Raw genomic sequence first — 72,089 nt, 5'->3', positions numbered from 1 at the left:
GTTATCAAAGAAGAAATGAGAAGGTAATTAAAAAAAAATTAAAAACCACCAGGAAAGATGGTTTCACATAGAAATTTCTTCAAATATTTAAAAATCAGATAATCTCAATAATACTTAAACTATTCCAGATCACAGTAAAGAAGGAGCACTTTTATATTCTATGAAGTGAATTCTATGAACTATAATGCAAAGTTCAAAACCAAAGATTATTCCAAAAACAAGACAGATCTAACTTAAGAATACCAATGAAAAATTGGGGTAAAATATAAGAAATAAGACTCAACAGCACATTAAAAATGATACATTTTTAAATTATTTAATATGTTTTATTATTATGAAATTTATTATTATGAATTATTACTAAAATTCAGTTCAGAAAAGTAAAGATAGTTCTACAAAACTAAATCTATTAAAATCAAGCTAAGGAGAAAAATCAGAAGATCATCTCAACAGAGGAAAAAAGGGCAATTAACAAATTCACTATCTATCATGTGAAAAGTAGCTAGCATCTGGCTTAATGAGATTAATGAGGATTTCTAACTAAAATCAGTAACAAGGAGCCCACTATCCCTGCTACTCTTTAATGTTATAATACAAGTATTAGCCACTGAAAATGGATAAGAGAAAACAAATAGAAGCACAGAATTTGAAAGGAAAAGCTAAAACTCTATCTATTAAGAAAGTGTATGATTGTACATATGGAAAATTCAAAACAGTGAACTTAAAAACAACTATAATAAAAAATTTAGCAATGTATTGGGTAATAAAACCAATTCACAAAAGTCAATAATTTGCATATAAACAATAACAGACAGAAGATGACAGGTGAGCCTGAAGTTATGAAAGCAAATAAAGAAAATATTTAGGTGTAAACATAACAGAAATAACTAAAACCTGTATGATAGAAACTATAAAATAATTCTTAAAGTCATAAAAGGCTTGACCACATTGAAACTTTTATTTCTGGATAGGAAAATTCAATATCATAAAGATGTCAAGAAAATAAAAATGAGGAGAGGATAACCCTCTCTCAGATATTAAACATTTTATGAATAATCATATTTATAACAGTGCTTGCATGAAGAGACAAACCAAAGAAACAGAAGCAAAAATTCAGAAATAGACCCAATTGTATATGAAAATTTATATGATAGAAGTGGCAGCTCAAATCAGTGATGAAAAGGTAGATTTTTAAGTTGTATTGTGACAGCTAGAAAAAGATAAGTTTGGACCTATTCTTAATAACAGACATTATGATAAATTACGGATGAGTTAGTGATGTAAATGTAAAATTGAAATCAATTAAATTATTGCTAAACTACTCTAGGGACCTATAGCCAATCAATAGAACAGAAGGCATATTTAATAGCAATATTTCAAGGTCAGTTAGTGGGAACCACCCTAAGACTATATCATTCAGACACTGAAGTTCTTGCTATGAGAGTCCCAGATCTTAAAATGCACCTACTAGAGCCCAACACAAGCCAGTCAAATAAAGGTAAGTGAGGAAATACGAAGCTTCTGTTCATCTTGTGCTTGACAGCTTTATTTTATTGAAACCATCCACATGTAATGCAAAGAAATATCACTGATACTTTATTTGCCTACTATTTTAAGCTTTTAAAAGCACCTTAAGAATATGAAGTTGATTTTTATTAATTTAATAAGTTAAAATGAAAAGATCATAGTTTGTCAAGGCGTTCTTGAGATTGTTACTCAGTGGACTAGAAAAGAACACCCGTGTCTGCATGGATAATTCCTCTGTATAGTAGTCTTCTATACATAACCGTAGTATCTGTTAAGCTCCCCACTAGAGAGCAAGGAGTATAACCATAGAGCCATGAAAATAAGAGGTGCCAATGAATGCTTTCATGGAGGAGCCCTGTTCTCTGAGCCCTGACCTATTCAACTGACAGCTTTAATGCTTTCTGCCAGGACAAATCTCTGTTCCTCTGAAGATATAAATACTTGATTTTGAGAAGGTTTTGTACTCTTGTGCAACCTAAAATAGAAAAGTGAGCTCAGGAAGCCAGACCTGGAAACTACTACAGTGATTATTTAATCTAAACACTCACCTCGTAGACAAAGGAGAATCTAAGTCCTGAACTTGGGTAGACACTACTTCCACCAACTGCCCATGAGATTCATTTCATTAATTGTGACATTTTGGAGAAGCTTAGATATAGTTAAATACTCAACAAAGATATTTTGAGCTCCTCCTTTATGCTAGCCACTGTGTTGGGCTCTGTGGATCCAGCAGTGGACAAATTAGGAAATTAGGTCCCTGCATGAATGGAACTTATATTGACCAAGAATAGTGGGGACTGAGGGTGGGGAAGAGAGAGTCCATGGCCAACCTCATTTGAGATATTCTACCTATGAAAATCAAGCTTCTGTCTACACCCAGGAGAGAATTCCTTTCCCCTATAGAGTGAAAATATTTCTATTTTGTACCTATCTAATACATTTTTATCCCAATTGTAATAAACAAGAGTCTTGGATTTTTCTCTATTAGAAACTAGTTGTTACTTCCACAAGTCACATAACTTCTCTGCATGTGACTTCTCATCAGAAAACTGAGGGGCTAGATCCCATGATTACTTGTGTTTCCTTCTACTTCTAAGACTCTTCTTGAAACAGAGCCTCATGGGTGTGATCCATTTCAATTCTTTTCCATCCCGTTCCAGCCCCTTGCCTTCTTGTGAAGGGATCTTCTGTATCTAAAAGCCCTCCTGGTTCTTGTGGTGTAGCTTGTGACACCATGATAGGGACTAAGAGTCAGATGTGTTTCCGGAAACACTGCAATCTTCTGGCATTTTCTTCCCTTTTAGAGCCGTAGAACCAAGAACTGACAAGACTATCATCAGTCATTGTGCAGGAATAAACAATACTGTTAAAATTGTCATCTTTTCGATCCTTCCCAGATCATTTTTTTAGCCCAGTTCTTAGAAAACGAAAGCTTGCTGAGGCTTTTTTTTAAATGGTGCTATATTTGTCATGCCAAGGATAGAATATTGAGGTTATATGATTTTAGGGCTCAGAAAATCACATAGTAATAAAAAGAGGAGCTGAACCAAATACAAAAGAAATATATATATATGAAAAAATATATATATATACAAAATATATATATAAAATATACATATGAGAGAGAGGAGAGTAATGATATAAAAAAAATGAGAAAATTCATTTTCAGAAGGAACTCAGAGATGAACTATCTCATACCTAGCTTACTATGTCAAACAGCTTATTGGAGTCACTAAATAAAGGTTTTCCACGGTGCCAAGCTTTGCCTTTATTTCAGGTGGAATTTGTGTTAAATGTCACCATGTGTCTAGCACCCTTCACTTGTAGAAGAGAGGCAGTGTGGGCCACAGCGGAGTTGATCCATGGTAGCCTGGATTCTTCACTCTGGATTAGACCTTGACTGGGAGGCAGCACTAGCATTGCCCCAGGCAGGTCTATGCACAAACAACAGAAAGCAAATTGTCTGCCAATAAGGAAGACTTGGTAGGTCATGTAGTTGGCAAGGGGATATAGTCTCATTCTACAACTGGGAAGTAATCCCCCACACAATAGTGCTGTAACTTACCTCCTTGTATCTAACTCCTTCCTAGGCTTTAAGGATAAATGCAAGTTTGTCTTCCTCTACAAAGTCTTCTTAGACCACAAGCAGTCTCTGAAGATAATTGTTTTGTTTGTATTAAAAACACAATTTGACTCACTTATGAATTAATTATGTTCTATCTTGCAAAATAATATTGTATTTTCTTGCATCCTTATATAATTTTTAAGTGTATGAATACCTTAAAATTAAATTAGAAGTTACATTTTTTTTGAATTTTCATCTTTGGGCCTAACACTATGTATTGAAGATACTTAACTAGATTTGCTCAAGACTTAGCCTCTGTTGAGACTGTCACACACACAAAAAAATGTTACAAGGAAACATAGTTAACTCTAAGCAAGATTTTAAAGGATGCTGATGTATCTTCTTGACTCCATTCTTTTCATTTTTCCAGGGATCCATAGTATCCTCCCGCTTTAACTTCTATTTAGGCAGCCAGTACCTTCAATTTCATTCTCCTCCCCCCAATCATTAAGGCTTCTGCCTAGGGAAGAGTATGACTTTAGTTACTTATATTTTAGAATAAATTTAAGCTCTTTCTTTTTATGAGAGAATTAACAGTTTTATGCAGCTCTGCTAGTGAAATGACAGCGTTAGCACGCTCCAGAACAGTTTCTCATGTGCAAGTTTGGGGGGAAAGAGAGAGGGCAGAGTGATGGTGACAGACCTTAAGTTGGGGGGAAATCATACTACTTTAGCAGCAATCTCCTCTAACAACCCAGTCGGCTCAAAGACTAGGAGCAGCAACATCTTCAACTATAAAATCAGGGTAAAACATCTAGAACCATCCGAACTCAGTACTAATCACTTCTAGTCAGTTCACCCAATACAGACATTTTCCAAGAATAATTTCATTTCAGTAGTTGAGACATTTGTATCTTTTTATTAAGGAAGGCTGGTTTTTGATAGCTGCTATGCATCTCTTCCTGAGCAATGATTCATTATGCTTTGTCTAGATACAAAAAAAAAAGAGAGAGAACATTTATGGTCAGAAAAATCTACCCAAAGAGTCCTACTAGTAAAGAAAGCATGTTGTAGGGTAGGAAAGCTTTAGAACAAATGGATGAACTGGCAGCTCTCAAAATATCCTACCTCAAAAAGCATACATTAATGAAAGAAACACATCTTCATAATAAATTTAGTAGGATTTAACAGCAGTATAATTCAAATTTAAGAAAATTCTAATGTAAAATTACAAATCTCCCAAATGATACAATGATTCTGAATTATTTGATAAGTACCTCATTATTGTCATCATTATGTATCCAAAGACATAAAACCTTTTATTTTAGTTTGACTACTAACTAAAGTGACAATGTAAAAAAGTTTTGTTTTAAATTTATGTACCATGGGCATCATATACCTAATTTTCTTACATGTAAAAGATTATTAAAATTAACTAGTAACTTTTAGATATGTTCATGGAATAGGATTTTAATTACCCTAGAACTCTTGTTTTCTGGATATTCAGAGGTGATGAAAAATTGTTCCTTCTCACACAATAATAAGAGAAACTTTTGCATTCTAGAAAAAGCTTCATGGGCCTTCCTCCACATAGGATATGACAAACCCATTTCTGTAACCCATGAATCAGAAAGTTGTACCAAATAGTAAATTATTTTACTAAACTCAAGAGTGGAAACTTCACCAAGAATTCAGTAAGTGATGGTGTCATTCAAATGAGCATCCTGGTATTTTTGGTATTACCAGTGGAGGTTTGTAAAGGTTGTCATGCCAGTTAAATTCTTTAAATTAAAAGGGAATAATTTGTATGCACATAATGTTAAGCTCATTCTGCATGATTAGATGCAAAAGGCTTTCTTCTTCTGATATCCATATGTAATTGAGGTTTCTCTTAGCATATCTGCATCATCTTGGACTGGGTTTTTTTGTTCCCTGTGACTCTCTCCTCTTTCTAACACCATCCTCCTAATCCCAAAGGGCATTGCTTTTAAAACTAAAGTCTACTATTTTTAACCTGAAATTCTATTATTGCTGTGGCAATTGCTATTCTTCATATTTTTCCATATTATGTGATACGATGTAAAAAGATTTATATTGACTGAAGTAATAGATGTGCCCTCTCCCCTGAAGCTACTTTAATCACGTTAATTTAAAATGCAGAATAGATGCATCTGATTTTTTTTAACATTAAAAATTTAATTTATGTTGTGTTTTGATAGAAAGCAAAGGAAAAGCAACTTTAGTCCTAACATGCTTGTGTTTCCTTTCCTACACAGGCCCACCAAGACCATCACTATGTCCGATGGGGACTATGATTATCTGATCAAACTCCTGGCCCTCGGAGATTCAGGAGTGGGGAAGACGACATTTCTTTATAGATACACAGACAATAAATTCAATCCCAAATTCATCACTACAGTAGGAATAGACTTTCGGGAAAAACGTGTGGTGAGTTTTTAACCATACTGTTAACATCGTTACTATCCCCCTATGTAAAAGAAGAACCCAGTAGCTATGTTTATTGCCTTGCAAAGTGTCTGTCTGTTATCACATGAAATTCATAATCTGTCACTTTAATTTACTTTAGAATATTATTTACTACTTTTCAACTATAAATAACATTTTGCTAGAAAAATATTGAGTGGCACTATCTCTTGTCTCCCAAAGTATACAAGGCAACTAAAATAAATAATTTCTGGATTTGCATAGTGTGTTTTCTATGAATTCTTGAGGAATTCTTTCAAAACTTGAATTATTCAGGATCTAAACACATTAACTCTTTGATCTGAGTTAAATTCCTCAATAAGACCAAGTGTTCATTTCTCTCCCCTTAAGAAAGAGGTTAAAAGTATGATTGGCAAATGGCTGGAACATGAGCTTTGTAAGTTCTTGCTGCGTTTTTATTTATGTGTAGACTCAGCCATCAATCACTGGCTTATTATGAACAGAATGTGAGACCAACCCATGCTATTTTCCAAGATAAGGGAGTTTAAGTGAGAATCACAATCACTTCCTTCTCCTATGCTAGACGCTAATGACAGAAATAAGGATATTGTGACATGTGAGACGTGTAGCATAGGCACATAAGCTTAGCCAGATTTACTGCCACCCAAGGTATGCTTGATTGCCAAGATAGCTGTGGCTTCCAGTTGATGTCACAAATCTACTCATGCCCTGGGAGTTGGGAAAGAAAACTAAAGAATTGGGTTTGGAAGCCATTGCTTGAGAAGTCGAATCATGGTTCCTTAGGATGTGATATGCTGTCCCTTATCTGAAGTCAACACTTTGTAGTGTAGTCATAGCAAACTGGCTGCCAACCCCTGCAGGTTTTCTCCTGCCTTCTCTCCTCCCCGATGTCCCCAGTGATCTGGATATAAGTCTTTGGAAAGTTTTCCTTTTAAAACATTTTCACTAAACTTAAGGGAGCTGATTAAATATTAAAGTTGTTAATGCTTTACTTAAAAAGTAAAAGAGCCAGAATTAAAAAAAAAAAAATTTACTTATCTAAAAAGAGCCTTTGATGAAACGGTTGGTGAAGGAAGGCTTGAAATGTCTTGTGTCAACTTATTGAGAAATTCTGTGCATATTTTATGGCTAGGTCATTTTGCAAATCCATTCTACAGTAAAAGATACTTATGTATTTGTAAAGCACTTTACTGTTTGCAAAAATACTTTCACATCTGTTATTTCACGTAAGCTTGTAATTTGCAGTAACTCTGCAAAGTGGGAAGGGGTTATAGGTCTCAATTTTCAGATAAGAAAATAAGACTAAAAGAGATCAAATGAAGAGTTGGTATTTGAACCTAGAACTTGGGTCCTAAATCTGATGTTTGCTGCCTCGTGAGGAAATGACAGAAGGTGTCTAATTCAAGTTTGCAATATGCCTAAATTGTGTTGAAAATCATACTTGTACTTGACATTTAAAAGTGAGAGTACATGTGATACTTCTGGAAAAAATAGAGCAAATATTTATTCTGCACTATGAACTTTGATTATAGTAATCAAGAAAAAACATGCTGAGTGAACCCAGAGAATTACAATGTTGACAAAATCCAAAGCAGTATCAGCTAATGAACATCGTGCCTTTCAGGTTTATAATACTCAAGGACCAAATGGATCTTCAGGGAAAGCGTTTAAGGTGCATCTTCAGCTTTGGGACACTGCAGGACAAGAGCGGTAATAGTAAATCACCTTGTCTCTGACTTCGTATGGCTTAGAAAAGCTTATTTTAAAATGAATCGTGTATGTGAACTTGAAAAACAAATAACATGCAACTTTTCTCCTGGTTTCAAAATAGACATTTGTATCAAGAAATAAAAATAAATGATTTGTAATTAATTAACCATACTAGCTTTGTATAGTTGGTGCAGATTTCAAAAATTAGATTTTCAAAAATCTCTATGAAGATTCTTGCTACGCATTGTCTTTGCACTTTTCTGGTACAAAAGAAACTTCTCCAGAATTTAACTGAATGAAGATGGGAAATTAACATTCTTATAAGTGCTCCTGGAAGAGGGAGTCAAAGAAAGGGTGTGAGGATCTTTCTCTCTTTCTGTTCTTCCACACAGCCACTTTGTCTCATGCCATGTGACTGGCTTTGTCCTCTCAGATTCTGGTCGTACCATTGCCCTCCAGCTAGAATCTTCTACTCTCTTCTCACTTTCCCTGAGCCTTTCCTTTGACCAGGCCTGGCTCATATTCCAGCCCTCTGCAAAGCCGGTCTGAGCACCCCAACTGAAACAAACCTCCACTTTGCTTCTGAACGCCTGTGGACACCTATGACACCATCCTTTATGTTACTAAATTAATTATCCATATATGCCATCTTGTAGGAAGCCAGATCTTCTATGTTTATCTCTAACTGCTGTTCATTGATCACTTGTGGCATTCTCAGCCCAACAAAATCATCAGCATTACGAGGGTAGAGACCTTGCCTGGTTTTTCAGCATTGTCGTCTTTGGAACAGTGTCCAAGATAATATTCAGTAGACAGCAGTGTATTAATGGCTTAGAGTTGGAGTTACTATTCCATTATTTGATGAAAATACATTTCTTTGGGATTCAAAATTTCAAAACCTGATAGACCCCAAGCTAATAATGCTTTTCAGTATTAGATTAAATTAAAAATGGCAATAGATTGGCAGAGAAGATATTTAGAAGAAACATACCTCCAAATTCTGCATCGTATGTCTTAGAATGCTTATGCTTGTAAACACTTTCGTTTTTGAAATGCATCCAAAATGTTCTCACTGTCAGTGAGTGTAAACGCCAGGAGAGGTGCTGGGCCCTCTCTGTTAGCTTTTTTGACTGTGAATTCCATTTACACACACCCTTCAACACTGCTGGTTCCTCCGAAGTCATTCCTCACAAGAGTCTCTGTTCATATGTCAGTTTTGTTGTCACAAAGATGTATGTTTTATAGAGCAATTGCATTCATTTTTGAAGAAGTAATATGAGAAAATATGGTTCCCATATGTCCTCGCACACGATATGTCAGCCTAGCATGATGGCAGTCTTCTCTCGTCTGTCCCCTTAAGGCAGCTGCTCTGGGAGGGAAATGGGAACACTATGGGGCAGTCTTGATAACACTTAGGCTGTTCATCCCTTGAGAATTTTGCATTCTGTATACATAAGGTGTAGCTAAGCAACAAGATAAACAATGCCTCACGCCTCAGCCCTCTGCCTGAAGACATCTGGCAGTATAATCCACGTAAGATAGTGGTTATTGATAAAAGTCACATCATGGGAAGGAGGAAAAAAATACATAGTCCTGATGTAAACCTATAGGATACAGGGCACAGCCTTAGTTCCCAGTGAGGGAAAAAGAGTGATGATGTGACTCTGGGATCTATTTCTTTATGTAGTCTTAGTTTTCCTCACCCCATTGTCTCAGTAGATGGGATGAGATGGGTGGGTAAAGCCGGAAATGAATTACTGTGTCCTTGGGAAGAATGAGGCTTAACAAGGATGCTGGGCAGAAAGAGCAAGTGTGTCCTAAGCACCTATCCACATTGCTGTGGATGAAAAAGTGTCTGTCCCACTCAGATCACTACAATAAGCATGTTTTGAGTAACTTTGTCATATGCTGTGAGCAATGAGATGGGAATAACACACTAGTCCTCAAATGAGACACACACACACACAGACATATACACACACACTTAGAAAGAGAAAAAGAGCTGTTTTCCTAGCCATGACACTATGAATGATGGTTGAGGAGGGGACAATTTTGTGGGTACAGCTAGTCTCCAAAGAGAGAGAACCACTCAACAAAAGCACTGTGATCTCTGTGAGCTTCCAGGGAATGGTAGAAACAAACCCACAAGAAAAAATTGAGTACATGTTTTGGTATTTCTACTCTACATTTTTAGATCATGCTAATGCCCTACAAAAGAAATCCTACTTTGGAAATAAACAGTAATGAAAATATCTCTTCTCCCATCTTTTTTTTTATTTAAAGTATCATTCTCTATTGAAGTCATTTTAATACTTGAATAATTTTATATCTTTTTACTATTCTCTTTATCTTTCTCTTACTCTCTTTAATTTCATAAATAATTTAGTGAGCAAATACCATGTTCTGGGTATGGATATCAAGTTGGGAAATTATAATGGATATCAAGTTAGAAATACAGCACCTTTCCCCTTGGAGCTTACAGTCTAGGCTGGAATTTGGACAAATAAACAATTGCAATATAGCCTTAGGACAGTAACAGAAAAATGAAAGGCATTTGGCAGGCCCACAGGAGATGCCCAGACCCAAGATGTGGTGTTAGAAAGGCTCCTTGGGGAAGTGATATTTCCTCTGACACCATTATGTATTATATATACTCATGTACAGGAAGTGGTAGGAGGAAAAGGAAGCATTAGGTCAGATTACACAGAAAGACCAGCGTTTGTGAAAGCCCAGGGGAGTAGGGTGAAGTTTCTAAGAACACAAGGAAGATCAGCATGCCTGTGGGGAGTCAGGAAGCTGGATTGATGAGCAAGGATCAGTTCCCGCAGAGCCTTGATGGCTTATTAAGGAGTTTGGGCATGAACTTAAGGGTAATATATAATCATTAAAATATAATCAATGGGAAGAAACAGAGGGGTGGGGGACTGGGTCCCAGATAAGATTGGACACAGGAAGCCTAACAGGGAGGCTGCTGAAATTGTCCAGGTGAGAGACAATGGGTTCAAAAGTAGAGCAGTGGAAAGACAGATGGACAGAAATGAGCAGATCGAGAGATACGTGTTGACTGTAGGCAGCAGGTGAAGGAAAAAGGGGTCATGGCAACCAGATGCATGGTGATGTCACTGACACAAAACGCAATCAGGGGGAGGAGCCAGTTTGGTTTTGGATGGATGAAGTTGGAGATGCCTGAGTGTCCCCCCATGGAAATATCCAACAAGTAATTAGGCACCCAGTGTGAAAGGCAGGAAAGATCTAGATCTATAAATTTTGGATTCCTCAGCCTATAGGCTACAATTGAGCCAGGGAAGGGGATGCAATTACCTGGTGAATGTATATAGAGTGAGAGGGGTTGAGAATAGAACTCTGAGGAAACTAGCACAAAGGATCTACAAATAGGCTAAAATAGGAGACCAAAAATTAGAAGAACATTCCTGAAAACCCACTGCCAAATTTAAAACCTTTTCTGGTCCCTACATGTGGTCTCTGGTTTCGCCCATTGCTCACATTGAAGTGGATCTCAGCACATGTTCAATTTCGCTGAAGAGTCTGGCTGTGGGGGGTGAGGAAAGGGGGAGGGAAAGTCTTTGCATTGCACATGAACGAGGATATCCTTCAAAATCCTCCATGACAAACAAGTGTCCTCACTATCTTTCCCCAATGACTATGTCTCTCTTTTGTCCTGACCTTCCTTGGTCCCCCAATCTCCTTCCTTTTCTTCATTGGGCCTAGATGTCAGCCTAAAGTTCAGTTTTACCCCAAAGAGTACTTTTAAAAGAGTTTTGTCACCAACAGTTTGCCTTACAATAGAATTCCAGTTTCAGCTGCTAACAAATTGTGGTTTTCCTCACATCACCACAGGCATTCACTTGCAGGCCACTGTGTGCCAAGCTTTCTTCTGGGCACAGACAAGCAAGATTGGAAAGTATTGGTTAAAGTGCCCACTCTAAAGTGGTTTACATTTTAATTGTGGACCGCAAAATGCTCAGGAATCAAAAAGAAAAAGACTCTAAGTCGCTGTGTAAGCAAGTGTGGGATTGAATGTTACAAGCCCTGTGTGTAAGTGCTGTGGGACCATGAAGCCAGGAAGTGGTCTTAAAAAAAAAATCTACAACCAAATCTCCTCCCCTGGCCTTCTGCCCACTCTCCCATTTCTGTAGGATATTCCATAAGGGCCAGCCCAGCCGTGGAGACTTCATACTTGAGAGGGAAACAGCGTTGTTTGTGTTGTCATTGTAAGAATGTGTACTAACTTTCAGGATTGCCCACTATGCTTTCTTGGCAGGTTCCGGAGCCTCACCACTGCATTTTTCAGAGACGCCATGGGCTTCTTATTAATGTTTGACCTCACCAGTCAACAGAGCTTCTTAAATGTCAGAAACTGGATGAGTAAGTGGGACCAAGTAAGGTGCACTGACTGCTTTGAGACCCAATAGCTCTATGTGCTGTTGGCCTTGCAAGATGAAACCAGATTGGACACCACAGATTAATGCTGGAAAGTCATGAGTTTAGTGGTTCTTGTGTCACCTTCAAAGTGGTGGCCTTTATATGAATCACACAAGGTGGCTTGGATTTGTATTTTCCTTGGACACCCTTAGAGGAAGCCAGTGTAGCTTTATCACCACCCATATTTAAGGTCTTTATTAATGCCATTGAAAGGCCATTAAATCACTTGTCCTGGAAGTCTTGAAGGACTTATTAAAACTAAGCGAGTGACCACATCTACCACATCTCACCTGGTGAGGGCACAGTGAAAATCTGCAGTGTTTTCTTAGAGGGAACACTGGTCCCTAAGATGTGTTCAGTGACTAATGGGTTGATCAAGGGAGAAACTACTCCAGAGCAGACTGGCCACGTGATGATAAGGTAAGGCACAGTGTGTCAGTCAGCTCATGCTGAAATTTTACTTAAAAAAAAAAAAAAAAGTTTAAATGTGAAGACAACTTGTACAGAAAAATCTCCAGCCTCCATGGCAACTTAGATATAATACAAAATTTAAATGTTGCCTAATCCATTATTAATGTCAGTTTGATATATATCAGTGCAGGAGAGAAGTATTAGAATTTTCGTGTATTTTCTAAATTGATGGGGTTGGTATTGCTCTTGTCGTTCCCAGATTTGTCAGGGCTATCTATAGCCAGAGCGATATTTTTAAAAAACTAGATCATGTTACTTCCCTGCTCAAAGTCCTCTGTGACTTCCCATCTCACCTGGACTAAGATCCAGGGTCCCTTATCTCTCCTTACAAGGTCACTGTGATCAGTCCCTGGGCTTCCTCTCTAATCCTCTTACTCAGCCCCAGCACACCAGCTTCTAGCCAAAGGGGCTCTCGTGCTATTCCCAGGACCAAAAGCACATCCTGCCTTGGGGCCTTTGCACGGCTGACTCCCTGTCTCGCTTTCTCTTCTCCCATTTACTGGTCCCTCCGTCCCCTTCAAATTTGTACCCAATCCTTATTTGTCTCTTGGGAGAAGCCTTCCCTTACTGGCCACCCCATCTAAAATAGCACTCTTCATCACTCTGTATCTTCTTGACACACTTTCTAGTTCATTCAGTCCCTGCCATCATCTGATATTATATTGTGTATTATTTTTGTTTACTTGTGTTTTTGAGTCTATCCACCACTAGAATGCAAGCCCTGTGAAAGTGTAGACTTTGTCTCTTTTGTTCCATCGCAACATACCAGACACGGATGAGCAACTGGCACAGAGTAGATGCTCAAAATATATATATTTCTTATTACTGCATATTATCTAAAATTAATAATATATTATATACAATTAATAATTAATATATATACTGTTTTCAATGTAAGTTTAATAACCCTGTTGCAACCAATGGGGAAAAATATCAACAAATTCTGACTTTATTAATTATTTCTCCAAATGAGGATTTATCCTAGGATCTATCCTTATTCTTTTCAGTATTGTATTTCCTTATCCAAATTTTGATGGTATTATTAGATTCTTTCCAAGAATGGTTTATTTATCCTTTTTAAGGCAGATGCGATTATCCCTTGTTTTTAAAAGTCTACAGAAGGATATTGTTCGGATTTAAGATAATTAATTGCTATGTCTAGTAACACTTTAATTCCTAACACCCCAAATAATCAATGTGACAGGGAAAACTTTGTCTTCTTGCTCTGGTCTGAGCAAGGTAGCACACAGCATGCCTTAAGATAGACATTAAAGTAGCCTCGGTAGCATCAAAAACACAGGTTGACAAATGTCTTCTCTTTCCTTTTTTCCTCTCCCTCCCTTCCTTCTTCCACTCCTTTCCTTCATCTTTCCTTCCTCTCTCCTCTCCACCTCATTTCTCTCTTTCACATACAGTATTTCTTGAAGAAAAAACAAGTTACCTGTCTTAAAACTGTTTCAACATGTATTTGTGGTTGTTAAAAAATGTTCCACTCTATGGATCATTGCTTTCGACATTAGGAGAGAGAAATGTAGCAGCTTCCTAAAGGAAAAAGCAGATTTACCCTCTTTAAAATCATGTTCTATTATGTCCACTTACATTTGAGGATCCAGTGATATGAAGCAGCACATTCATTTCAGAGCACACTTCCCCAGATGTAGAAGAGCACAGATAGGTATTGATATAGGTGCTCTAGATATATTATTAGTCACCTTCACAATCTGCAGTTTGTGAGGCTTAATCTCCATCTTACAGAGGAGGAAACTGTGACTGAAAAGAAGTAACTTGGCTAACATAACTGGTCGGCAGCCAAACTGGAGATGAACAATTAGATTAGGATCTGGAGTGTAGCAGTCATTTAACATCACGGATTTATGACTAACTTGCTGGTTCCGTCTGCTTTCTTTCCAAGGCCAACTGCAAGCAAATGCTTATTGTGAAAATCCAGATATAGTATTAATTGGCAACAAGGCCGACCTGCCGGACCAGAGGGAAGTCAATGAACGGCAAGCCCGGGACCTGGCTGACAAATACAGGTAAGTCAGTTACACAGAGACATCATCTGACCCTGTGCACTGTTGCTCAACTAATGGGGCAGAGACATGAGATTGATATTAAAAGAAATCCCCATGAATCAAGAACAGTATGTGAATTAAAAAGATCTTCCCGAAGAATATATGTGATGTTTTAATAAATTACTTAATAATAATAGCACCTGACATTTCTTGAATACTTATGATGTGTTAGCAACTGTTCCTAGACTTTAATTCATTTACCCCCTCATAACCATATGTAGGAGATACTAGAGCTATCCCATGTCATATGTAAAGAATGGAGTCACAGAGAGATTAAATAACGGATGGAAGGCCACATAGCTAGTAGGTAGCAGAGCTTAAATTAAATCTAGGCAGTCTGAGATCAGAGCTCATGTTCTTAAACGCTGTACCCTACTGCCTCTCAATCAACAGCTGCAAAACCCTAAGGAATGATACCCGACACAGGCATGACAATGCAATACTTATCCTCGCTGAGCTGGAGTGGCAACTAAAGAAAAACAAAAACAAAAAAGCCCCATGTCATTGTAAATTGATTTCCATGGCAGAATCTGTTATTATTTTTTAAATTTAAAGTTTTACCATATCTGCCCAATTTTTACTGAAGGATTCTCCCTGAGAGCTCTAAAATTTATGACTCTTAGAATTTTTAATTCCAGATAAATGTAGACTGTATTCACATGAATATCCTATTCAATGCATGCCTAATTTCTAAGTTAGATTTACAGATAATTATTGCCAGGGAAGCAATATTTTAATGGCAATACTGATCACTAGTTTAGGCATTTTTCCACTCCTATTTTTTGTGAACAGTGATAATGCCTTGACTTCAACTTCCTGACCACCTCCGGTGTCAGTTTCCTGCCCATAAAGCTGGTGATAGCCATAGTAGAGAGCAGCTCACCAACTTTTACTGACTGAGAATAAACAGGATGCTTTCCAACTTAGCCAGCAAAAACATGATTATTTCACAATCTCTCAGCCCGCCATGTTTTTGCATGTGTGATTCATGTGTACATCTTGTATCTGTTCTCATTTCTTCCACTCAAAAATATCTGTCATCTCTTCCATGCTAGCATACCATACTTTGAAACAAGTGCAGCAACTGGACAGAATGTGGAGAAAGCTGTAGAGACCCTTCTAGACTTAATCATGAAGCGAATGGAACAGTGTGTGGAGAAGACGCAAGTCCCCGACACTGTCAATGGTGGAAATTCTGGAAAGCTGGATGGGGAGAAGCCAGCAGAGAAGAAATGTGCCTGCTAGACTCTCCGTAGGAACTGATCATCAACAACCCACCCATGTTACTTTCAAAACCAATGACAAACCACAAGATCGTTGTTGAGTGGACCATGCACAACGCCATGCCCTTCTTTTCCTGCCAGAAAATCGATTTTAAGAAACCAGAATAGTCAACGGTGTTCAAAGAATTGACCAGTTATCCCTGAGGCCCTTCCAAACAAGATCAAAGATTTCCTAATGTGATTTCATCACGATGGATGCTCGATTTGTTTTTCTTATAAAGAAGACAAGTCTATAAGATAGTATACAAGACGAAATATCAGTGAGTTTTAAATCAGAACATAAATTACCTTGTTACATTGGAGAAAGGGATAGGTTACTAAAGAGAAAACATAGAAAGATGATTTTTAAAAGATTGGATTTCTCATACAGAATCTAGTTCATACTTTTATATTTGCATTGGTGAAAACATATTATCTAAAAATGGGTATATGGTGAAAAATTCTATGTGGTTCATTAATGTGACATTACTATGTACACCCAATAAGTTTTACAGGAGTGACTAAATTACTGATAAGGTTTGAGTGGATGAATGTCACGCCTCTGCTAAAATGTAGGCGATTATGCCATAATGCCATTTTGATATTCTTAAGAAAGAGCATATAGACAAGAACAGGACTGTGAATGACAAAGTACAAGAGAAATGCCCTAAGGAAAAAATGAAAATATGGGAACATGGCATTTGGAAAGCTGAAATTAAATGTATCTGTTACAGATGTCTGGAAGAGTTACTTAGCCAAATTTTACTCAAGCCAATTAGAGGTTGACATTATCAGTTGGAATTAAGAAAATCTCCAGAGGTTTCCATTTCAAACAAAATTTAGAAATTGGCTTGGCGTTCAACTTCACATTTCATTTTTCTTCGAAAATGATAAAATAGTCACAATGAGAAATTAACAGTTGTTGTTTAATTATCTCTTTAAGAAATTCAGTCAAGAAAACTAGCCTTAAAAAAATTTTAAGATAAAATATGCTGGTGATATGAAACAAAGAGTGACCATTAATTGTGGGTTTCCTTTTAGTTCACAGAAGTACTGGTAACCCAAATCACATGCCTTCCCTCCAAACCTCATGCACCCCTGGCTTTGAATCAGTTGTAGAAGTGCTGGTGTATCGCTATGTTGATGAACAACTTTAGAATAACGATGGATCAAGTCTATGGTCACTCTGAATTTTTATGTCATTAATCACATAAAAATTGATGATACCTCATTGTATAGTATGATAGGTTTTTATTTTGCCTAAGGCAAAGCACCTATAGTCGAGCTATATTGGGGGACTGGGCAGAGATGGAACTATATTTTATCTCACCAAAAATTTGGTCAGTTGTTTTATTTTTTCACATAAAGTTGCCTTTTCTTTCTTAAAATGATCACAGAAGTATTTTCCACCTGCCTGTTCTTGTCCTTGTGACAAACTAACATTACATTAGTTTTTGATCTTAGTTTCTGATATAAGCCATGCCTATCAAAATATTAAGTATTTCATTCAACTTTATCAATAATAAAGGCAACGTACTTCAAGTTTTCTTTTTTATTATGAGTACATGATTTTTTGACAGGATGGTTGCTCTTCCTACAAAATTTTTCCAATCAGTGGCCAAATTAAGTGGCTCATACCTATAATCCCAGCACTTTGGGAGGCCAAGGCAGGAGGATTGCTTGAGCCCAGGAGTTTGAGCCCAGCCTGGGCAACATAGCAAGACCCCATCTCTAAAAAAATTTAAAAATTAGCCAGGCATGGCAGTGCACACCTATAGTCCCAGCCACACAGGAAGCTGAGGTGGGAAGATCACTTGAGCCCAGGAGTTGAAGGTTGCAGTGAACTATGATCACACCACTGCACTTGAGCCTGGGTGGCAGAGTGAGACTTTGTCTCAGAAGAAAAAAAAGAAAAAAATTTCCCATCAGACCTAATTTTTCCGCACTCTGTGCATATTTTTTGTGAAGTTACAAACATTGGAGACCCTAAAATCCCAGTCCCCCATTCAACCTCTCCCTACCAACCTACATCTTGTATTGAATCAGTTTCAGAAACACAGACAGATCCAAAGAAATGTCTCTTTATAATATCCTTGGGATGGACTAGACCCAGAAATGTGCCATGAATCAAAACAACCTGGAAGCTTGTTTGGGGATGAGCCCCCAGTGAAATTCTCAGTGTTGAGTGCCCCGCTCCTTTGATTTCTGCAAGACCGCAACGGCATCATGGTTGGGTATTCCCTCTCATGGTGTTTTCTCTGGGATGCTCTTCATGATCTCAATGCCTGTGACATGAATATAGAAAGCTATTAGCTATCATTTAAGATGTTTCTTCTGGGAGGAAAGTGAGCAGAAACAATATAACCATTGCTGTGGCAAAAATCTGGTGAACTTTTGCCATCATTATATCAATTTCTTCTTTGTATTCAAATGGTGATATTCCCTGCATTTTCCTAATAGGGAATGTTTAGCCTTTATAAAACCCTGAAAGTATTCTATTTTGACATGCCTTTTTGTTTCTATTCATTTTCCAGTTATATGATTGATTTACTTATGCCAAGTTTCTGTCATTGTCAGTTATTTAACCAGTATTTTTTTTCAGGCTCTATTTTAAGATCATAATTTGATAGCTGTAGCATGAAGCAGAGAGTGTTGATGCCCATAATTATAGAACTATGCCTGTAAAAATAACAATTATTGGTAATAACCTCAAGAGGAATGAAATTTAAAACCGACAAGAAAATTAATTTAAAATAGCATTCCGTTTATAAATGCTTGTTCTAAAAATTTTTTTTCTGTAAATTTTGACTACTGACACCAAATTTTGTGCAACCATCATTATTTCAGGATTGATAGTTCTATAGAAATTAATGTGGTGCCATGCAGTATACATGATATTGCTTTAAACAAGTCCATCTCCCCTTTATCCCACAAGAGCATTTTTAGGCAAGATATGTCCTGTTACTGATTACCTACCAATGTCTTAATAAACCATATTGTATTTTGAAGAAATATTTAAAATGTACAGGAAACTCATTTCTGATATAGAAACTATTTCTGGAGCGTTTATGCTGGTTTGATGTTTACATTGTTCTGAGTGCCTCAGATACCTCCATGACCAAATTTGTCTCCAACCACATAGTTCATTTCCTATAATGTTGTGTCATAGGAATCCTTCACAGAGACACTAGCACAGCTCAAGGTCTTCTAATACCATCAGTAGAGGATGCAAGGACTTTATCGGAATCTAGAGATTATGACCTCCTTCTGCTGGTCTCCTAGCTTACTTCTCATGGAGTGGGCATTACTTGAGACTCTTAACTGTGACTAGGTAACAAGGTTATCTTCTAATGTAAAAAAAAAAAAAAAAGAAAGAAATATCTTTTAAAAAATACATCAAGAATAGGGAGAGAACACAATGTTTGTCTTGGTCTGATAATGGTAACAAGTCATGAATTGTCAGAAAAAATACTGAATGCTGGGTGTTGAGCTTATGGGTCTCTCTATGAGAGTTTAATACTCTTGCAAGGTACTACTCTAGCCCATTTGTTATCATTTCCATATTATCAGCTATCACACTGCAAACAATTCAAAACCAGCATTTTCTAAAGTAAACATTTCTTCCGTTATTTTTAACCAGATGGGCCATTGTACATAATGGTGGGTGTCTTTGTCGTGCTTCTATTATAAATTGTTCTGTGCCAACCTGTTAAAGTTGGATGAACTGGAGAAGCCCTTTCTTGTCCCCTTTATAAGAAAAAGAGGCTTCAGCATAGAGAAGGACATGACTACATCAAAAAATAATTTAGTAACAGCACCCTATGATGTTCTTTAAGCTGTAAATTGAGTCCACTAGAAATCAACAGATTTGATGAAGCCCATGTATCTTCTCACCAGCCGAATGGGAACAGCAGTTAGAAAGAGAAGCAATATTGTGCAGTAGCTGCAGCGTACAGCTAGGCATAGTATATGACCTGCACTCTTGTGTCCACAAAACAAGGTCATTCCCTGTTCTCTCTCTGTTCACTTAAAAAGGGCACATATGCATCCCGCAGTGTGTGTCACACCAAAAATTTGAAAGAAAATCCTCATCCGTAAAGGATTTTGGAATTATAATCTAAAACTCAAACTATAAAGAAATAATACTCCAAGTCTGTGGTTTCCTAAGATACATAATAACACTTTAAAAGGAATATCTGAGAAGTGATATTAGCCAAAGTGATAGAATTGTCTTTTACCCTCTACTACCAAGCTTTAAAACACTTAAAGAATTATAGTGTATTTGAGTAGTTTAGAAAAAGCTTTATCATTTTTAAAGATGCTAAGATACTATCTATTAATATGTTTGAAAAGGTTGTCTAAGAATTCACCATAAACTATATTTTCTTCTTGATCTTTGACGAAGGTGTTATCAACTTATTTCTGGGGAGAGTGCTAAGCTCTTAAACATGAAAATGGATATAGATTATTATCTGAGATGAGTACTGTCTCAATGCTCTATAAATCCATGAAGCTATTTTCACATAAAGTAGACCTGATAAAAATTGTTATTGGGTATGTAGAGAATTTTACAAACTTACTTCCTTAGAATTCTTGGCTGGAGACCAATCTACAATGACCTTGTTAAGCAAGAACTATAAAGAGAAATAGGGCTTAAAAGTTGTCTAATCTGTGCCCTTAAATACAGTAGAACTTGGAGAAGGCTGTACTTAAAAGGATGATTTTGAAGTATAAAACAAAACAAAACAAAAACACTTAATAACAGAAAGATTTTTTTGTAACCAAATCCATGGCAAATATTTATTCATCATTTTCATCTAGCAAGTAGAGGTTTATGCCCTTAGAACTAAACTAATAGAAGACTTAAATAAAAAATATTATGGGCATAGAAATCTGGGAAACTTAGAAACATTTTCTTCACTTCATATGACTCTAATTTTTTCATCAATTTTACTTTGATTAATTTTTCAAGGAGCAGCATCACAAAGATACTTTTCTGCAGCGTTCTTTATACCACTAGTCTATGATTGAGGTGTTTTCTCACTTCGTATATGGAAAGAATGTCATTAACAAACAAACAAAAACACTAGTACCAAAATACGGGGACTATTTAAAAGGGTATCATCTTTTGGGGAAAGTACACAAAGGAATCATCTTTGGATTGAGTGACTTCAATTTGGTTTCCTGGCTTCTTTCCTTTCCAAGAGGTCATGGGAGTCATGGCTAAGATCCCTCAGCTGACTTACTCTCTAAGGATCATTAGCAAATTCTATAGAAGCCGGCATATCTGACCTTAACCTAATGAATCTCTTATTTAACCAGTATAGGCTGTCCCTACGTCTGTTGGCACATCAAAGTAGTCTCTGTCCCTAGCAAAGTAATAACATGTGCTTATCTTTACTCTTTTCCCAGGTGGTGTTTTTTTGTTGTTGTTGTTTGTTTGTTTTGTTTTGTTTTTTAATTCAAATGCTCTTTGAGAGAAAGCCCAGTGAAAAATTTGGGGACCATGGGTGGGTTATTAAATATCTTAGTCGCTTCTCCTCACACAGGGTTCATGCCAGGCTCAAAGATGAAATATACAAGAAAGTGGTTTGTAAATTATGTTCTGTTTCATAAACAGACACTATTATCACAAGCTAAAAACTAATAAAAAATACTTATAATTTAAACCACTTGTTTGTTGTGGAAAGAAGTATCATAGCAGGGAAAACACTAATTTTAGCAGAGGTATTGGAGACTACATATGGGCAGTCAACTTGAAGTCATTGTATTTGATTGAAAATGTTTTATATATCTCATTCTTTAAAAAAAAATGAGTTCTATTTTAACCTGTATGTCATCTTGTATTTCTTTCAAGGAAACCAATTACACTCTATATGGTATATTACAACTTGATCAAAATCTTCCATGTACAAATAAGGCTTTTGTGTCCATAGTCTTGTAAAGGATACTGAACATATCTGAAATTATTTAAGAAAAATAAATTATCCTGCTTTCATCAATGTGTTAAAAGTAGACAATGTTTTCACATAACACTGAAGTGCTTCACTGTATCACAACAGTTTACCTTTAAGTAATATTACTCTCATTTTTAGGCTGTCTCCTACACAGATCTCTGTTTTGTCTAGTGCTATGAATGTAACTTAAAACTTTAAACATGGAGTTTTTATTCTGTATGCCCCTAAATAGACTGTGGTTCCAGAAAAACACTGTTAGGTCATTCTTTCATTGTACCAAAGTTCTAGTGGCTTCAGAAATCATAGCATCCAATGATTTTGTGGTGTCTGGGTTTGAATACTATGGTTGAGAATTGTATTCAGTGATTGTTTCTGCACATTTTTCAAATAAATGCATTTTTATCAATTATTTTGTGTCTTCAGAGCAACTTTATTTCTGTGCTGAGGCTGGTTGGATGAATGGTGGGTGGGGAACCAGTAACAACATTGAACTCACATCACATTAGAAATGGAGTCCATTCAGAACCAGGAAATAAGTGATCTGGACTAAGCCATGTGATTTTTATTTATCTTTCTAAACTTTTCATTAATTATTTAAAGACTGCACTTTACTTTGCAAGTAAAATTTTCTAATAAATTTGAATGATATATTTATTAAAATTAGCAGTTAATATGTTAAAGTAATCTATGGCACATAAGCCCTTCCTCATATTATAACCTATTTCTTCCCTGTAACAAAATGCGGAGCAGGTGGTGATATCTCCCTTAGTTACAGGCTGGTGAAAGACTGATGTTCAAGGCCAATTCAAGACCACAATGATACAGCTTCCTTTAAAATGTTCATTTGCAAAGGCTGACTTGTTCCCAGAGTGGATGTTCCTCCATATGTTACTTAGATAGGCTTTGCCCAGATAATGATGAGTTTTTAATTTAAAGATAAACAACTCTCCCACTGCAAGCAAATAAGTCCTTGGCACCATTCTCTCCACTTTATTCCCCAGTAACAATAATGCTGCTTCACACAGGCAGAATCTTTTGCCCACTGGGTTCATGCTAAATAATTCAAGATTAGGGACTTGTTTTCATTACTGGTTTTATAGGATTTTGAAAAAGTCATAGCATGCCCCATATTGAGGTAGGAAAAAAAAAAAACAGAGCATCCTGACATTTGCTGTTTGTAATGACACAATTTCTGTTTTTTAAAACTATGTGTAAGGTATGTCATATTATTCGCAGTTCTCAACACTGAGGAGAACTTAATTTCTAATAGGAATTGCTACTTGCGCAGCAAGAATAGCTGTAATAAGAGTGTGGGCATTGTTGCTCTATTAGAAACTCATTTGGGTGACTTGCATTATGGTTTAGGAAGCCAACAAGTCAATTTAGACTTGACTAAAGCTGTATTATAGGTACTAGAAACACTTTGTGATAGTAATCAGATCTGTGCAATTATTATAGCTTTGGACCATTTTCATAGGTCTCTGAGAGCATGACAAAAGACTCTTATTTACCAAATGAGTAAAAATAAATAAATAAAGCAGCAGCAAGGTTACAGCAGAAGACTTCAATCTGTTTGATTCCCCAGAGAAATTTACATTATAAACTCATTCACTCAAATTTATTGAATATAAGTTTTATGTAACATAGAAGCCTTCATAAGGAAATGAAGACCTGAAGAAATGGATAAAGCTGTGCATTTTTTTTTTTTTTTGCCAGATTTGATGAAGACATGGATAGTTGTGAAGAAGTGTGATTGGACAAAGTGAATCTGATCTAATGATAAACTAGGAGGAAATTAACAAGGTCTGTTTGTTCAGATTCTTCTCTGTGTCCCTGTGTCTCCAGAGATAAGGATATTCCTCTCCTCTCCTCTGGGTATCAGGAGGGCCCCTCTTAAATGAGGATCTTATAGGGAAATGTCAAAAAAATCCTTGATAGGTTTGATGACTTGCCCAGGGGACAAGATTGGAAGGTGAGAGTGACCTTCCTGCTTCTGCTGTTTTCTCAAATGCCAAGGTGCCATATTTTGGAGCAGCATGTTCTGAACCCCATCATAAGTATATACTTTAATAATAAATCAATTAAATATGATCATTTAAATCTTTATTATATCCTTAATATTTTCCACCAAAAGCTAAGAGAAAGAAGAAGGGAAAGAAAGGAGGAAGGGAAGTATAGGGAGGGAGGGAGAGGGAAGGAATTATAATGATTACAGTATTAGTCAGAGGACTTTTCAGTTCTGCCTGGATAGGGTAACTACTTAGATATGATGAGGATTCTGTATTTAATACAGGTCAGAAGAGAGGTAGAAATTTTCAAAATGAAGAAATATGAAGTAATTTGTTAATAATAATTAACAAATATTAATAAACTATACCTTCAAAATTAGCAAGTAATACAAATGTTTCCAAAGACACCATGAAGCATAACACTCACACATAGTCACACAGTTCAAGGATTACAGTACTTGGATGAAGTTATTATATAAATACATTACTTCATTCTGTGTTTACATACCTTCAAACATTTTATAGAAAACACTGATATTTCACATTCTACATTGAAAGGCTTGAAGCACCTTTCCTGAGAAAGTGTTTAAAACTGTATACCATAGAGGAAGAACAAAGGTCTAAAGGGAATTCCCTGTTTAGGGGTAACTAAGGTCTCTCATTATTCTTTTAATTGTGTTCTGCTTTCCTGATTATCAGTATGTTTGCATTTCTGCAAGTCAGAGTTTGGTTTTACTCATAGGAATAATAAACTCCACCTGTAATGATGGCGCGTCTCAAAATTTAGGTACACTTTCACAAGAGCACTAGACATATCATTCCAGTTCATGAATTCAAATTCTTCCTGGCTGCAAACAGCAGCCATTTTTTTTTTTGAACCCGTAACATACAGATTTTTATAGAGGTATGGGCTAACAGCATTATGTTCTATTCTTCCCCTGGATATTTTAATTAAGCAATATTAATACATTATCAAAAAGAAAATTAGTCACAAAGCCAGAGTGCACCGTGTGCATGCCTAGATGTTTTTGTGTCTGGGTTACCTTGAGCAACCAATTTTTAATCCCAGAGCAATTAAAAAGCAGTGGCTTCCTAAGGTGTCGTCGTCAGGCAGCCACCACAGTTCTTAACTGGAGAATAACATGGGTAGAGGAATTAACTAAAAAGAATCCACTCCTCCTAGTGCCCATAATTCAGGAAGGAATAACTCTCTCACTCACAATGGATCAGGAGATGAATTTATGTTGTAAGATCTTTCTTATTATCCAAAGGTCAATTTTAAAATATATTGCTTGTTCATATGTATAATACACTCTACTCTTCCATTTGTACACTTAAAAACTATTAACAAAAGGTCAGAGTTGAGCATCTTAAAACAGTCCCTGTAGCAAAAATCTGAAAACAAAATTCAGATTTTTTAAAAGTGTAAAGCAGAATCTATCTTCCATCAAGCAAAAGCACCTGCTTTCTTCACCTATTTGATAAGTTTCGAAGAGAGAGTCCTTCCTTTAAATACACATTTATTTGGTTTTTTGGAATGTCATCTTCCTGCAAAACTATTTAGGTATAATAAATTCTATTCCATTACCAGTATTGTGCTATTTTAACAAGGAAGTCTGGGCTGTGATTCAAGGAATAAATAAGACCCACATCGTTTTTATCAATCAGATCTTCAATGAGCCAGTTCATTTCCGTAGCCTGATCAACATCAAATATGGAGAGATGTCTTCGGTCTTCAATTCACTGTAGAAAACACAACACAATTATCAGAAAGGAGCATGATCATGGATGGACCACCACATTCTATTACCACAATACTACCAAACCTAAACTAATTGCTTCGTTCTAAGAGATGGCTGTGAATTGATCTATTCTGACCAGTTCCCCATGAGATACAGCAGAATCACATTGCGAGAGTATTTGACGGAGGCAAATTCAGCTGGATGTAATAGGACAAGAGCGAGGAAGAGAGCAGGAAGGAGCAGAGAGGCAGAGCCTGTGACTGATCTTCCACTCGGTGAAGACAAGCACCAGAGTCGGGTGGAGGTGAGAAAACACAGATCGACTTTGCTCCAGCTGTTTTAGTTCTTTGTTTTTCTCATAGCCTAAGCTTTTCTCACTGTGTGATTCTAGTATTTAAAACTACACACGTGTGCACGATAGGTGTGTAGATATGTGTGTATATATATATGTGTATATATGGAGGAAATGAGGCCAGAGTCAAAGGGAACAGCATCTATTAACAGATGAAAGGGAGTAAAAAATGTCCATCCTTCCTTCCCCCTCTTATTCCAAACCCTTCACCTCTTCCCCCACTGAAGTGACTCTACTTCTCTCCCTGCTTCTGAATTGTAGGCATTTCAATTCCTTGAATACCTCTGAGGATTCATTTCTTCTCTTTTTTAGAAGTTGCAGGGCTAGTGGCCCAAAAGTTGGTAACTTAGCATCTGGAGGCCCAGAGATTTTAGGGGACTTGATTCATAATGGTTTCATCTCTAGTCTCTAATCACATACATCATTAGCAAAGTGAAACTCTGTTTCAAGGAGTTTTAAAGAGAGAGATGAATCTGCCTGAATTCCTAGACTGACGCTAATCGGAGTGGGTCTGATTTTCCACCCCAGGCACTGTGGCGGAGTTTCAGAAAGTGGGATTCTGCCCTAGAGGGAGAGACTGGGAAATTTAAAAGCTGCTAGAACAGGAAGTTTCAAATCACTTTTTAAATGATATGTGTAATTACAAACTATGTTTTCTTTTAAGTGATAATTTCATAGAGCTAATGGAAATGAGATTTGAGCCTAGATTGAAATTCAGATTCTGTCAACAACCAAAAAAATTTAAACATTAAAAAAAATGACTTAGTTTCAGCATCATTTTGATTGCTTTAGTGGGTCATTATCATGGCTTGAAATCATTCATTATTAGGTAGTTGTTCAAGACAAGTACTTATCCTTAGTAATGCAAGAAATAAAAACAAGAACTATTCCTGCCCTGGTGATATTTATAATTTATTAGATTTGAGAGATAAAGACATGGCTATTTCAATAAATACCAACAATTCAGGATTAAAATGTCCATCAGGGGCATAAAAATATAAACAACAGAGGAAGAAGGATAATAGGGGAGATGATCTAGAATGTCTGGAGAAAGTGTTTAAGTTGAGATAGGGCTTGTTTTAGGACAAAGAAGAGGAAAAAATTCTAAATCTATCTATTCATTTGTTTAGTAATTATATGTTAGTCTTTGAGGATTCAATGATGAACAGGATTAATACAGTTCTGAATAGGAACAGGCAGACAGTAAACAAATGATTACATAAGTACTAACAGATTGGAAACTTTCTCAAGTGGGTTGAATGTGAAACGTGTTCAACAGAGGCTGTGAAGATGGGGTGGGGGAAGAGAAAGACTTTACCTGGTAGAGACAGCCTTCGATACCTTTGTCCTAGGAGTTTCAGACCAAAGTGCCACCTTGCTTTTTAGTTCTTTATTCTAAAATTGAAAAAAAACAAGTGCAGAGATCAGGTAGCCAGCACATCTATTAGCCACATCTTCGATTCGTCTGTTCAACCCACCACCTGCCTCACTCCTTGGCAGGAAGCTTGTTGTCACAGCAATTCTGTTAGAACACAGAAAATAGCCAGTGGAAAGTCACCAGATATTATCTCTGAAGATACAAATACACCCTGAAAAATGCATAATTTACCAAGGGATTAAAATATAGGATTCTGATTTAGCATCTGAAATTCAACAGCTGAAGTGTCTGTGTGTGATTTTACAGTTTTTTAAATATAGACAGATGAAAAGAACTTTATGAAAAAACTTTATTAAAGAACTTTGTTAAAGATACCCACAATATTGATCACATGCTTGTTTTTCTTTTGCAATCTCTTGATTATAAATCCCATAAAAACAGGCCCCACCTGTTCCTTACTGCACAGTTCATGGCCTCTTTAGCCTCAATTTTCTCGTTGAAGCCTTAGTTTCTTTATCTCTATACCAGTGGTAAATGATACATGTCCTGCCTATCTTGTCTAGATTGTTGGAAGAAGCAAATACCATGTGATCATACTATTTTAAATCTGGGAGCACTCTCATAATTCTCAGAGATAGCAGTTAAGAAAAGGGTTAGAGTATCAGCTCTTTATAAATCCTAGCACAGCCCCTTACTAGCTGTGTGACCTCATTTAGGTTACTTAACCTCTCTGTGCCTAAGTTCGTCATCTGTATAATAGATATACTAATGACCCCTTCTTCACAGGTTTGAAATGAGATAAAAATATGTAAAGTGCTCAGCTCAGTGCCTGGTATAGATGTTAAGACTTAAAGGCGTTGGTTATGATTTTCTAGTCCAAGTTCCATTTTTATATCTAAAAATTGAGGACCAAAGATTTCAGCTGCCCAACATCCTACTCATGGCAGAGCTCAGTGTCAAGTTGTGTCCGGAGCTGGTGCTTTCTCTACAACACAAGCAATTGCACTTCACAGGTCTGGAAAGTGAGATGTAAAACACAGAAAGACCATGACCAAGGCTGAGTTGCCAGTTGGCTGCACTAAGAGGCCAGAGGTCTTTAAACCCAGGCCAGAGGGTATACAAAGGACATACCCAGATAAAGAGTCTGGCACCAAAAGGAAACTATGTGAATGATGACAGGTGACAAACAGCAACGCTCCGGCTCCATTCCCTTCAGGACACTAGGACTTAGAGTGTCATGTAATTAAAGTTTACAAGGTATTTTTCTAAGATTCCACCTGGGGTTTGGAGTCAGCCACTACTTCTATGGCTCTTTTCTTAGCTCCCAGCATTTACACTGAATAACAACTAAAAGATGAAGCCAACATCTTCAGGCACATTAATCATTTTGCTGTAATATTTCAAGAATTAAGCACTTCAGTTTCACCCAGGAAATGTGCTTCAGATGTGATAAATTGATGATAAAGATTTCTTCATATAATGAAGATAAATCTCCAGACACGGTGCAGGCTCATATCATAGGCTAAGTATGTGGTCAGGAAAAAGTCCCCTCTAGACAGTACTTTACAGGTTATGAAGCAATCTGAAACACACTCTCTTGGTGACAACCACCATTGCAATAAAAATATTCTGTAACTGGACAATTACGTGGAAGCTATTTGGATTTTTTCCAGAATAAACCCCTAGTTTCTCAAGTTGTTGAGGACCAAACAATAAAAAAGCACAAGTTATTAGGTCAGGCTATCTTTATGTGAACTTCCATGCTGATTTGTTCCATCTACCAGATTTAGGTATTTTATTATCAATTCATAGGCTTTTCTGATTTTTCCCTTAACTAGGACAGCACAGGCATGAGTTTCATTACATCGTTAGTCTATGAAACTACAAATCACTGGCCAGAATAGATCTGCCATTGTTATGACTCTCTGTCCAAGGACAGTTTATTGACACAGTTTTCCAAATACATAATTTTTTACATACTTAATCTTTGAGCAACACACTCTTAAGAATTAGATTTTAAGGATGATGTTGATTACATAAAGTGGGATAATCTTCAAAGTTTAGAAAGTAGAGTAATTTCTGATGATGCATTTCCATACGAGCAGGTCATCACTGAGGAAGCTAGAAATGCACGGAATGTAAGATGAATGCCAGCACTGTAAATTAAGACGATAAAAGATATGCAAAAGTAGAATGAAAGTAAACAATTTTGGTAGAGTTAAGCAGAAATTATTTGGTGGTATTTAAAAGAGATTTTAAAAAATTAAATGTTTAAAAAAGCACATAGAGTTACATGAGTAAATTTTATCCTCCATGGAGGGGGAACTGCTAGAATAGAAAGAATATTACAGAAAAAAGTATTTGTTTCCATGACTTGAAATCTAGAAGTAAAATAGAAAATATTTACTATACTGTGACAATGACCAAAATAAATATAAATGGTCATGCAAACTTAATGTTATAACTATGCATTTTTAAACATAAATAGTACACAAATGTACATATATATTTCACACACATGTTTACACATATATACTCCTACACACATGCATACTTATTTGATCATCTAGATAAGTAGGTATTAGAGGGAGGCAAATGCTTCAAAGTCAAGGAAACTCAAACTCAGGTTCTGCCACCTGCTAGCTAAGTGATTTTGAACAAGTTTCTTAACTTCTCTGAGTGTCAGTTTTAACACTTGCAAAATGTAGTAAATAACAACTTTCTCCCGGAGTAGCTTTGAGGATTAATCAAAATGAAGCAGGTAGCATGCCTAAAAAGAGACACATGTTTTTAGTATGAATGAGGAAGTGATTCTGTCTGTATGGTTTAGAAAGTTGATGTGTTAAAAAGGGTTGTTCAAACTCTGGTGGCCATTTTCTATGAACTGAATCCATCCACCCTGTTATTTCATGAATTCCAAAATAGGTAGTAACCTTACATTTGCAGTACAAGATAGTTCACCCCTGTATATCACCCTAGTTTAAGAGATTTATAATAAAATATTCACTAGGGATAGACTAGAAATTGAATCACTATGACTCAAACACTCACTGTATTTGTGTATTTTTTTACTTTTTTAAAGACACGGTGTTGCTCTGTCACCCGGGCTGGAATGCAGTGGCACAATGATAGCTCACTATAACCTTAAACTCTGGTTAATTTTTTAAATTATTTTTTTTGTAGAAATGGGAGTCTCACTAAGTTGCCCAGGCTGGTCTTGAACTCTTGGCCTCAGGCAATCCACACATCTCAACCTCCCAAAGTGCTGGGATTACAGGCATGAGCCACTGCACCCAACCCACTCTCTATATTTAGATAATGGGTTAAAATCAGATGCTCACAGATACCCTCCTGAACCCCCAATGCTCTATAACTCCTCACATTTTCCCCTCCTTTCTCAGAGTACTAATGAAGTTGAGTATTTACTTGTTTATTTTCTATAATCTCAATTAAAGTGTAAGATGAGGTCAGGGACAATCTGTTTTGTTCATGACCACCCACCCAGCACTTAGAACATTTCCTGGTACATAATAGACACACAAAAATATTTGTTGAATTAATTAATGTGCCTTGGACTTTTTAAAGCTCAAATGGGCCATAGTAACATCCACTGCTGTGAAGGAAAAGCTCAACCTACTTCAGAAAATATTAATAAATTTTGAAAACATAAAGACACTCATCAGATACTGCTATTATTTAAAGCCCTTTTTATAAAAGAAAACGTTAGAAAACAGTGGCTTGGGCTGAGCTACACACAGAGACTAAGACAACACTGAGAGGGGCTGTCACGTCACTGTGGAGAGCCTGCAGCAAACCGAGAGTTTTCCATGAGGGAACAAAAATCTGTTTCCAGGTCACACCACACTTAGTGGCTAGTCAGTGATTATTTGCTGAATTTTGAACTCTAGTTAGAGTCAAAATAGAAACAAATACAATTTCCTTGTCTAATTATTGGACCAAAAGGCCAACTGGACAATGTACAGTATCTGAGTTAAGTTGCCAGTTTATTTAGAGCATAAAATCTGCTTTGGGAATGATATCAATAAACAGACACAACTAAAGAACGTAAAACTGAATTAGACGCAGTAGCATCATTGATACCTTGACTCTGTGATGACAGCTGGCACTTGATTAGGTATGACCAGAGCCCAGAACCACAGTGAAGTGAAGGATCTGAGCATGATGCCAACTCTAAAACAACCTCTTCAATTACAACGTATTAAAGATGTACAATAATTAAAGTGGTAAGTATTGGAGCCAAATCGACAGATCCTCCATTGGAACAGACTCAGTAAATTTCATCTAGAATAAATGGGCACTTTAAATTCATTCCTTAGCCAGTAAGTTCCAGAGTGCAGGGCTCACTCATGTTTATTTTGTTCAATATTGTTTTCCTGAATTTACTGCCTATATCATAGTAGCCACTCAGTAAGTACTTGTAGAACTAATTACATAATTAATGATGTGAACAAATGAAATGAAGTAAAGTTTAAGAAATTACAATACAATAAGCACAGTGATGCTGTACAGATTGTATATCTTTAATACGTACACACAGGTACGTAGCAGGCACAATTCCACAGAAACACAGATGTACACAACTATGCTGTTGGTAACCATGGATGATACTTCTATGAGTGACTTTCTTATTCTATCTGCTTATTAACTTATATGAAGTGAAAGAATGTATGTTAGTTGGGTCAAAAAGAAAATAAGAAATATATATATAACATATAATATGTATGAATTAATATGTATAATAACATAATAAAAATATTGTATCCAGTAACATTTGCCAAAAAGCCACTATGGCAGAAAGGCTGTGAAGAAATGCCTGTAGAGAACATGCCTTAAGAGGAAGAGGCTCCAATGTGACACAAATCACATAATCTAGAGGTCCCCTGATATAAGTTAGCCAGCCATTACTGGGCACTTGAGTGAACAGCGGTTTTGAGCCAATTATTCCACAATCCCTGCGTTTGCAGCTGCACGGAGCAGTGCGCAGTGCGACAGTCCCACACAACCCGGAGAGGATGAGCGCCCGAGGAGAGCGTGAGGGTCCGTGAGCTCTGCCCTCCAGCATCAAAAGGGAACAGTGGTCCTCTGGGAAGGCAGAAATGGAAAACAAGGCTACAAAAATTAAGATGTAAAAATATTCACAACCTCTTTGTTATTATGGCGTTTTTTAAATATGTTTGGGGAAAGCAGGTAGAACATGGTGGTGGAAAGAACAGTGTGGCCGTGGCAGGGAGGGATGCAGCTCCCATCGGATCTACCCTGGGGAGGAGAAAAGTTCCAACAGATGATGAAGGTTTCCAGCCGAAGTCAGAGCATCTCCTATTCCATGGGCCAAGAAAACATTAACGTTGGCGGGAGGACAACAGGCAGGAAATCAAAACACTGAGAGAGAGAGCAGAAAGGTGACCGGGTCCAGGTAGCAACAGGGAGGAGACACAGCAATAAGCAGCGCTGACAGGAAGGAGCCCATGTGTCCTCAGAGGCACTGTACCCCCAGAGGGCGCCTCCTGCGAGGCAGGGCCACCGTCAGCCCCTGAAAGCCATTAAGGGGATACCAAGAAGCAAGGGGAGATGAGTGGGCAGGAGGAAAAGCATGTCTTATCCCAGTAAATTAGAATGTATTATGCTAAATTTTAAAACACTGAAAAGCAAGACAATTACAACAGGCTTCTGGAAGTGGGTGAGCCCAGAGGCAAAGCTTGGACAGGATGGATGTGGATGAAGAAAGAGGAGGAAGGAGGACACCCCAGGCCAGGAAAGAAGCGTGTGTGGGAGCAAAGGCAGGACACAGGGAGCCTGGCCATCTGGCTAGAGCGGAATTTACACCAAAGTGGCCTCGACCAAGCTTCTAATTCAAGTCCATGTTGAGAGAGGGTTATCAACCAACTCCCCAATACAAGTGTTCTAGAAAATGTGAATGCACCTTTAACAATTATTTAAGAATATTTACTTAATATTTAATGTTACTACTATTAATAATTTAATAAAATCCTTAAAATACTTAATAATTTGACAATTATTGTAAGTATTAATACTTCCCTCCAGAGTTATAATTTCTTACACATGGAAGATGCACATACACTCACAAAAAGACACTTGGACATACACAAAGACACATGCACATAGGCGCAGACAGACATAGTCACGCACAATCACACGCAGATGCACTCACACGCCTGTGCACACACAGACATACCTGTAGTGTCACACAGGCACACCATGGCATCTAAGCACACACACATTCGTATACAGTATACAGGCTCACTGACACTCTCACACCCCGATAAACACATACACTCACACCAAAATGTGAAGTGGATTTCCTCCTTACCTGGGCTTCAAGTATGTTAACTTTTTCTTTGAGAGTTTCAATCCTTTTATCTTGTTCTTTCAAATTGTTTTTTAATTCTTCCACCTAAGAATTAGAAAACACAATCGGAAAAAGTCTTGTCAGGCCACAGGAAATAGTTACTTAAGTCAGAAATTGTACAGATTTCTGAGGTCAAATGATGTTCATCAAATTAAAACAATGAAATCCCAAAGCATTAGCGGGCTCAGCAGGCTACAGAAAATAGCAGACCAAATTGGCACCTGGGGAGGAAAGCCCTCAGATGGTGCTGTCAGATACTCTAATCTTTGGATAACCTGTTTACAACACATCCAGCAGGCGCACGCCCTGTGCAAAACAGCGCTGGCCATCTATGGCTCAGAGACTTAACGTTCTCTCATCCTGCCCATGCAGCTGCCGGGGGACATGAGGCAAGGCCACTGCCTGGTGTGCAGAGGCTCCCTGAGGCAGAGGTCCTGTCAACCAGCAGCATCACAAGGTGAGCCTGCCTTGCCAGGGGGCAATGTGGACTTTGTAGGTGGGGTGATGAGATGCAAAATGGAGCAGGAAAAGAGGGCACACGTGGATTCTAAGACCAACTGTGCCACCACCAACTCTGTCACCGAACCACTCTGGGACTCAGGTTTCTCATCTGGAAATTGAGAGTATGGGATGCCCCAAGGTTCCTCTTGCCTCTCAGATTCTACTACTCAATTATCTGGCTCTCTGGTGAGGCCATAGCCAAGCAAGCACAAATGCTACATTCGTGTCAGGAAGGCATTAGAGATATTTGGGAGGACTCCTTTTGGAAACAAATATTAGGCAGTAACATAATTGCATAGAAGTCTGATTTTAAATTTAAGGAAGCCCTCTAATATCAGATCACTACGTCTCTTGACGTAGATGGTAAATACTCATACAGTCCACCGTCTACCCAGCTGCTCCCACAATCACCTCTTCTCTTTTCACTTGCCAGGATATTCCCAGAGAAGAAGAGCCAGGCTATACCCTACCCTAAAACATCTCCTAAATAAGTTGACTGTCTATAAGGTTACGAAAACAGATCATTTCTTGCTCCAGAAAAGGTTGAAGCTCCTGATCTACAAAATCGTCTAAAAAATGGCGAACATAATCTCTGTACATTTTTTTAAAAATCACTGAAACATCTTTTAAAAAAACAGTTAAACACAATTTCCCAAACTACCTTCATTGAGAACATTAGAGGTGTTGGCGTTCCAGACAAGAGTGGGCATGGAAAACAGAGCCATGTTGCGTGAGACACAAAAGGATACGCCAGTGGGGAGAAAAATCTCATTACAGCTTCACGCTGTAAACATACCATCTACCAGAGAAATACACTTGATTAATCTGACCTCCTGGATGACACTGCGCAGGTTCTGATGTTGGGAGTGAATCACAAACTGCAGATGAGAGATCTGCTCCCGGAGAGTGGAAATCTCCATTTGAAGAGCCTGGCAACTGGGAATGCAAAAAAAGAGACAGAGAGAGAGGGGAAAAAAAAAAAAAAAAAAGATTTGCTCACACATTCTAACAGCTCTTTCTTACTGCTTGTGCCAGACCTTCCTCACACTCTTCGCGGCTACTGGGCATAATGTGGATAAGACCTCAGGGCCCCATACGCTGCAAGAGACATTCTGAAGATACATAGCTATGAAGCAGGCTCTGATTTGCTCAGACATGAAATTGAATGACGATCAGTTCATGTCAAAAGCTCCTCTCTGGCCATCTGTGACTCCCTGTAGCAGGTAGCAGAGTCAAGCTATATTGAGTGGGCTGAAGCACTTACATGTCTAAGTCATCTTGCCTATGAGCACCCACAGACCTGGCACCCATTAAAATTCACAGATAATTACATGGGAATAGCAGGGTCAGAACATGAGAGCAGGAAAGGAGATTTTTACGTACACATCAGAAACCAATTCCCATTGATTCAGGTTTAGCACATGTTGTGGATTGTGTTTGACTTTTTGGGGGGGGAGTGGTGGGGGCTTCCTACTTTTGGTAATTTTACTTCATGTAAGTAAGGAAAGGAAAAAAAAGAACAAAAAAAGAAATTAAATTTTAGCTAACATTTTTTGAGTCCGTGTCAACCACTGTGGAAAAAAAAATGGATCAAGTTTGAATTTAGATTATTCATACTTTCTGAAAGCTCCATTTGGGTAACTGGAATTAATTGTACAGCTGTTGGCTATTTCTCTTCTTGGCAATGTTATTAGCGTTATGAAGCAACATGCACTATGGCAAGACCACCAAGCTTAGGAGCATTGTGACCTTGGAGAAGTCACCCAAGCTTTGCCCTTGTCCAATGCAATCCCAATTCTGTATTTTTATAGCCTCTACATATATTCCAAAGATCATGGAAATTCATATAATACACCAGAACATATTCTCATTAGAAAAAATGAGTTATTAGCTTGCATTTTGTTTGACATCATATAGTAAAACATTGCTTCTCAAATTTAATATTCATTAGGAGATCTTGTTAAATGCAGACTTTCATCCACTGGGCTAGTATAGGATTAGGACTCAGTACTCTGCATTTACAGCATGTTCCAGATGTTTCCATGATGTTGCTGGTCCACGGACCATGCTTTGAGTCATGTAACACTAAACCACTAAGAGTGTATCAATAATAACTTTTAGTACTGCCTATAATATAGTTTCTCAAAATCAAGTAATTTGCAGGCAACTTGCATTCTTTTAACTTTTTTCTCTCTTTTGATTTTGCATGAGAGAGCTATAAAAAAGTTTGGTTTACTGTAGAAAATTAATTTCTATAAAACTGTAGAAATCCTTGCTCAAGTACAAATAATATATAATGATGGCCATTGATATTTAATTAACCTATGTAATTAAATAATTTGTCCTATGAAAGTATAATTATACAACATATATGTCACAAAATATATGTAAAAGAAGGTTCATTATTGTTTGTAGCATTAAAAGAATGGAAAAAAATCTAGATGCTCATCAATAGAAGACTGAAAAAACAAAATATGGTACATCCATGCCACTTCTATTTTACCTACACATATATATCCCAGAGATAGATCAATAGACTTGATTTATAATGAAGGTGGTTCTATAACATCTTGCAGAAAGAATGGTCCTTTCAATAAATGTTGCTGAGACAACTGGATATTCATATAAAAAAAGAAAAATGGAAAGAAAATTGATCCCAGCCTCACCTCACAATAAAAACAAATTCTATGTAGACTATGAATAAAACTATGAAATAAACAGAAAAAAGCTTTCAGAAGATTATATAGAGAGCATCGTCATGAATTTGGAGTAGAGACAGACATTTAAAATACGACTCCAAACACTATTACCTATAAAGGGAAAGATTAATAAATTTGACTAGATAAAAACTAAAAACTTTTAGTTCCCAAATTAGAGTGAATAGGATTGCCTCAGAATATTGGCAACACGAATGACTAATAAAGACACTGTATTCAGAATACATGAGGAACACCTACAAATCAATAAGACAGACATCCCCATAGAAAAATCAGAAAGTAACTTGGATAGGGACTTCACAAAAAAGACTATACAAATAGCCAATAAACATATGAAGATACTGAATATCAATAATATTCAAAGTAGTACAAAATAAAGCCACACACACATTTCTCTACACAACCACCAAAATAGCTAAAATTTATTCAGCAAAACTGAAAATACTAAGCCTTGCCAAAGATTTAGAGCAACAAAAACTTCACACACTGCTATTGGAAGTTAAATTGGTATAATCATCTTAGAAAACTGGCATTTTCTACCACAGTTAACTGATGACCTGTAATTCCTTTCCTAAGTATATATACAATGTGCGCATTAGGAGAGAGATACAACAATGTTTGTAGAAGCTTTGTGCATGCTGAAATCTGGAAATAATCTAGTGTTCGTCAACAGTAGAATGGACAAGTAAATGATGGTGTATTCACACACATACCTTAGAATTATGGATAACTGCAACACCTTAAATGAATCTCAGAAACATTATATGGAGCAAAAGAAGATAGATACACGGTGCCACTTATAAAAGTTAAAAAGGGGAGTGGTAACACTTGAAGGTGCTGACTCGGGAAAGGGGGGGTGGGGAAAAAAAATATGAAACTATTGTTTTTAAAAAAAAATAAATAAAAACAGATGAATAAATATAAAAAAAATAAATAAATAAATGTATGTATAGAAATAAAAAAAAATAAAAACTAGATAAAAATAAGCTATTGTGTTGAGGGATGGATAAAGAAAAGCAGGGAAATGATTACAATAAAAGTCAAGATAGTGGTTACTTTCAAGGAAGAAAAATTGAGCTGGGTTTGGAAGGAACATGGCATACAGCACAGGAAGGAAGCAGGGCAACTTTAGGAAATCTCTCAATGTTCTGTTATTTTGCCCCAGGTTTTGTTTAAACCAAGGTATTCGCTTTGAAACAGTCCATTAAAGGGTATATTTATGTTCTGTGCACGTTTCTGTAGGTGTGTCATATTTCAAATGCATTTTCAATATTTTTTTAAACATAGAAAAGACTTTGAGGATAGGCTAACCAATTAAGTGGTTGTTATACTTGCATGATTGAAATCAGGAGAATTCCATTTTATCTTTGAAGATTGCTATTTTACCTTAAATTTTTTACACAATGGGCTGGTATCGCTTTTGAAATAAAAAAAGCAATCAACATACAAAACCAAGCCATTTTGAAAATTCTCGAGGAAACAGTAGATTAAAGGTAGAGGATACACTGCCATTAAAACAGCAGCTTTATTTCAACTGGTTCCATAGAGTCCTGGCAGATTACACTACAAGCAACTATCAAATTATGAAAAGTTATGAAAGAAATATAGATTGTCAACTCAGGCTGAAGGAGGACTACCAGTCCATTGGTTTTCTAGTCCACGGTTCATGGGAGGGAGCATTTGAAAAGAAATAAGCTGGATGCCTGATTCGGATGAAAATGTTTTGTGCCCATAGAATTCGAACTGAGAATAGCAGTGACTCTCAGCCCTGGCAGCAGTTCTAAAATTCGAGTTCAGGGAAGGGCTGTGTCAGCATGGTCAATGTTAATGTTAATGCATCGACATTAATGTTAGCTGTCCCTGGACTCCAGGTTCAGAGGCTTCCTTACCAAGGGCACAGGAGCCCGAGGAGATTTCAGGACCCCCAGCAGATGGAGCTCGCCCCCTGCCAAGGACCGGGGCGAGGAGAGCTCAGAGCCCTCCCAGGAGAGACCAGACTTGGGAGGTTTGCAAACATTCTGATCTGCGACCGGTGAGAGGGGCTCACACCTGCAGAGAATCTTCATGGGCAGGGTGTCCTCAGAAGTCAAAGGTGATTGGGAGCACTTGAGAGGCATGGCTGAGAATTCTAGGGGTGATGTTCAGAACCCCTGGAGGGTAGAGATGCCGAGAACATTCAGAGGATGGGAGAAGCCGGGAGCCTCAGAAGGAAAAAATACCCAAAAACCTCAGGCACTAAGAAAAGATGAGCTGAAGACATAAGGATCAAAACAGCACAGAAGGCAGAAATCTGGCCCACAGCTGGTGCTAAAATTCAGAATTGCTCCAGTGAGGAAGGAAAAAGAAGAAAAGTAAAAAGGAGGAATGAGCAGCAATGACCTACTTAATGGTCAGACTCAGGACTTCCCTGGGAAATAATTAGAAAGAACTTAGATGCTTTGCAGAAGCAAGCCAGTTTTGAATATGCCTGAAATGTAAAAACACTGTGAACTGTTAAAGTGAGTATTGAAAATGGTTCTCATTGTGGCCATGACCCAGAACCTTGGAACGGATGAGAAAAAGAGATGGCTTTAGAAAGGGGAGTGGGATTGATACTATGCTACCAAAAATACCAAGCTCAGAAAATTTTCCCCTGTGTTCCTTGAAGGTATTACCATGAAGTTCACTGTAAATAAATACAAATTTGAAAGCGGCCTCAAGATGGAAGAAAAGTATTTCCAGAAGCGCTCTTGAAAACACAGGGCTTTGGGGCTTAACCTGTCTCCATTAAGACACTAAAACAGTGACTAAAGGTCGCTGCAGAAACCCTCTATTAGGATCATTTGATAAATATGAAACCTAGTCATATTTAAGGCCTTAAAGTGTGAAAATATATCTAAATAAGCTGCCACTGGAGCTTCCTTTAAACTTGTTATTTGTATCTGCATTAAAGCACTCAGTCTTGATAAAGGGGCACACAGGAAAACAGAAGGAAGAACGCATGATAAAGGGCCAAGTCTAGAAAAAGGAGCAAAGCCCTTGTGACCAGTGTCTGAATCTAGGATTCATGCTCTGCCTCCCAAGGCCTCAATATAATTTTTAATCAAGGTTTTCCTTTACAATGCAACTGAATACAAAAGAAAGTAAACGTTGACATTAAAACAGAACTGAAAAACTTCCGGCTTCTGAGAAGATGGAGAAGAACTTTTCCCTGTTCTTCCCACTAAGCACAACTAAAAGCCCTGGGCATGGTACAGAAACCAGCAGAAGACGACTCTGAACGGTGGTGAGAAGGAGGCTCGGGGACACAATGGTGAGTTCCCCGGGTTTTCTTTTTACTTCAAATATCCCAGACTTGGAACTGAAAAGGACAGCCTGATTATGTTAGTAAGAACAGGCAAAAAAGGCCCCGACAAAAATAGAAAAGAATCTGGCCCTACCCTTCCCAGGGAGGAAATTGAAGCTCTCTTAATTCTTCATGGAGAGAGGGTGAAGAGAATACCATTTGGTTCTCTTCCTGTTTGATTCCTTAGCATTCAAGAAAGGAAGGCCCCACCCACTCAGGGGCCTCTTCTTTATGGCCATATTTATCCAATCTTAAACTAACAGAAATCCCCTTTGTTTGTGGTAGCTTAACCAAGTCTCTATTGATTCAAGCAAAAGAGTTTAATTCATACTGGTTTCATTTTCTTGTCACTTAGAGAAGTGAATACCTCTACACACAGCTCATAAAAAGCAACAAGCAATAAACAAGTAATCACAAATATCTGTGATACCTACAATCTGTAAAAATTATGTAAGCCTAGATGTTCAAACACCTTTCTGGAAACACAAAACATCCATTTTTTTCTCAAAAATTTCTAAAGCTTCCTCAAGAGTTTGAAGAATTCCTATAACAGCTGCTCACATATAATAGAACTGAAAGACTAGATCAGTTTGTTTTTTAAAATAGTTACACTGTTGGCTGAAAGACTGACAAAAGCTCCATCAACAATAAAAAATAATCATTTTTAAATAAAAAAATCAAACTCAGACTGCCTGCATTCTTAATGAAAGACACATTGTACAAGCCAGTAGTTCTGCTACATGGAAAAGCTCTATTTAAGAAAAAAAAAGCCAAAGATTTACTTAGAATTAAGTTATGAGTATTTGTAAATAATTCCAAGATCTGAGGATGCTTTCTGTAGTATTTCCTTCATTCTCTACAGAGATGTGCAGTGCCACAAAACTATCTTAGAAGTCCACATTCTAGGGCTGTATGCTTGTTACAGGGAAGAAGATAGTAAAATTAATAACTTATTGGCATCCCAGTATACCGATATGTTCCAAATATCTGTGTGCAGTTGACAGGGTCATCCCATTTCTAGACTTTGGCAAATGCAGTCAAAATTGCATGAGTATGAGCCACACAGAAGGCACAACTTATGAGGACAGATGAAAAGAGAGAGACAACGAGAAAGGAAAGGGTACAATGGGGGAAAAAATTAAAAGACAAAGAAAGAGGGGTGTTTGAGCATGTATCAATGAATAAATAAATGACAACAAGAATTGATCCATAATGGTGCCTGATAGTCTAGTGAATGATAGATAGTTCTAGATGGATGAATTAAGATCTTGAAATAGATTTGACTTTGAACATCATTATATCAGTACATCAGAATATACAATGACTGTGGTGGGCTTAGGATAAAGAATAAAAGAAAAACCTCAGAAAGTTTCTCTCCTATGATATGAGTTATTACAAAATAGTCCAGATGCTTTTTCTAATAGCAGCTGAGGAGCATTACAGTCATGGCGATAGCCACAAACCCGCCCCCACACCCAGCATAATATGGACTATGACTGCTTGTAAATTATGAGTATTTGTAAGTCCAAAGTGCGAATGATGTTTTCCATGGTACATCCTTCATTCTTTACAGAGTTGAGGAGCACCATGAAATTATCCTAGAATTCCACTTGCGGGCTGGCCAGTTTAATGCTGCTATAAAAGAGACTCATTAACAAAGACAGAAGCATCGGGGAGTGAAGACCTCTCCAGCATCCCTTTAGCACCAAAGGTAAACCAGGCTCATTCACTCTACAGAAGGGTTAACCCTCCCACGAGTTCCCCTGCACCCCCAGTGAACTCTGCCACCATGATTCCTCAGTGGATGAGGAAAGACAGACTCGTGACTCTTAATGCTAGGAATTCGACCTTCCCCCTGCACTTTCAGTCATCCTATTTCCTTGGGGGATGGAAAGCCGCCTGTTCGCTGGCCAGTGTACCAGGGGAGAGAAAAGATATAAGGGACTGCTTTTATTTAGGAGGTAGATTTGCAAACCTTTTAGTGCACATAGGGCTGGATTTGAGTTGCAGCAGCTTGTTTTCCAAAGACTGTTTTCTTTCTAGTAGTGTTTTCTTTTCCTAGGAGAAAATAAGATACAAATTTTGTTTATTTGCATAAGAGTATGTATGTGTGTGTTTGGTAAGAAATTTTTCCTGCAATACTAGAAATATGCCCTTGGCTAAAGAGTTAATTTCATAGGAGCTGTTACAGCCCACCCCCAAGGGAGCCTGATGAGGCATTCTCCTGTATGCTTTATCCATAGCTCAATGATAGGTCAAGAGTAGCTGTCTTCACTCCCTCACCTGCTTGGAGGGCTTTTGCTCCTCTTCCAGCCCGCTGCTGCTGAGATGTGGCCTGGGCAGCTCAGCCTTTCCTACCTGCCTCTCCCCATCCTATCCCAAACAGCCTGCTCAGCCTTCGCTAGGCATTGGGGCTCCTGCCATTACACCTGCTTCCCCGACAATAGACTGAGTTGTTGGTATCTATGGACACGCGACACCTCTACCTGCTCACATGGCATCTGTCAGAAAGTAGAAAAGCAGTAAATGTATTTTTGGTGAAGGATCAACGCCACAAACGGTAAAATTGCTTCCTAATTAGGATACAGGAGAAACTATGGCACTGAGAAAGAATATCTGAAAAAACACCTTAATTATTAATCCAAACTCTTTCCATTAAATAAACAAACAAACAAACAAACAAGTCCATGAACAATCAAGCTGGGATGATCGTGGATGCTTTATATTTGATGGAAATATGCTGAAAGTGGAGTGGCATCAATTTAACACATTAACTGCTCTGTGAGTTGTATTTAAGTCACGCTAGTTTTGAGCCCGAGGCCTCGTGAAGCACATGTAACTCATGTCTCTTCACCTTGGGAGCCTCATGAACTATTTTTCAAGTGGCATATAAACTCACACACAGAAAACAATAAAAAAATAACAAATTTTTTCATTAAATTAGAAAGGATCATTTTGTTTTCAAAATTTTTATTCCATTTTTGTATAATACACCATGGCCCCAAGGAAAAAACATTTTTTTAGTGGGGCAGTCAATGATAAATGATTTAGGAACCAAGGACATCATTTTGATCCGGCATCAGAGAGGATAGGGGCATGGTGGAAAAGGTTGTGAACTAGAAACTGGAGGATTGTGGCATAGTTTCTGGTTCGTGTTGTCTTCATTTATAAAATGATGAGGAGGAGCTAGGTGATCTCAAAAGTGCCTTTGAGCTCTAAAATTCTACTAGAGCTAAATCAACGACACTAGAAAACAAATATGATGTAACAGAATTGCGCTGCTAGCAAAAGGAACATATGCCATATTAAAATGCTCTTATTGGGCGTTTTCTGCTGGCTTATCACTGTGTTTACGGAATTCATTCTCACTGCATTCCTGATTAAAGTGGGACAGATGGTGAAGGTTTTAAGTAATGTGTTCATCACCAGACCTCATACCACTAATGGCCATTTACTGGAGCAGTGGATTGTTCAAGTGAGTAGCAAATAAATCCTTCTCCAGGGGGCACCTACTACCAGGGCAATATTTATCAACCTTTGTGAGGATGTTCATTTTTAATTTTCACCTCTTTTTTGAGTGCATGTCTTTTTCCTATTAATGTAAAAGTCTCGGTACCCGCCTCCCTCATTCTGACACGCACTCGCCAACTGAGACACCCTCCCCCACGGTCCATCTTCTATCTCCTTAAACCAACAAGATGTTGCTGCGAAGCTTTGCTTCTTATAGTCTTATTTATTTGCTTGTTTGTTTCATAAATATAAAATATCTTTAAACCATATTTTTTTAAAACAATAAAACTGCGCATTGCCCTTCACCTCCGTCCCCACTCACCTCCACCTTCCAGAGGTTCTAGTAGGCTCCACTCTAGGAAGTCACTAAACTAGAGTATTCTAGAAGGTTGCTGCATGGCTTTGCTGAGCCATGGGCATCCCGTCCACTTACTCTCTCCCAGAGCTCCTAGAGACAGCCCATAGTCGTGGGTCAAAATCTAGGCAGTTCTGCAGAAGAATGGTCTCAGTGTGAAAAGTAAAAACAAAACAAAACAAAACAATTATCTAGGCAGGAGATAGGCCATCACTTCTCAAAAATGTCCTGCCAGCATCTGAGCCACTGAACTTTATTCTGAAGTACATTCCCCTAACTCCAACAGAGACTTCAGCCTCCTGAAAGTGTCCCTAGGAGAATGAACAAAAGGAGATCTGGGAAGTTCTTTGAGCCCCACACAATCCTAACATACTACATTGTAATGTCCACAAAAAGAGCCTGTATCTAGTTCATTCACATATACATATCCAGCCCCTAGCTCTGTGTGGCACATGGTAGGTGATCAAATATTTATTGACTAAGCAGTTGGGTATGTAACACCCCATAACTCCAAGATGAACGCACATCTAGTACAGATTTCCCAGTGTTACTAGGAAATACAGAAATTCTCTCCTATTCTTCTTTTGGTAATTTTCAGGCCCTGACATGTGGCCACTAAACCTGACCCAGTGTTACTGGGTTTGAGATAGGGCGACTGCGACTGCGACTGCAAGTGAAAACTTAAATTTCAAGCAAATTAATCAAATTGTTTGGTTAAACAGTCCTATTCGTTATCCAGACTTGTCTGTCTTTCCTAAACACAAACATTCTTTGTGTTATCAATTTGTTAAACCATTTATTACAGGATAAAGCATTCTAACACTATCAAGTACTCAACCAAATATTACAGCTTTTCCAATGTAATTATAAACGGTCATGCCTGGATAACCCAACTGCTTAAGGACATTCTAGCCCAGTGATTCTGCTGAAGTCTAACACTAAGTGACCCAGGGCATAGATGCAGCTAAATATTATTAGTATTAGATGCAGTTAAGTTTGGGCTTATTTAATTTTTGTGATATCCTCAGCACCTTCATTAAGATTACAAATTCAACCAAGTTCACAGTGTTATAAAACTTTAAATTCTTGGGAAATATTTTCAAACTAATCAAAGTTTCTTTGGTAAGAAACCTGAATATTGAAATGTGATACTTTTGAAGTGACATTTACAAAATGGTGTAAACCTAGGCAAACTCATAAAACAAATTAAAGCTGAGAAGAGCAGAGGCAAATCAGGGAATTAATGCAATAAATGTAAAAATTTATTGGGCAATGTTTACTAGAAGCCAAATACTACATTCTTACCTATTCCATATTCAGTTTCAGAGATGACAATTTCCTTTGTTTTGTGTATTTGGAGTGCTGGCTACTTAAAGGAACACCACATTATACTTTTTATAATTTTTGTTGTATTATTACTTTTCCCTAAATATATCTCTTGAAAGTTTCAAATTCCGCAGAATGATTTTTCTTAATGGGAGCTGTGTCTCTACTGGGGAAGCCACAGATTTTTACAAACCCAAAGTGGATAAAAAGGGATACTGCATTGACTCTAATACATAAAAATGCTTTGGTGATCCATTATATTAATACTATTACTCCTAAGAGGTGGATTTTGTGATCCTTTCCATTATTTCATTACAGCCTTACCTGGTTCCCCTTTCTAAGAAAGACATTTACTAGAAAGAGAATTCAGCAGGAGGATTGCTTAAGCCCAGGAGTTCAAGACCAGCCTGGGCAACGTAGTGAGACCTCGTCTCTACAAAAAATTTAAAAATTAGCCAGGCATCATAGCACATGCATCTAGTCCCAGCTACTCAGGAGGCTGAAGTGGGAGAATCACTTGAGGCCAGGAGTTTGAGGTTGCAGTGAACTACGATCATGCCACTACACTCCAGCCTGGGTGACAGAGCAAGAATCTGTCTCAAAAATAAATAAATAAATAAATGTGACAGATGATATGACCACAGTATTTGCTGAGAGGTAAAGCAATAACTGCATTACAGCTCCTATTAAATGTTTAAGGAAGAAACTAATATTACTGTTTATTTCCTAAGACCAGGTATTATAAAGAGTGCTTCCACTTAGCATTATCTTACTTAATGTAATGTCCTATTTATTTTTGTGTTATTTCCTTTCACTCTCATCCTAACTCTGTCAGAAAGAAATTCCTCTAACGGCTTACTTTTTCCATTCTCTGTACAAGGTTCTCCAATTCTGTGATTTGACTGTGCTTTTCTTCAAGTTTTTCAGTGACTTGATTCAGATTTTCAACCCGTTGTTTCAATTTCTGTTCTTCTTCAAGCTTGTTAACCTTTGATCAGAAAAACAGTCGTCAAACTCTTGTTTTTATTAAAGCTATGCACATAGTATGTCCCTCCATAGTTTTCTAATTATCACAAAAATTAAGAATTAACACTTGCTTAGAATTACTCTCTTTTTTTTTTTTTTTTTTTTTTTTTTTTTTTGAGACAGAGTCTCACTCTATTGCCCGGGCTAGAGTGAGTGCCGTGGCATCAGCCTAGCTCACAGCAACCTCAAACTCCTGAGCTCAAGCGATCCTCCTGTCTCAGCCTCCCGAGTAGCTGGGACTACAGGCATGCGCCACCATGCCCGGCTAATTTTTTCTGTATATATTTTTAGCTGTCCATATAATTTCTTTCTATTTTTTAGTAGAGACGGGGTCTCACTCTTGCTCAGGCTGGTCTCGAACTCCTGAGCTCAAACGATCCGCCCACCTCAGCCTCCCAGAGAGCTAGGATTACAGGCGTGAGCCACCGCGCCCGGCCAGAATTACTCTTTTGATTTCGGAGTTTCCTTCAAAATAAACCTGATAGACTACAACACTGAATCGGTAGAGAATTAATAACTTGTCAATATTCTTCCTAGAATGTTTACATTTGTTACCATAAAACATACTTCCTGAACTGGTGTAAGAAAAGAGAGAGATGAATTTAAGAAAAGCAAAAGTTTTTATTTTTCCATAACAAAAATTATCCAAAACAAAAAAATATCTTTCATGTTCAACTAAGAAATGTTTTCTTTTCAATCAGAAAGCATCAGAAAAGCAAAATAATTCTGTGCAGTGTGTCAGGGGGTTACTTCAGAGGCACAGGGCAGAGTCGTGCTGAAAGACCCCAGAGAAGAGCAGTCTCCAGCCCCATAGGTCACATTGGGAGTGTGTCAACAGGCTTCTTAACTGCTGTGTGTGTATTCAACACAACTCGAGATTTCACGTGAAAAGTAACAGTGTCCGGCTTCTTCTGAAAACACCAGGTGGACCTTCCTGCCAGGCCACTCCAGGCCGGGGCTGAAGCCCCCATTACGGCGACACATGCATCCTGCCCCCCGAAGACCCCACTGCTCCACAGTGCACCCCTCCATCCACAACTGCCCCTTCGCTTCTCTCACTTATGTTTCTCATCTCCACCTGCAGGCAGGTGAGTTTTCGACCATCTCCACCACCTGAAGCGTGAGAGGGTAGCACGGTGGGAAATCCCTTGGGAACTTTCCTGAGGCCTGAGCTGGCAGAGACCCAGGTGCCCCACCGTGGCACAAATGAACTTCCCCATTAGCTATTTTACATTTTAAATTTCAGCAGACACACACACACACACACACACACACTCTTTTTTAATTACTCCAGTTTTAGAATACATTTTTCAGACAGTTTTATTGGTCCTAGTATACATACTTCAGATCTAAATACAAACAAAAAACATATATGTATGAGTGGGTGTACATGTTTTTTATTTTTTAAATTTACGTATACTTTAAAAATATATAAAAATATATATTTATATATATATACACACACACATATATTCATGTTTTTGTTTGTTTTGTTTTTATTATTTTTTTAATCTAGAGAATGTATTCCAGGACCAAAACAATTTTGAAACCATTTGTTTAATCCCACTCTTTTATTACAGAGACAAGGTAACCCAAGTGCAGAGAGGTAGAATGACTCAGTCTGGGTCATCTAGTGAGTCAAGGGCAAAACCGGAAGAGGAGTCACCGGCCAGGCTCAGCAGGGCCAGCCCTGATTCCCAGGCAGGGCCACCCTGCCTCTGTCCACGTGTGCTCACAGGGGCTCTGGGCAAGAATGGCAACAACACAGCAGCTCTGCAACCTCTGGGTGTCTGGCTAAGTGTGGGGGGCAGGAATGCGGGATGGGGGACTCAGCACATAAAAGTCACTTGGCCATTGCTCGTTTCGTATCTAACTCCTCCAAAAAAAGGGACTTGAACGGCTCCAGCTCCAAGGGGTTAGTGGGGGCTAGTTCTCCAACAGACAAGCTATGAGTTTGGTACCTGGAGTAGGTGTTTACTGTCTTCATGCTTTTTTCTCACTTTTTCAGATTGTGTTTGGTAGTTTTCAAATAATCTCTGGGCCACGTTTCTCAGAGCTGCTGCTCCTGCTTCTCTGGAGGCTTCCAGCTAGAACAGAAGGTCACTATGCATGTTTTGACATTTACAACAAAAAGGGTTAAAGACACAACAGTTTGACAGGCAATGGAAAACACAGAGGCTGAACTGTACCATCCGGTTACCCTTCTAAGCAACGGATAGGAGAAAAGACACTTTTATCTGGTAAGAGAAAAATGTAAAATGAGAGACCCCCTACTTAGAGGGACTGTCAACAGGGTCAGATTTGCCCCGGCCAAGCCAAACCAGAGCTAGCAGGCAACAATGCCCTGCAGCTATAGACCTCACCCTTCAAAGAATTCCTTGGTACCCTATTAGCTTAAGAACTTATTTGCAAGGCTTTTATCCTTAATGGCCACAACAGTACTAAAAGGTGCATGCTCCTGAAATAGGGACAAGGTTAAAGTATTAAGAGCAATAAAGCTAAAGTATTATGAATCTTTCAAGGATTTAATCTAAAGAAATAATCAAAGATGGCTGCAGAGATTTACCTACCAAGAGATTCATTGCAGGACTGCATGCAAACTAAACCCCAAAAAAGAAAATCTAAAGCATTCAACAAGAAAGTAATTAAACAAATAATGAGACATTTGACTATGAAAGTGATAATACTTATCAAATATTTAAACACTTTAAAATTTATTGTGGTAAAAACACTTAATATGAGATTTACCCTCTTAACAAATTTGTAAGTTAATTATGGGGGCAATGTTGTACAACAGATCTCTAGAACTCATGCATCTTGCATGATTGAAATTTTATAACCATTGAATTTTTGTAAGTTTTTTGAATAACAAAAGTAGTCTCCAAAATAAAACAGTGAGATTCAATTCGTGAAATACAAAAATGCTTCTCTGTATTTGTGAGCACACATGTGGACCCATGAGCGTGTGTGGATGTCTCTCCACTTTTACAGACACATGAATGCTAACAATCTATCCTGTTAGCTCAAAGGCTCAAAATACAAAATCTGAAATTTCTCCTAATAGTCATACCTTGATTTTCAATACTTCATTCTCTTTGTTCATTTCTAAGAGCTGCAGGTCTTTTCCTTTCATCTCTTTCATGAGCAAATCCAAACTGCAACAAGAAGGATCCATTTCAGGATCAGAGCCGTTCTGAATGTTTCCATAGCGCTTAAATGGAAGAATACGAAAATCTCAGACCTGACTATTCTCTTCCTCTATAGACTTCGACAACAATAATTATCACTCAGTATTACATACATTAAGGAGGATTCAGGTCAGCACAAATAAAAGAAATCTTTTGAAATATTAATGGAGAATTCTAGGTGAGGCAGCTGGCCTCTATATGTGCTCAAATTTTAACAGATTCTTATAGTAAAAGATGTAGAACTACATCTTTTATGCTTTTCATATTTCCTACAGTTTCAAATATACTGTTAAGTGCTTCTCAGGAAATATATAATATCCACAGGCCAGATTTTTTAAAATTTAAGTTGTAGACATAAATATATTTTAGTTACCTTGCATTACAGACTAATATTAATATAATCAAGTCTAATAGTTACAATACATAATATCTAATGTTCAATGATGCTTCATTGTAATCACCTCAAATTAAAGTCCCAATCAGAAATATCAGAACTGAGTGTTACTGCCTTTATAACACTGTAAATTTCAGCTCACTGAAAATACACTTGGAGCATCAATCTCAATAGGAATCATGGACATGTGGAGGTGGAAAAGAAATTAGAAACATCTAACTTAGTCCATCAATTTTATAGATATAGAAAGTATCGATTGTCTACCATTTTCTCTTTCTGCTCTTTCAACGTATTTCAAGGCAGACAGAGAAATTATTACCCAATTACACACAGACCCTACAATTGTAACAACAACTTCTATTTGTTAAGCACCTATTATGTGCCAGGACATCTTTACACTCCTTTGTCTGAATGCTCAAAACACTAGAAGGTACTATATGCCTTTCTTTCAGATGAGGACATTGAAGATGAGAGTTTAATATACCCAAGTTTAAACCTGGAATAACTTCCAGAACCAGAATTAGTGTCCAAGTGTGTGTAACCACAAAGCCTACGTTCTTTCTGACTACATCGATAGAAATAAAAAACACAAAGAATGTAGTCCACACAGATAATATCCTCCGTCACCATAACTCTGCCATGGTTTTGTTTTTTATAATCCAGATCTGGGTGCACACTGTCACTCTCCATATACAGAGTAGGAATTATTTTCTTTTTTAATTTGTAAAAGAACATTTGACAGGAAGACTGTCTTGTAGAAGGTAGATTATCAGCTTTGGTAGGTGGCTATGAAGGTCACAAATCAATGCTTTTCAAACGGTAATGTGTGTGCGACTCACTTGGTTAAAAATGCCGGTTCTGAATCAGAAGCCCCGGATGCTGTATTTCTAACCAGCTCCTGGGGCTGCGGAACTGCTAAGACCGCAGACCTGACTTGAGAGCAGCAAGGCCCTAGATCACTACGGCGACATCTTTACAGATATTTGGATGCTCAGCTTATCTGCTGACCTTCTGTGGTTTGAGGTGGTGGAGGCAGACACATGGCGACACGATGTCATCTCCGTTCCTAGGGAGCTACTCCTGCCAAGGTCACCAATGACCTCCACATTATTATGGCCAATGGTCAGGCCTCAATTCTGGACAGCATGTGACAGTGTGGTCCCTCTCCACTTTCTGAAAGCCTTTCCTCACTCACCTTCAGTGGGTCCATTTCCTCCTGCTTTTTGTCCTAATTCACTAGCTTCTTTTCTCAGCTTCCTGGGATGGCTCTTCTTTCTCCCAACATCTAGGAAACCGCAGGACTCAGTCCTGAGATCTTCTCTCATTTCTATCTATGCTCACTTGCTTGGGAATCTCTTCCAGTTTCAGAGCTTTAAAAACCATCCTTATGCCCCAAATCTCTATCCAGTAGTCTGGACCTTCCAGCCCAGACCCCTGCCCTCAACTCCAGAATCATATGTCCAGGCGCTTACTAGAAACCTCCACGTGGAGGTCTAACAGACAACTCAGCATAGTCAAAACTTAATTTTTGACCTTCTCCATCATTTCCAGACATAACATTTTTTTTCTAATTTCAAAGCCCTTAATTTAAGAAAGTAACTGAAGCAAGCTGTGTTAGCTTAGGAGGCTGAGGATGAAGAAGGGGATGATGTTTATGTATCATACCTTGTGTTCCGGTGTACTCTGTGGCCACCGTGTACAGTGGACAACACTAACGAGGTGCACTTGGCTCAGGTGTGGTTTAAGCCGGCATAACCCAGATAAGGCTAAGTGCAGATTGCTCCACCTTAAGTATATAAGGCCGGTCTTGGGGAAGGGATTGCATTTAAGTTTATTGACTATCTGACAAGATCCTCACTCAGCTCAGGTCTGAAAACTTCGAATGTGTGTCCAGGTGAAACTAAAATCTCATATCTTTGTCTGTCATTGGGAAATGTTACTGTCCTGAATCTTGGCTGGGCTGACATCATCCTATATACTTTAGATACGTTGGCCTCATTTAATATATTCAAGTAAGGTCTGGTCATTCTGATTTGATCCCACTAATGACATTTGTGGTTAAACATTTCACATATATGGCTATTAACATCTTTAGGTACACATGAAATATTTTACCATTCATCATTCAAAGCATCAAAGAATGTAATAATTGACGAAAAAAGTTAATTAGATAAAATCTATATAGCTTCATGCTAATTTTCTGAAGGAATCAAAGTAGTAAATTTTGATAAATTTATTACCTTTACATCTAGTTTGTGATTTATACTGTTTTGTCCTACTTCATCTTTAAACATTTGATTTCGGATCTTTTCCAGAGTAGCTCGAATCTAGAAGAGGAAAAAAATTATTTTTTTCAAAGGCATTTAATGCCAAATGTTTTTTTTCTCAATGTCAGCTATAGGGTACCTGATATTTCTATAAAGTACATATATATTGATTTCAGATTTTAATAACTTCCATCAACCTAACTAGCACTTAGGCTTATATTGTCTGGATTGCCAAAGATAAGCATTTTGTCTTTATAACTTTCTCAGACAAACCTAAAATACAATAACCTAAGTGAATATTATCCTACAAAATAGTTATTATTTAGTAATTAGTACTTAATACCATTTAGTTCTATTTTGTCTATCTAGTAATTTAGTACTAATTTACTGTTTAGTAATTACTATAAAACAATTACTATCTAGTAATCACTACAAAATAATTACTATCTAGTAATTACTACGAAATAATTACTATCTAGTAATTACTACAAAATAATTACTATTAAGCAATTACTACAGAATAATTACTAAGAGATCATACAAATTTATGCATGAAATATAAGCCCCATGGCTTGATAGCCTCTGGAATTGCAAGACATTCAAAGATGATTTAATTAATTGATCCGAACATGTTATGAACTTTGCCGGAATTTATCTTTCCATTCTAAGAGACAGTTAATAAGAGTACATATTCATACGTCTGTCGGCCGTTATCACCTTGGATTCTCATAAGACCTCACGTGTTTAATGAAGTAACATGCCAACATGTAGTCACTGGCAATCACTACCCAGAACTGTGAAAAGGAGCCAGGCAGGGAGACGCACAAACCCAGCAGGAAACGTAAACATCTACTTGGGAACGCCATCCACACTCATGAAACAACTGGGAAACATTATAAAACAGTAGGAAATCCAGTGGTGAATAGTGTGGGACAAATTAAATGCTGATAGGTGTTCAGAACCCTCCTGGCCTATTATTCAATTTTACTGAGTGAAGAAAATCATTTTACTACTAGTGTAGGAACAGTTTCATACCCTCCAGAGAAATCACTGCGTATGCGTTTACATTTCAGCTACCAGCACTGTCCTTGGCCAAATTAAGTTTGTTCCTTTTTATATGTTCTATGGAGAGGGAAACAGAGTCCACCAATCCATACCCCCAGAATTTATCTTTAAAAAAATCATCTCATGCTAATGATTTCCGACGCCCACGTACCTTTTTTACATATTCGGTTTCTTCAATAATGTGAGCCGATGTAGACTCATACAAGGCAGAATTATCTTCTGTCTTAGCCCTTGGGGGAATTTCTGTGGTCACTGTCACTGTTGTCATTGTGAATTCTGGCTTTAGGAAAACATCAATCAGCTAAGCAAAACACACCATTTTGATTATATGGTTTATAAACCGAATGAAGTTGTTTTATCACTGTAATCAAATATAGTAGAAAAATTATAAGCCATTGGTATCTGTATGTATTCATAAATAAAAATTTTAATATAAAAGCAACACCATCTGGATTAATTAATAATTTAAAAATTAAATAATAGAAGAAAGAAAAATGTAAAATTTCTCTTTTTATTCTGCATCATCTTAGACTATAAAACCCCAAGAATAGGGGCCAGATTTTATTTATCTTTATATCCTAGCACAACTGTAAATACTTAATACATTTCTGTGGAACTAACGTAATACAATTATAAGAAAATTGTGCGTTGTGTGTGTATGTATCTTTATATATATTCTATAAAGGCTATTTACTGAAGAAGTAACTAATGCTAATGCTAATGCTCAAACCTTGGTCTTTTTGAAATCAAGTTCAGGCATGTTTCCCTCACATTACGGCTGACTTCCTTAGAGAGAAACAACAACAACAAAATATTTAATATCTAGCAAGGACCTATGCTGCTAAAAGACACAAAGAATTTTCATCTTTGCCAGCATCACTTTGAAATAAGATAGCTTCTAGGGATACCACAAAGTCCTGCATTTATCCTTTAATCTTCAATGAAATTGACTGAGCATGCCAAGAATTTTCCATTTTATTATAAATCCTCCTAACAGGCAGCTATGGCTTTATTTGTTTCAGCTGAAGTTCATTTGGCAGCCGCAACTTTGCAAGTGTGCTTTTGTAAAATGTGAGTGGGAGTACGTGTCTTACTGGGTCCTCTGGGTCCTCTGAAGTCTCTTCTGGGATTAAGGTCTTGGTGCAAAACATTGAAATGCTCACAGTAAAAGAAACACCCATCCAGACAATATGCAACATGCTTGAAAGTCAGGGGAGGGTGGGCAGGCCAGGGTAGAGGTCAGCAAACCACAGCCTGGGAACCAAATCATGCTTTCCGCCTGTTTGTACAGCCTATGAGTTAAGAATGGTTCTTATATTTTTGAACAGTCAAAAAAAAATTAAAAGAAGAATAACATTTCATGACACATGACAATTATATGAATTTCAAATTTAATATCCATAAAAATGGCTGAAAAAAATCAAAGAATAACATTTCATGACATATGAAAGTTACATGAAGTTCAAAGTTAGTGGCCCATAAATGAAGTTTTACTCTAACATAATCACGGCCATTCATTTACATGGCGTCTACGACGCTTTCACACTCCAACAGCAGAGTGGAGTGGATGTGACAGAGAAAGAATGTGGCAAGCAAAGCCTAAGATATTTACTATCTGGTCCTCTCCAGGAAAAGTCTGCTGATCCCTGATTTAGGGCATGGCAGGGGATGGGAGCAGGACCAGTGGGAAAATAGAGAGAAAACAACCATTCTGACCTGGGTTGGATTTTCTCCTCTAGTTCAATTCCTCTCCATCTGCAGTCTTTCTTGCTTGATTTACTTTCATCTTTTCTTTTTAGCATTTTATGCATTGTGTGCATGAACAAATGATAAGAAGCATTTTATCACAGGAATGAATCACTCTTTAGAATGCACCGCACTGCAATCTCCAAAAGTCTTTCCTAATTTGAATGTCACATTGGGCTTCAGATCATGTGTCCTGAAATACACTCTCATATGTGCCTTTTATTCTTAAAATCAAGGAATTTTGCTTCTTAATCACTGATATTTCTGAAAACATCCCACCTTTTCCACTCACTGGTTGGGCCATCTTCAATGAATTACATAAAATCTTAGCCTTAACTTAGATATCTGTAAAATAGGAGTGATAATACCTAGTGATATGAAAATGAGTTTTTTTAAAATGCCTGGTTGCAGAAGGCCCTCCATGGACAGTCCCTGTCCACAGTGTTGCTCCTGTTATTTTATATCATTAATAACCACAGAAGACAAGCAGATGATAACAAAGCAGGTTGTTCACATCTGTCTGGCTGCAAAGCTTTACATCCAACTCTACCCACATGAAATTAAATTCCACTTCTCTCTTCGGTTCAGAAAACTTTCATGCCCGCAGTCCTTGATTGGTATGAAGAAACCCAAGGGGAAAGAAAGCCAGAAGTCCAAATTGCCATATGGCATTGCCATCCTGAGGAAAATCCATGTTAGCATTTTATTTCAGCCAGAAGTAGATTAAGCAGATAAAATTTTCAAAATAAAACACAATCAGTTAATTAAAGTAAGGAGAGACTTTGATTTGTTTTATGCTAGAATGGATTGAAGACAGCTTACAAGTGGCATCGTGCCAAGAGGAGTTATTTCCTAGATTAAGGCTTTTCAAACAGGGCTCCCTGGGAGGGGACGAGGTGTCGCACAGACAAAGCTCTGTCACCTCAACTTCAACCAAAGCAGCTCTGCTTTGTTCTGCGCACACACTGAATTTTTCCATGAGCCTTTCTGTGGAGAAAAAGGGCTCTACTGCTAAAAAGTTTAGAGGCAGACTGTCTGGTTTCATGGCCTCATTCTGCCACTCAGTAGCTGTGTGACCTCGGGCAAGTTTCTTAACCTCTCTGTGCCTCAGGTTCCTTAATATCAAAATACAAATAATAACAATTATTAACAATAGTAACCAATGTGGGGTTATTTGTGAGTTGATATTTATCAAGCAGTTATAACAGTACAGATAGCACATAATAAATGATTTGTGCATGTTTGTCAAATGAGTAAATGAAATATGAAACCACGATCCACAATTAAGGCTGACAAGCAGTTAGGGTGGTTTGGTTTCTTGCAGGGAAGAACCAGGTAATACGTTAAATAAATAATCTGCAGACTGATCTGGAAAATTTGTTTGTGGGGATTTTAAGACTTAGTAAATCTGTGCTACTGATTCTTTATTGCTAATGCATCAATAATTCATCAACTTCCCCAACCAATGATGCCAACATCTAATGACTAGTTTACAATCTACAAAGCAGTGCACACACGTCACTGTGAATTGTAATCCTTGTGATAAACCAACACATCACTGGGCACCCAAGATAATGCTTTTTCATGACATGAGAACAGTTGAAGTATTACAAAATAAACACATATAGGATCTGTTATGGGTTGAATTGTGTCTCCCCTCCAAATTCATATGTTGAAGTCCTAACCCCCAGTGTCACAGAATGGGACCTTATTTGGAAATAGGGTTGTTGCAGGTGTAACAATTAGTTAAGTAAAGATGACGTCATGCTGCAGTAGGGTGGAAGCCAATATGACTGATAATCCTTATAAAAAGGCAAAATTGGGAGCGAGGTGAGCACACAGGGAGAAGGCCATGTGAAGACAAAGGCAGAGATCTAGTGATGCTTCTACACGCCAAGGGACACCAAAGATTGCCAGCAACCCACCAGAAGCTGGGGGAGAAGCATGAAACAGATTCGCTCAGCCCTCGGAAGCAACCAACCCTGCAGACACCTTGATCTCAATTTCGAGCCTCCAAAACTGTAGGACAATCAACTTCCATGTTCAAGCCCCTCCACGTGTGGTATGTTGTTAGAGCAGCCTAGGAAACGAGTACAGACACTGTTCTCATTCCAGAGACTATAACAAAGGTGTTTCCTTTCTTTACCCTTGATTCACTGATTCACATAGTAAATATTTATTGAACATCACTGTGTTAGGAGCTATGGCGCCAGGGGTGAGCCAGACTCTGCTTTCATGGGACTTTCAATACAGGGGACAAGACAGACATTAAACAAATAAATAAATATACAGGCATTCTAATGAGAGGTGGTGATGAGCCGCGTGCAGAAAAGCAGATCAGGGCAAGGGGGTCTGTTCTGCATGAGCGGCTGGGGAAGCCAATCTGAGGAGGCAGCATTTGAGCCAAAGACTTGAAGAAAAAGAGGTGCAAACTGTGCAGCTACCTGGGGGAAGAGGGGTCAGGCAAAGGGGAAAGCAAGAGCAGAGGCTGGCATTTGCCCGGAGCAGTGTTCTAAGAGCAGCATGGTATGCAGGGCAGCCTGCCATTCTCTCTCTTTTTTTTTTTTTAAGTAGATTGAAACGTGTTGAGACTTCCCATTTGCCTAACTAAGGAGTTGTCTCCTTAGCCACATTACAACAGGTCTAGCCCTGGCTGGCAGTCTGTGAAGCTGTTGGGTTCTGCAAGGCGTAAGCAACTGACTCCAGGTCACCCTGGTTGAGTGCACAGAGGTGTTCTCAGCTCACTTCTGCAGAGAGCGGATTAAAAAGCACCGTTGCAGATGTCCAGCATGGTTTGGCTATCTAGGGCTTGAATCTTTCTACCATTAATAGATATACAGAAGTGCCGTCTGTGTGAGTCTTGAAGGAAAGGTCCCTTGCTTGTTTGTCCTCACTCCCCGAGCTGGAGCACAGGGACATCCCCTAGACACAGCCAGTGAGTGCTACCCCTGGAAATGCAACTCAGGAACTGGGCATCTGGCTTGTTGGAGCTGGAGGTGGTGAAAACCCAGTTATTATCCAGGGAAGGAAAGGAGTCTGGCACAGAGTGGTGCTTTCTGTCCACTGGCAGGAATGTCAGTGGCGAGTACCTAGTGGCCAGTGGCCATGCCAGAAGGACCCTAGCCTAGTCTTCCTGCAGCCTGAGCTTGCTATGGTACTAACACATGAGATCCTCCCGGTTTCCAAACTTAGTTTTCCAATATTCCCATCAAGTCTGGTAGCTGCCCCACATCCTCCCAGTAAATTCTTTTTCTGCTAAATTGGTCAAAGTCAATTACTCTAGTTTGCAACCAAGAGCCCTGCTTGGTTTTAGTAGAGTTTCTGAGTGTTCCATTTTTAGTTTCTTAGTTGTAAGCTAACAATATTGTTTCTTCAATTTTGGTCACAATTATATAGAGCTTAGATACTAGAAACTGAAAAAGTAAGTTACAACAAAAATGCTACAAGGATAATTAGGTTATGTGGGGGGAAAAAAGCTAACATCTCTCCAAGCCCTTGAAGAGTCTAACCATGTCCTGAATATAAACTAGCACACCTGTTCTGCAGCTACATTACACAGCACAATGGTGACATCCAGTGTCAGCTGGCTAAATCTCAGGTGACTGTGCAGTTTACCTGAAAATGATGCACAGTGTACCAAAGACATGCATGTTAACACTGTGCCCACGTTCTATTTTAAAGTAATAATCTAAGATCTTGCTAAGCACAATTAATTTTATTCAACTATGTGCTCATTTGTATATGCATATATATTTCTATTATAACCAGGGCTATAGGTAACTCTTAGATATCAGATAAAAGCTATTTATTTGGGGGAAGAAAAGGATTGAAATATTGGTGCAAATACAATGCACAAGTATATACTATTGACAAAGCACTGTGTCATTTACCAAAAAAAATATTTTCCATATGTTATCAAAATTAATTATTACAACACTGTGCTATAGTTACATATATGCCAACATATATATATAATGCAATAACACAGAGAGAAGGATGTAAGTTTTTCAAGGTTATAAGTTGACCTCATCACCTGAATCCAGATTGGTTAGCCCCAATTCAGATGTCTTTGTAATGAAATAGTCTATCCTTATAGTTCACTGGTATAATTTGAAACTTTGAAAAACAGCTGAATGTTTTAATGTTTAGCAACTAACCTGCAAAGAGCTGCAAATCACTTGTATCCCTTCCCATTTGGAGAAGAGTGGGAAGGAAGGAGCAGGATTTGTTGAGTGACCACCATATCAGGAAGGGCATGCTGTCTGTAACACTTCTCCTATATGCCCTGAGACGTTGGTGTCATTATTCCCATTTTACAAATGAAGGAACAAGGCTCAACAAGATTGAGCAAAGACAGCTAGTTAATAATGGTCACGGGATCTCAACCTAGGAGTTGGCTGGCTCCTTTCCTGAAGCTGCTACCTCTTTCCAGCCTACTACTTTGCCTCCTGCTGCATTGAATGAATTTCTAAGCCTCATTTCTTAGGCCCAAAATAGTTTAGGAATCAAGATTTTCCGAAGTCACTAAGTAACAGCCAAGGGACTCCTGATGCGAGATCCCAGGTGTTTCCTTCAGGAGCGTGAGCAGACGCTGTTGTCTCAGTAGAGTTATTCCATGAACAGAGGCAGTACGGCTTCACGGCTTAAAAGCAAGGGGTCTGGACTCAGTCGTGCTGCCTACAGGACTCTGCTCCACTTCCTCATCAGCTGGGAGGCCTTGGACAACCCACCTAGGACTCAGCTTCCTCAACTGAAAAATTCAGATGAGAATATTAACTTTTTCAGAGATACGTGAGGATTAAATGAGATAATGTGTGAGAAGTGCTTAATGGAGTATCTGACACAATGTGCATTAGATGAATATTAAATAATTACATTGATATTCACAACTTATGGTGGACATTTGCTTATAGGACATCATTTGAAAGTGTCAATGCCTAAGCTCAGTTGTCCCTCACTATGCCACCTTCACCTTATCAGCCAATTACTCCTCCTGCTTTGAACTTCTCCATTAACAAATTGGCCCAAAAGCCAGTTATGACTTGCCTGTGAAGAAAATACGAAAAGAAACCAATGTCAATGACATACATCACAGTCACTTGTAACATGTACATGGTGCCCTTTTAGAAAATTTCATCTGTGGCTCTATAAAATATTTTATGAGTAAACAGCTCAGGAATTTACAGAAATATCTATAGCCTTCTAAACTCATCCTAGAGTATTTTACCTTCAACATAATTTACTTCATTTTAAAGTAAATTTTTTATCTTCCAGCAGAGGGTAAAGAAACAAAAAACAAAAAAAAAACCAAAAAAACAACACCAAGTGCTGGTGAGGATGTGGAACAGCTGGAACTCCTGTATGTTGCAAATAGAATGCAAAATGTGCGGCCATTTTGGACAACAGTTTGGCAGTTTCCTGCATGGTTAAACACATACCGTACAGCCCAGAAATCCCACTCCTTGGTATTTATCCAAGTGAAATGAAAATTTATGTTCCATAAAAACCTGCACACAAATGTTCCTAATTGTCGAACACTGGAAACAATTCAAATGTTCCCCAGCAGGTGAGTGCTACTTGGCAGTAGAAAGGAATGAATGATACACACAACAACATAGATGCATCTGGAATGTATCATGCTGACTGAAAGCAGACAAGTTCAACGGGGCTATATCCTCTCTGAGTCCATCTATTTGGCATTCAAGAAAAGTCAAAACTATAGAGATCAAAAACAGATCGGTACTGATCAGCTTGGTACTGGAAATTGGGAGAGAGGTTGACTACAAAAGGGACACGGGGGACTTTGGGATGGGGGGATGATCTATATCTTGACAGTGATGGTGGTTCCATGACTTTAACTGTTTGCCAGAACTTACAGTACCCCACACTAAAAAAAGGGTAAATTTAATTAAATACTTGTATTTAAAAAGTAGTAATCCAGCAGCATCCTAGAAAAAGCAAAGTTCAATTAAGATTTCAAAATCTAAGAACCTTCCGAACTAACTGGAAGCCAAAATTAACTGGATTCATTTTCCTTCACTCAAATCATTGACCCCCAAAAAAGTCTAAATGGTAAAAAATAGCAGTGGAATTAGGATTGTTAAAAAGCAGGCAACTGGACTGCTGATATGTAGATAGGTAGTAGATAGAACTGTTGATGCTACAAGAATACTCAATAAAATCTGATGCTCAGTATGATGAAAAAAATTGATGGCTAGATCTTCTCAATGTTAAGTTTTTCATCCATTGATATTTTTCCCCTAGATTATTGGCATGCATGCTACAAGCTTAGTCGGAATTTAATTTGCATGAAATTGATACTTAGCTATTTTGGGTTTAATATTTTATAATATTAAATCCAGAACACATGATCCTAAATTCTTCCCCAACCTAACAAAAGAGAAAATTGATGGAAGAGTCACTGACGTGGTTCCTAATCTATGGTCTTGGGTGCCCTGGAGGACTCCAATGTTGTATAAATTCCAAGAGGACAGGAATGTGTCTTATCTACACAGGGCTGTAACACCTTGTGTCTCCAACACAGAACACAGTGTCTTGTGCAGTAGGCACTCAATAAATATTGGTTCAATAAATAAATGCATGATTAAGCCCACAAATTTACAGATGCACCAAATATTTTCTAAAACTGAATGTATATATGCACACACACACGTTTGTGCACGCCTACGTAAATGACTGTTTTTGTGCTTAGTAAAGTGAAATTCATTTAAAGGTGTCATTAAATTCATAGTAAAATTTTGCCATTATGAAATGTTTTCAATCAATAAAGGGCCATATAATTTTGATGTAAATATCTCAGTTCAAAAGATTTGAAACTACTACCTTAAAAGACTTTCACAGTCCTTCATATCTTCAATTCTTTCCTTTTTTACTTATTATTCCACACAAATACACACCTCATTTTTCAGCTTTGTATAAATCTAGCTTACACTTTTTAGCTGTGGCCGAAATTCCGATTACAACTCATGTCCACCATAGAGCACACTGTAAATAAATAAGCTAACAAATAACATGCCTATTTTTAATTCACAGAATAGCATCTGCATTTATTTCAAAATTTTCCTTCCAGTTAGAATAGGAGATCAATTTATTTTGTAAATAACAAAGGGCAAGAATCCTCTTATGACATTTGGCTCAATCCTAGGAAGTATAACCTGTTTTCATTTTTTTCTGCAAATAGTTGAGGAGCCACACAGGGACTCTTTCCTGCCTTAGGCAGAAATGCCTGTCAGGGGCCTTCACTCTCTCTGAGTGCAGGGGGGAGGAGGAGGGGACAGCCCAGCAGCAGCTTAACAAAGGAACCAATTGTGTCTGCCAGGGTACCTGACACTCCTGCCCAGCTCAAGTTTCTGGAAATCCAGACTTCTGTAGAGCTGAATATTTAATAGCATTAGGTAAAATCAAAAGGACAGATTAGCTTTTCCCTATTGCAAATTCAGAATAATTCATTTTGTATTTTGACCCTTCCTCTAGTCTATATGCACCAAGAATAAAAGAGGTTTGATTCCTAAAGTAAAACAACCATGATATAATGGGGAACAGACACAGCTTCAGTCATGTTCAGGGCTAGTTGCTTGTTCTGATCCTTATAGTCAATTTTGTTTCTTTCTTTCCCTTTCGAAAAAGGCTGAAAATTTGCAGCTACGTCACCATCCAATCTAAAAAACTACACTTGCACTGTCCTGTCCTCTTCTTTTAATGAGGTAGTATTGCTCCTTGAAGGCTGCCTGGGGAGGGCTCTGTGACTTCAGCCCTAAAATCCGAGGATGGCCACTCAACGGAAACAGTACAACTGTCAGGCAATGGGCTGCTCTCCTTTTGTACACCTGCAGCTACAGAAGCCGGCACGAATGAATGGAGGGTGAGAAAACCACCTTCATTCATCTTTGTTTATAAAAATTGGGTGCGCAGCGACCTGTCAAGCCACCACGCTGGAATCAACAGGTGACGGCGTTTTCCGGAAGGCTTTTCTCCACGCCCCTGAAATTAGCAACTGGAAATCGAGGGGACCCCTGTTAATGGGATTGCATAACCACCACCTAAATAAATAATCAGGTGTGATTATTTATTTCTGGAAGAAAAGCAACACTTTCTCTTCCCAGAGAAAAAGAAACTGCTCACCTAGGGAATCCGAGCCCAGAACAGAGGTTTATAGGGAGGAATATCCTTTCCATCAAAGACCCTTATACAGGAAATGTCCTTGGTGTCATGAGCACCGCTGGGGAAACCTGCTCCAAGGGCACCTGGACACCCACCCACCTGGCGAGGGTGACCTGGCGCGCGCCGGGGGACTGGGCCCGCGGGTTCCCCGGCTCGCCTACCTGGGGGAGCGCTGAGCCCTCGCGGGGTCCAGGTGCTGCTCCTTCCCCGGGCGCCCCGGCCTCGGGACGAAGGCCGGCTCCCGGGCCGCTGTCGCTGTCGCCGCCGCCTGCAGGTCTGGCTCCGCCCCGTGGGGCGCGCCCGGGCCAGAGTCCGGCTCCAGGGAGACTTCAGGGAGGGGACCCGGCTCGTGCTGGGCCGGGACGCGCTCGCCCAAGGCGCAGGTCCCAAGCACCGGCCCGGCAGGCTCTCAGTGGAGCGCTGCTATACGGGGGGTTTATGCTGCTGCTTTTCAAGAAGTTTCTGTCGGCACCCTAAGTTCATAAACTTTTATTTTGGATGTTTTTAATAACACTTTTATTTTGGAATAATTTTAGACTTACAAAAAAGTTCTAAAGATAGTACAGAGAGTTCTCTATAGCCCCTTCAGCAGGTGTCTCCTAAGGCCCACACCTGACATAATCGTGGTACATTTTTCAAAACTAAGACATTTACAGTGATCTGTTAGGATGAACTAAACTCCAGGCTTTATGCAGATGGCACTAGTTTTTCCGGTACTACTTTCTGTTCCAGGATCCCAGCAGGGACAGCACACCGCCCTGTCATATCTCCTTGGCCTCCTGGTCTGTGACAATTTTTTGATCTTTCCTTGACTTTGACAGCTTTAAGGAATTTTAGTGAAGTGTTGTGACGAGGTAAAGTTTGGTGGATGTCTCATAACACCCGCCCAGGGAGTGCTTGGTAGCAACGTGACGGATGCTGACCTCGTTCCCTTAAAGTAGTGTCTGCCAGGTTTCTCCTCTGCAAAGTTACTATTTTCCTCTTGCCATATTCTCTTCGTTGAATGGCAGTCAGTCAATTAAACTTCACCCCTAGAGGTGGGAGCATCTTCCGATGAGTATTTGGAATTAGTCTGCAAGGAAGATTTGTTCTGAGTCTCCCATTTATTTATCTATTCAATTATTTATTTATATCAGTATGGACTCCTGTATATTTATTTTATACTTTGGACTATAATTCAACAGCATATTACTTATTTTGTTGTTTAAAGTGTTCTAGCTTTGACCACTGGGACCTCTTTCAGGTTGGTTCCTGAGTCCATTTGAAAGTTCATGAACTTTTAGGATGGCAGGTTAAAAAAAAAATTATTTCCTCCATCCGTCTCACGTTTAACAGATTTGGAAAAGTGCAGCCCAAATCCTTCAGTATCCAGGGGATTTTCAGAATCTTCCTGGGAACCCCACAATTACTGATTCCCATCACAGTCGGAGGGAAATGTTATGTTTTTTTTCCCCTAACAGATTAACTTGTGGATTGCGACCCACTTGGAGGAGTGAAAGTTGATGACTCTTAGGTAATTTTTTTGTTGTTAACTAATCCCTGTGGTTCTATTAAATTGATGTATGAATATTTACAGACAAAGCATGTTCCAGAGATACCCTGGATGTTTATTACTAATTTAAACATTGAAGACATCCAGCTGTTGAGGAGCATTTGTGACATTGCTCGGGTTTGCTCGTGTTTGCGTTTGCAAGTTGGTTCCATAAACAACACATTTCCTCTTTCTGGGCTTGGCTCTTGCTCGGTATTGATGCTGCTCTGCTTTCTGAGACCCTCCACCTCTTTTCCTGACTTAAGCCCTCTTGGAGGGGGAAATCTGCTTTTCCATTAGTCCAGATTTTGCCAGGTAAACACAGGAGGGATGGCCCAGGGAGCACTCCAGTACCACAGAGCTAACTGATTTTCTATCTTTCAATTATTTTTGGTTAAGTTACTAAAAATCACAAGAGTTAAAGGAAAACATTTCATACTTAAGTCCCACCATATCTGCTATGGGTTGAATGTTTGTGTTCCCCCACCCCTATTCATATGTTGAAGCCCTAGTCCCCAACGTAATCGTGACAGTATTGGTGGGACGTAATTAGGTCATGAATAGGTTTTAGGGCCTTTATAAGAAGAGGCAAGAGATCTCTCTGTCATGTGACGACACAGCGAGAGAGCAGCCATCTGCAAACCGGCAAGAGGGTCCTCATCAGACCCCCCATCTGTGGGCACCTTGATCTTGGACTGCCCAGTCTCTGGAAGTATGAAAAATAAATGGTTGTTATTTAAGCCAGTTTAGTACCAATCTGTGGTATTTTGTTATAGCAGCCAGAACTAGACAACATCCCACAAGACATTGACAAAATCAGAGGTAAAGGTGAGAGTTTGTATCCTTTTCAGGGGGGAGAGAGGAGACTTTAATGGTCAGTAATAATTCTAATCAATATGAAATGGTGACTGTATTTCATAGCTCTGCAAATGTACTCCTATTCTAACTAGGAGCACGTGGCCCCTACTCCATCTTCAAAACCAGTAGCATATCTCTGACTGTCCCTCTTTCACTTATAAGGACTCGTGATTACATCAAGCCCAGCTGGGATAATCCAGGGTAATCTCCCCATCTCAAAATCCTCACCCTGATCACATCTGCAAAGTCCTTTTGCCACATAAGGTAACATATTTGCAGGTCCTGGATATTAGGAAGTGGACGTCTTTGGGGGTCATTATTCTGCCTACCACGGCTGTGCTCCTAGGTCACTTCATAATTCAAACAATAATTACATTTTGTTATTAAATATTTCATTTTTGAAGGTACAACATCAAGAAGGCTTTGCAAAATTATAAAGGAGGCATCCTCCCATCTCCTTTGTGGTGATGCCTCTGCCTGCCCTTCCCTCCTGTCCTCTCACCTTCCCACGACACTCCCATAACGCCACCCCAAGGAGATCCTGGTATTGAACAGTTTTCCAAGTTATTCTCCCTCCTCTATAGCTACAGCCGTCCTTGGCTTTCTGGGACTTTCTGGAAGGAAAGGGGAATGCAAATGTGAAAGTTACAGCATTGATCTTAACAAAACTTAGTTCTGTGGGCCCCTTGATTCCCACAGACTGAGCTCTGAGCTCACATTCTGATTGCTAGGGAAAGTTCAGTGCATCCAAATGTCTCTTGCAAGTTTAGGACAGCAATCCATTTACTTTATGCCCGTTGGAGTTCTAAGTGTTAGGGTTCATTTTTAACAATTGTAAATTTCAATGAGCTTGTACTTTAAATGAGTAGGTTGCACATATGCACATGAAAGTAGCTATCAATACGATTACATAATAAATTAAAATATTCCCAAATGACAAATCATCACTAAGTAGTAGTAGACTTAATAAGTACTAGAAGACTGAGAGAGTGTGGACTTTAGTTGGTATCTTAGGGAAGGCCACAAGAGGAGGTAGGATTGGAGGTGGGCTTTGAGTTTAATTACTATGTTATTCTGGGAAAGCATGGGAGCCTTTCAAGGTCAGACACAGCGAAAAGCACAGCAGCAGGTAAATGTTCAGGCAGACTGGGAAGCTACCAAGTAGATCAACCCAGCTGGACCACAGGGCACTAATGGTAGGTAAAGCAAAGAGGTGCAAGGAAACCTGGGTAACAGACAAGAAGTCCAGGAAATAGAGTTTTCTTGTCTATCTCTACTAAGAGGGGAAGGGAAAAAAATCATTGTAGGAACTGAAACTGTGGTTGTTGCTATGAGTTCATTAGCAAAACACTTAGCAAATACCTGTGAACAATATATGAGTATCTACTTGTATACACAAGTCTGTCTACACAGGTGAATTTTTTTCTAAGACTCCTTTCACATAATGGATACAGAAACCATGACATCACCAAGAGTGATAATCAGAATATGTACCTATTGTTCGAGCAGTGACACCGACCAGTCAGAAAAGCTGCCAGCCATAATAGACAACTAGCAGGGATGAGCCCATGAGAACCTACAAAATGTCAGCCCTGGACATCATTATTAAACACTATTACTGCTCTGCTCCCTTAACAAAACTAGACGTCATTTCAGAAATGCCCCTTCAAAGCACCCAGTTAGGTGCATTCCTTTAGCGTTAATAAGTTCTGATTTCTGTAGCCTTGCTTTCTGATCATGAGCTTTGTTCACTTCACCTTAGCTAGAGTAATTAAAGAACAACAACAACAACAACAACACTTACCTCTGTCCTTGGAGCCCTTCCCCACAAATGAGGAACTCATAGAGAAAGGTGGAAGAAGGCATGAGAGTTGAGATGTTCATTCTAAATACTTCATCCAATTAGCAAGAGCCTCCCAACTAGTCCCTCTGCTTCCACTCGTGCCTCTTTAAAAATCTGTTCTGGAGCATCACTGGAGTGATGCCCAGGAACATGAACACAATCAGGTCACTGCACAAGGGTTCCCCATTTCTCTCCAGTGAAAGTCAAAGTTCTTGAATGATCCACAAAGACCTAGTCCCTACCCACTCTCTGATCTTGCCTCCTCCCCGACACCGGCCCCTGGCAAGCTCCTGCCTTGTACTCTTTGCATTGGTTGTTTGCTCTGCTTGGAATACTCTTCAGGTACCTGCATGCTCAGCTCCCCAATTTTAAGTCTTTGCTCAAAAGCCACCTTCTTGCTACTGAGTCCCCTGACCACCCTGCTTAATACTGCAGGCCTCTTTCCACCGCACCCTTGATCCGATTTTCTTTTTGATTTTTACAGAGCACTTACCACCCTCTAACACACTAGGGTAATTTCCTTAGGTGTTTGTTTATTTTCTATCCTCCCTCCGTTTGTGTTCACTGATAAATTTTAAACAATATATGGCATATAAGATATGCTTAATAATATTTGTTGAATGAATTAATTTGTGAGATTGGAATAACAGAAGAGCAGGTTTTAGAGGAAAGATGAGTGTATTGTTTTGAAATTTTTATGTCTAAAATGCCTATTAGATATCCAATTGGAAAGCAGTATCAATTACATAATTGAATGTATGACTCTAGAGTTCAAAACTGGATATAAATATATAGAGAAATCATTAAACGTATAGGAAAAATATAGAATGGATGAAATACTCTAGGGAATGAGCGTAGATGGACAATATTTAGAGGGAGATGTAGCAAAGACTGAGCCAGTAAATCGGAAGAAAAAGTATTTATGTAGCTCTGAAGTCATGTAGTTCTTTGTAAATTTCATGAGGCCATGAAAATAGAAGGATTCAACCAGAAATCCAATTAACTAATTAATTAATATTAATTAACTAATTAATTGAATCTAATTAACTAATTAATCAATATGACTAGTACATAACTAAAGCTTGTATACCATGATGATAAACTGTGAAATAATAATTTATAAAACTAAAAAAGGAAGATATTTAGGACAGTTCAAACAGGTGATTCAGTTTAAAGTCTAGAAAGAAATCTAATCCCCATCCTGTTCCTAAATGCAGCTAGTGACCCAAGGTCACTACTTACTAGTGAATAAGTGTCGCTTTTGTGTGCACATAATTTGCACGTATGGCATCAGGCTGTCACAGATGCCGGGGGAGCAGCGATTCAGGTGGCTTCAGAAGCAGAGGCAGGCATCAGGGCCTCAAGGGCCCACAGCTGACCCTGAAATTCCTCCCTGGGTCTCCCCTCCCCCTCCTGTCCGGCATCACTGATTCTCTCTGAGCTTCAGACTCGCTGACACCCCTCTGAGTTAGGAGACACTGCTCCCTCTCTACAACCTTAAAGAGACTTGAAAGGAGTGATAGTGACTTAAAAACTTAGCTTAACCAAATAACTATTACTTTGGAGAGAATTGTTCTGAAGGCCAAGATAAAATATAGTTCTAACAGAGGTAAAATTAGAATGTCCTGCGTTTTAAGGTGTGGCGAGATGCTCACAGAGTTCTGGAATCTGTTTCCTGATCATTGCTTCCCAAGGTCCTTTCTGGCCTTTACAGCCTGACACTATTTTTTCCCTATTTCTTCTCTCTGCTCTTCTAGGGCCCCTCGAGCTTTGCTGTAGCTCTTGGTTCACCAGAAGAAAAAAGAAGATGTAGTACCCCTGAGTGCTCTCTGGACTTCTGGTCCTGTAGTGAGATGTTACCCCATCTCTCCAGAAAAGTCCTAGGGGGTCTGCTGTCATGAGGCCCACCCCCTGCATTGTCCCCTCTCTGTGTCTGTGTGCTGAGCAGCTGGTCTGTGCCATGTTCCCCACGTTCTTCCTCCAGGAATCAGGGCACCTTCATTTGATATTCTGAGCTCCGATCTCAGATGGTCCAAATGACAGACATCCAAATGACTTCGCCTTCATCTTGAGCTCCTTGGAAGGCATCACCTTTCTTTCCCAGGCAGAGGAATTATCCCAGCCCCTCCCATTTCCAGCCTCTAGGATCTCTTTGGATCCTCCCAGTAAATTATTTTTCCAGGCTACAGAAAATCTCCTGTTCTTGGTTTGTTGCAGAACAGAGATTACTGCTAAGCCGTATGTCAAGACAATGAACTCCTTTCCACAGAGTCCCTAAGATTCACTCCAATATTTAAGGAAATCATTCTCTGGGCTTTGGCAATAGCAAACTGATTTAAATAAGCCTTGAGTACAATATTGATATAATTTGTACCAAAAGCAGAGGGGTAGATATTTTTCCCCAGTGTCCATATGCATCTTTGCTTTCAATAATACAGTTGAACATCCTGACTTGTACAATCATATAAATATGCTTTCGAAACTGAAACGAGAATAAAAGGATGTGTTCATTTACACTTCACATTCTTCCAAAAATAACTCGAGGCAGAATATTAAAAATATTCCCAATTACCTTAATAGTTGGAAGCATGTAACATTTACTAAGAACCGAGAATTTAAAGTGAGCTAAATATCGGAGACAAATTAGCTCAGAGAAGGGTTCCAAGTATTCAAACATTGATTTTTCACTGCAAAGAAATACTGTTCCTCTCCTTACAAAATTAATTAAGCTCTGTGTTAATTAATCACTACGCCTCTATAATGAGAGGCTGCCAATCACCCTGTCAGATTGTTTACGCTGAAATCCTAGCCTAACGTTCATCTAGTTAATGATCTAAGTTAAATTTAACCCATGTCTCAGGACCTCAGACATAATTCCAAATCACAACAGTGATCATAACTTTAGAATCCTGTTGTGCCTCTTTCCTTCTCCATTAAAGTAGCCAAGACCCAGGACTTGCTGAGGTCCTGGCCTGGGAAGAGCCCACAGCTCATACTTAGCTGAACCTTCTAGAAATATGAAAATAGAGCTCATACACAGAAAGACTGTGCATATTTCCTTAGCTGTCTTATACAGTTATACATTTGATAAAGAGTTTCTTTTCTACTGTCAACTATAAAATTACTAAATTATTTGATACCTTTCTAACTGAAAAGGTTCAAAATTGGGATAAATATGCCATCAACATAATAAAATATGAACGATGGTTTTGATTATAGTGCTGAGTTTATTTTTTTACCCAAGAACTTAAGAATTTTGGCCTATTTACCATTCAGTGACTTTTCTTCTCTTTTACTGTGTTACAGACATACCTTGGAGATATTGTGGGTTCCAGACCATAGCAATAAAGCAATTATCACAATAAAGTGAGTCACACAAATTTTTTGGTTTCCCAGTGCATGTAAAAGTTATGTTGACACTGTACTGTAGTCTATTAAGTGTACAATAACATTATGTCTAAAAATAAATGTATATGTCTTAATTTTAAAATTTTATTTCTAAAAATGCTAGTGATAATCTGAGCCTTCAGTGAGTTGTAATCTTTTTGCTGTTAGAGGGTCTTGATGTGATGTTGATGGCTGCTGACTGATGGTGGTGGCTACTGAAGGTTGGGGTGGCTGTAGCAATTTCTTAAAATAACAGTGAAGTTTGCAACATTGATTGATTCTTCCTTTCATGAAAGATTTCTGTACAGCATACAATGCTGTTTGGTAGCATTTTACCCACAGTAGAACTTCTTTCAAAATTGGAGTCAATCCTCTCAAACCCTGCTTCTGCTTTACCAACTAAATTTATGTAATATTATCCTAAATCCTTTGTTGTCATTTCAGTAATATTCACAGCATCTTCCCCAGAGTACAGTCTATCTCAAAAAACCACTCTTTGCTCATCCATAGGAGCAACTCCTTATGCATTCAAGTTTTATCATGAGATGGCAGCAATTCAGTCACATCTTCAGGCTCCACTTCTAGTTCTAGTTCTCTTGCTATTTCTACCACATCTGCAGTGACTTCTTCCACCGAAGTCTTGAAACCCTCAACATCTTCCAAACTCTTTTTAATATTGCTATTTTGACCTTCACCCATGAATCATGAATATTCTCAATGGCATCTAGAATGAGGAATCCTTTCCAAAATGTTTTTAATTTCCTATTCCTGGACTATCAGAGAAATCACTATCTATGGCATCTATAGCCATTCAAAACACATTTCTTAAATAATAAGACTTGAAAATTTAAATTACTCCTTGATTCATGGTCTGCAGAATGGATGTTGCACTTGCAGTTATGAAAACAACATGACTCTCCTTGTACATTTCCATCAGAGGTCTTGGGTGACCAGATGCATTATCAATGAGCAGTAATATTTTGAAAAGTTTCCTTCTCTGAGCAATAGGTCTCAAGAGTTGGCT

The 72,089-nt window shown here is 38.4% G+C and overlaps 2 protein-coding genes across 2 annotated transcripts; one reads left to right on the top strand and one right to left on the bottom strand.

Annotated features, from left to right (window-relative positions):
- The first annotated feature begins 5,887 nt into the window (after positions 1-5,887).
- RAB27B (RAB27B, member RAS oncogene family) lies at positions 5,888-16,002 on the top strand. The gene is made up of 5 exons (XM_069467973.1): positions 5,888-6,040; positions 7,683-7,768; positions 12,051-12,154; positions 14,595-14,718; positions 15,813-16,002. The coding sequence occupies exons 1-5, from the start codon at positions 5,888-5,890 to the stop codon at positions 16,000-16,002; spliced, it is 657 nt and encodes a 218-aa protein (XP_069324074.1).
- Positions 16,003-25,630: 9,628 nt separating this feature from the next.
- On the bottom strand, positions 25,631-53,787 carry CCDC68 (coiled-coil domain containing 68). Its single transcript, XM_069467972.1, has 10 exons — positions 53,671-53,787; positions 52,428-52,514; positions 49,676-49,816; positions 48,567-48,692; positions 46,439-46,567; positions 42,364-42,446; positions 35,177-35,282; positions 33,807-33,890; positions 27,398-27,474; positions 25,631-25,728 (listed from the first exon to the last, which is right to left on the bottom strand). The coding sequence occupies exons 1-10, from the start codon at positions 53,785-53,787 to the stop codon at positions 25,671-25,673; spliced, it is 1,008 nt and encodes a 335-aa protein (XP_069324073.1). The 3' UTR covers positions 25,631-25,670.
- Between the last annotated feature and the right edge of the window lie 18,302 nt (positions 53,788-72,089).

The sequence above is a fragment of the Eulemur rufifrons genome, chromosome 5 (assembly GCF_041146395.1).
Source record: "Eulemur rufifrons isolate Redbay chromosome 5, OSU_ERuf_1, whole genome shotgun sequence".
NCBI lineage: Eukaryota > Metazoa > Chordata > Mammalia > Primates > Lemuridae > Eulemur > Eulemur rufifrons.
This window is presented reverse-complemented; position numbering and strand designations above follow the sequence as displayed.

Coding starts and splice junctions, on each gene's coding strand:
- RAB27B (XM_069467973.1), top strand. CDS start 5,888: ATGTCCGATGGGGACTATGATTATCTGATCAAACTCCTGGCCCTCGGA. Junction 12,155..14,594: donor AAATGTCAGAAACTGGATGA/GTAAGTGGGACC, acceptor TTTCTTTCCAAG/GCCAACTGCAAGCAAATGCT. Junction 14,719..15,812: donor GACCTGGCTGACAAATACAG/GTAAGTCAGTTA, acceptor CTTCCATGCTAG/CATACCATACTTTGAAACAA.
- CCDC68 (XM_069467972.1), bottom strand. CDS start 53,787: ATGACAACAGTGACAGTGACCACAGAAATTCCCCCAAGGGCTAAGACA. Junction 46,568..48,566: donor ACAGTAAACACCTACTCCAG/GTACCAAACTCA, acceptor TTCTGATCAAAG/GTTAACAAGCTTGAAGAAGA. Junction 42,447..46,438: donor TTGTACAGAGAATGGAAAAA/GTAAGCCGTTAG, acceptor ATTTTCTCCTAG/GAAAAGAAAACACTACTAGA.